We start from the raw sequence: 72,089 nt of genomic DNA, 5'->3' as shown, positions 1-72,089 counted from the left end.
TCTGATCACACTCATCGGTTGTAAGCAAACAACGCTGCAGTGGTGCACGAGCACTGCCTCCGCTCTCACAGCGAATCGTTTTGCTCTGCTTTGAGACATTCGCTCTCTGAACAGAAACGGTGGAAACCGCCAAAGGTGCAAACACAGTGGAACTGCAGGTCGGGATAAAAGTTTGAACCAAAAGTTTGTATTCATTTGAAAATAAATATGTTGTTTTATACTACAAGACAAAACAAAGAAATCGGTCTAAAATTTGTATATCCTACGATCACCGAGCAGTATTCAAAACAAATAAAATACACATTCAATTTCTTTTCTGCAGTTTTCCAACAGTTGCCCCATAGTGTAGCCGTCCTGGCATGCGCATGCGTATCACCGGTAGACCCGCTTGGACACCCGGCCATGCGCACCCAGGCACTTGGTACACCTGCTTAACGCGTTTGGCTACAACTTGTCGTTGCGGTTTCGCATAAACTAAAAGTTATAGAAAGATGGTTTCTTCTACAAAGTTATTTGTATTGAAGATCGCTTTTATTTGAAATGTTGTTTGCAAAAATCTGTCAATCGGTTCAAAAGTTGCAAAATTACGAGATACTCAATATTTTTGTCTACTTTTTAACCCTTTGGACAATTTTTACAAACGACATTTCAAACGAAAGAGCGCTTCAAGGCAACTCGGATTGTGTAAAAAACATCTTTCTATCGTTTTTAGTTTAAGAGAAACCGCAGCGACCAGATCAGAAAGTTTCAGTACCGTTTGTGATGGTATATGAGAATGTTTCGAGTATGTTGTGCATTTTCAAAGAAAAACAAAGGATATGGCGCTTACGGGTAAAGTTGGTGTTGCATCGAAACACTTACGATATTCACCATAAACACCAGCTCGCCAGGAGAACCATAATGTTTCCTAAACTAAATTAAGATTCACGATAATTTTCAAGAATTTGGGAGTTGAACAAAATAAATTTACGCGCCACGGGGATGATTACTGTGAAGTGCTCTATTCATAAATTCATGTTAAGCTAAATACATTCTTCGGCCTGTTTGAGACAGAAACAGCATAACCAAAAAAATCAAAATACAAAACCTATTAAACAAAATCGCATACAAAACAAAACAAAAGCAAGAATAAGAAGTTTCTATACCACCTCTGACACAAAAAATGGCCAAAACACAACCTCGAACTATCTACTGCGGGATAACTTGAAACGACGTTTGAAACAATTCGAAAAGTAACGTTAAACCGCCTACTGGGTGTGAAAATTACTTTATAAAACCGAAAATATTTGGGCATGTCTTTTCGTCTTTTATGTCAATTCATTTGCGCAGTATTAGGGCTATGGAAAATAATATGCTTTTCTTCATGAAAGCAGTGAAGAACTCTTTCTATTCCTTATGTTTTCTCCTGTGTGTTAGTTTTGCTTTGTTATTTTGTAGGCAACGTTCCTAAAAATTATTCTATTTAATCGCCGCAGTATATTACATACGTTACCGAAAAGGTTAACATGTAAACAAAATGCTATCTATTGCATTGAGTTTAGTTTTGTTTAAATTGTAACTGATAATGTACGTACGAAACACCACAAAAATTTGACATTTTAAAAATCGTTCTGTTTTATCACCGCAGCATGTTGCAAAATGCTGCAAAAAAAATATTAATATGTAAACAAAACGAGTTTGATTTCATTGTGCTTAGTTTAAGACAAAAATTGAAACCAATGATGTACCGTTCACCGATAACATTAAAATACCATGAATCTTACCAACTTTCAATCAGCTAATACGGCCTATTCATTGTTCTGCATCAAAAACATCAATGGAAAGGTTGAACGCGAAGGCTTAATCGTTCCTTTTTTTTTGAACTGGAAGGTTACTTGAACTGGCCAAATAGTTCATAAAAACGGACAAAATAAGAAGATACAGTAAAGGGGATTCCATCTCCGAATCCGAAGGTCATACCTAAAAGCACAATATATTCCAAGAATTAAGCTAAAAACAACTGATCGCGTTTTCTATGGAAGAACTGAAGCACATGTCAACAACCATATTTAACTCGGACATGGCTAAAGTTCTGACCATCTCCGGAAAGGTTGGTTAACAAACCATTAACAAAGTTTCGTTGCAGTGAAAATGTTTGCAATAAACTTTGCTGCAATCCATTAAGAAAGTAGGTCTGTTACTCTTAATGCATACATTAGTATCCCTGTATTAATCTGGGTATAGACAAATTATTGACATGAAACACAGTCAACATGTTTGCTACAAGTATGTTCAGGTATTGTTTTTACTCTCGACCACCTGCATTTTTCATACGGTATTGGTTAAAATCGATCATATTCACACCAATAGCTCTGCATCATCGACAATAGTGAGACAGTTTTCGACTCCACTTGCCCTCATGTAACCTCACACCTGATCTTGCGATTTTTACAAATGCCTTTTCAAACGAAACATCTCTTCAAGACAAGCTACTTCGTGCAAGTAACGTATTTCTCTAACTTTTAGTTTATGAGAACCCGGAACTAAACGATGTAGCTAACACCCCAGAAAACAGACGCGTGTGCAATAGTATTTCTGAATGCTATGCAACATACCAGGAGTGTGCCGTTCTTCAAGTACGTTACGAGTGAAGCTCGGAAATGATGCAAAACCCTTCCAGATCATTGATTGACATTGATCACCACCAACCAGCGAATCAGCGTATTTCACATATCCAAAAACTTTCGCAAAGTAAAATTAGCTTTCGAAATGATTTATTATTTTGGGGGATCAAGATGATGGAATATAACGTAACTCTGCTATTCAAAATAGTTACAGATTTGGTAACTAATAATGGGTGCTGTGCGTTCTTGGACAATTCATAGTAAAAAGCATAAGCAGCAATGGATAGCTTGGTTACAACCATAGACAGTGCTGTGAAAACGTCAGGTGTAACAGAAGTCGACGCAAAAACTATTACACAAAATAGCTTAATAGTTCATTTCTTTGTGCTGGAAGGTTGCTGGAACCTGGCAAAATAATTGAGAATATTTAAGAAATGGTATTGTTTTGGAGGTCGACATAAAATCACCGAAACAGCTCATAGCTTTGGTGTTCTGATACTCTTATATACTCACGAAAAATCCAGTAAAGGCGATTATCCTGCATGCTGTAATATTACTCTGAAGGACAATCAACCCTTTTTTTCTGTCAATCACTTATATACAATCTTTGAAGGCGCAATATATTCCGATAATTTTGACGCCGGAAAAAAATGGAACAGCGGTTGATTGTGTGTGGTCAAAAAATGAACTTAAAACATCAATGATTTCATTGGATATGGCTAACATGATCAAACAAAAACATTGAATAACAAAAACACCTGGGCAGCACCAAGGACATTCATTCAAGTTCAGATTTTGAAGACGAACCCTCAACGAACGGAACAAAATTTAGAATGTTTGCTTAGATCATCCTCCACGGCGTGTTTATTAGTCGATTTCTATGAACGGAAACATAGTTAATACATTGGTCAACTAAAGTAAAAGATCAGTCATACACAATATTGAATTAAAGTAATAGAAGACAAACACTGAAGCATGTGAATGAAACAGGAAATTTTAACTTTTAAAGTACAGTTTTTCGTAATAACGTAATCGAACAGTAGTATTCGAAGTCAACTATCGAATGACTAAAGTCTTGGACCTTCAACAATGACTTCGGTTGAAAAATAGTCCATTTAGTTAGCAGGATAACTTTGGTCTGTTGAACCAAAAGTTGTCTAGAAGCCTCTCGGCGACATTCGCTTTCCCCCTTCAGATGATCGTCGCGTGCCACAACGTCCGTAAAAAGAGATTATTGTCCTTCCGAAACCCTCCCATCCTAGCCCTACCTTATTGGTGCACATGCGGGATGAGGACAAAGGGTCAAAGAGGTCGCCTTGGAGAACAATCTCATAAAAAATAGTCCATTTAGTGGTCCGTCCCCTTAAAAAAGATGAGCATGAAATAAAGTAAAGATGAGATTTACAAGATTTGTCCAGAATTTTAGGACTATCCAACAACTGTATTTTCTATACAGTATTGGTTAATGTCGAGCATTTTCACGTTAGAGGCTGTGTATGGTCAACAGTTTAACCATGCACATATCAAAACAACGATCGGTTGGTTCGAAACTACCGAGAAAGGGTTAACGACATTTAAACTATTTAAACTAATATCCGTCAATTGTAAAACAGATTTTTGACTATATGTACATGAACCCATGTAACCTGGCTGTTTGAAGTAAGCAAATCCTGACCAAACCGCATGACTTATTTAACAAACAATTATAATAATGCCAAGAAGCCACACTGGCACAAAAACGTATGGTCTGAAAACATAGCACAAAAAATACTCTTGGAAGTTGCAGGAAATTCAGAATTCACGTACAACCGGTAGGTTCTACCGGGCCTTAGCTAGTCTATATCTATAAAATTCTTGTGTCACGGTGTTAGTGTTCAAACTCCTCCTAAACGACTGAACCATTTAAACTCAAACTTTGCACACACGTTCCTTAGGTATGAGAATAGGTTTTTAACTATGTCTCATATCTGTAAATTTTATACTTTTTTAATTAATTACAATTTTCTATCGTCATACATTGGTTTGTTTGTTTTGTTTACATTCAGCAATGACACATAAAGTGAACTACAACAAGTATAAACGGACACAGCAACATGCCTTTTGACATACTGTGGTGGTGAGTTTAATACAAAAGTGGTGAATTTAATTCAAACAAGTCGTATGTTAACGAACGCATTATCATGGCAGTATCAACGGGACAAAGTGGTATCTTTTTTTGGATGCCCCAGTCCGAACTGGCAAAACATTTCTCATATCGCTCTTGCTTTCCAAAATACGAGCAAACAATGACATTGCAATACCAGTTGCTTCATCTGGAATTGTAGCTGGAAATGGAGGTAGAACGACGCATTCATCATTTAGGCTACTTCGAAACATCAATAGGAACACTGCTGCGAGAGAGCACAACATGCGATCTCTCAATGTCACACAGGGCCCGGCAAACAAAGAAAGAGTACTATCGTAGGCGAAGAGTACGTTGCGGTACGCTGAAACGTGGGGAAGCGCGGTGAGATGAGCAAAAGTTTGCCTACACGAGAGAGAATCGAAAGATGAGTTGAATTGTGAAGGAGAAATACAGATGAACAGCGTACTTTTGGCCGATCGGCGCGAGTAAAAAACTGCCAAAGCAGGCTTTGCAGCGCAGTCTAATTTTCTAACTTGTCCAGTCTGTGAACTTACAGTTCGGTCGCGCGTTTTGAACAGTTAAAATTGTGATTTTGTGTAGTGTTTTCAGAAAAACGGACATATGGCCATCCCCAGGTTGGCTTACGAAGGCCCAGGACGTTGGATTCAAGAACCGTCCGCTAGTAAATCCTCGCGAGAGTGGTAGATGAAAAATTAGACGTGTTGGTGTCTTACCCCAGAGTGCTAGCAACAACACGGTTATATTTGTCTTTCCCAATATGTTTTTCCTATCCGATGTAATAAACGGATAAGATTTCAAAGCAAAACAACGAAAGAAACCAGCGCGTAAAGCGGCGAACCGGGAGAGCTGCTGAAGGAGACCAGCACGCTATCTGTCATAATCACAGTCATAATCTGGGAGCGAAAAATGCGGGTATTGCTAGCACACTCTTTCATTACTGATCTTCTATCGTTTATCTCTGTCCGATTCATATTTTGCGACAACCAGGAAGGTGAATACATTAACACTTTTTAAAAAAAGATCGATATGAGTCGAAGTTTAATCCTTTTTAAACCTTTGAAAAATAATTTCATTTTTTTAAATTCACAAATAACGCCACAAATTGATCTTGAATATGTGGATTTTAATATTTCCCATAGGTAGTTTCCGTCCCGCGCTTTGTTCCGTTATTCCGTACGCGAGCGTTTCGAAGCGTTATGCGCGATGCGTTACTTTGGGAATTGGCGTTATTTTTCATCTTTATGGAGATTTATTATTTTTTCAATTTATGGAGTCAATTGTAATGGAAAAAATATGATTTTGTTTTTGAAATGTTGCTCAAAATACTAACTTTCTAGCACACCCTTTTTTCTAGATTTACATTTAAGATTTTGAATGAATAAAAGCTGATAAAAACGCATCGGGTATCATAAAAAAATCGGGTCATAAAAACGGGCGGTCTGTGGGTTCGGTCTCGTGGATGGTGCGGGGTGGCTGGAGATCGCATGTGTGGTGCTATTTGTAACCCTTTTGCGCGTATTTGTAATCCTTTTGCCCCAGGATGTCACGGATGGGGGTCGCTGGGGGCCTCCCCAATACCTGGAGCTCGGCCAATAGTTCGGGACGTGAGGCGTCGAAATCCACGCATGACCAGAGAATGTGGTCAATGTCGTGGAATCCCTCGCCGCAGCCGCATGCTTTGGAGCCAACCAAACCTACACGTTGCAGGTGTGCATTCATCGCAAAATGGTTTGACATAAGTCTAGACATCATGCGGATGAACGCACGACCCACTCCGAATCCCTTGAACCAGGGGCGCAAAGTTACCTGGGGTGTGATCGAATGCAGAAACCTCCCGAGCTCATCGTCATCCCACATCCTCTGCCACCTAGATAAGCAGAGGTGTTGTGGCATGGAGAGGAACTCGTGAGGCGGAATCGGCCTCTCAAAGAAGCTGCCCTCGTGGGCTCCGCGTTTGGCTAGAATGTCGGCCATTTCGTTGCCCACAATACCGCAATGCGCTGGAACCCATATTAGCGATATCCTGAACGCTTTATCAAACATTGAGCACAAGACGTCGTGTATTTTATGAATAATGGTGATCTTTGCTCTTAAGAGACTTGGCTGAGCTTAGCGCTTCCACAGCACTTAGACTGTCTGTGAAAATGTGAAAAGTGTCAGGTGGTCTCGCGCTGATGATCATCAGTGCATGAAAGATGGCTACCAGTTCTGCAATGTAGACGGAGCATGGCTGGCGCAGTTTATGGAAGATCTCGGAGGTGTGGTTAAACACTCCGAAACCCGTACCTTCGTGCGAGGAGGAGCCGTCTGTGTAAAACGTGCTGGCCGTCGGGAGGTGGCCAAACTTCTTCACAAAAATGCTGGGAATAGACATCCTGCCTTTGGGAATCTGGGATTTCCTTGGTTTCCTCCTTGAATGAGGTGTCTATAGTAATCAGAGAATTGTAAGATTCTGGGAGAGCAGCACGATATGCAACAGGGGGAGAGCTAGGGTAGACCTGAAGTGATAGGAAATCATGAAAAGTTTTCATGGTTTTGCATTTTGGGCCCATCTCTAGTAGCTACTCAAAATTCTCTATCACTAAGGGATTAGATACACTGACTTGGATAAGAAGGCGAAGCGAAAGCTGGGTGAAACGAAGAATCAGCGGCATCACTCCGGACATCACTTCCAGCACATAGTGTGCGTTGATTTCATGCTTCCTAGAGCAATACGCAAACAACGGTACTGGATACCCTCGAGCTTGATCAAGTGCGTCTTGGCCGCCCAGTGGAAGCAGATGCAACCATATTCCAAGACGGACAGCACCGTGCTCTGGTATAGCCTCAGGAGATCGGAGGGGTGGGCTCCCCACCAAAATACCGAGACTGCCCTCAAGAAGTTGATCCTCTTACTACATTTCTGTAGTAAGTCATTGACATGTGTCCTCCACACATTTTTCGAATCGAACCATACGCCTAGGTATCTAAAGGTTCTGGCAATTGTGATTTTTGTGCCATAGAGAAAGACATCAAAGACCGGGTTAACCATGTTTTTCTGTCTGTTGCTCTCCGTGTTATATGAGAATGAGAACACCAGCATTTCCGTTTTTTGAGGCGAAAATTCGATACCTAGGCCGTCCGCCCACGTGGTTAGATTATCCAGTGTGGATTGCAAGGGGATTTGTAAACCGGTGATGGTCTTGCTGGAGACTGAGACCACCCCGTCGTCTGCCAGTAGCCTAAGTGTGCAGTTTGGCGCTATACATGAGTCAATATCCCGCACGTAGAAATTGTATAATAGGGGGCTCAAGCAGGATCCTTGCGGAAGGCCCCGGAAGCTGAGCCGTCTAACCTTTGTTTGGTTGTGCTCGAAATTCATTGCCTTGGTCGAAAGGAGGTTATATACCATGTTATTGAGTCGCGGGCTAAGCCCCGCCGACTGCAGTTTTTGGCATAGAATATCGACACATACTGAGTCGAAGGCCCCCTTTATATCTAAGAATACCGAGGCCATCATCTCTTTGCGAGAGTGGGCCATCTCTATTTCGGTTACCAATAGCGCGAGGCAGTCGTTTGTCCCTTTACCCTTGCGAAAACCAAACTGGGTATTGGAGAGAAGGTTGCTTGATTCGAGCCACCTCTCTAGTTGAAAAAGGATCAACTTCTCGAAGAGCTTCCGTAAGCATGAAATCATAGCGATAGGTCTGTAGGATTCATGTCTTGATGGCGGTTTACCAGGATTCAATTTGGCGATGACTCTCATCTCTCTCCAATCCTCCGGCACGGTGTTGAGCTCCAACATTCTGTTGAAGAGCATCAAAACACGCTTCCGTCCCATTCAGCCGTTTTCGAGATGTTAAAATCGAAAACTGCGTTGGGGTCAAAATGACCCCAATTTTGATTCTAGTGTTAATACACCACCATCAAAAATGAACTTCTAAATCGCTATCGACTGGTCCTCTATAGTTGTCAGCCTCCGTTTTGATACCCTTTTTGAAGATAGGAGTCATGAACGAAGATTTCCACGCAGTCGGAAATACATGCAACTGGAGTGACAGCTGGAATAGGCTCAACAGAGGTCCAGCAAGTACGTTGGAACATTTCTTAATGACTATGGAAGGGATACCGTCCGATCCTGGTATGAATGACCTCTTGATACCTGCGATGGCCGCTATAATTGACTCTGTCGTTAGATTTATGTCATTTATATGAAAGCTCGTAACGTCATTTTGTACATACGCGGGGGGACCCAAAAGAAACGGGAATTTGGCTATAACTTTTTTATTTATTAACTTTTTTACACCAAATTTTTATCACCTTCATAGTAATATCCCTCAACTGTAATGCACTTGTCTAATTGCTTCTTCCATTGTTCGAAACAGTTAAAAAATTCACTTTCTGTGATAGTCTTCATGCTTTCCAGCGATTTTCGTTTCACCTCTTCTACGCTCTCAAATCGTTTTCCTTTCATGTCCTTTTTAAGTTTTGGGAACAAAAAAAAGTCACAGGAGGCAAGGTCCGGTGAATAGGGAGGATGAACAATTGATGCCATGCTGTTACTTGCCAAGAACTGCTTCACGGACAGCGATGTGTGGGCAGGTGCGTTGTCGTGATGGAAGAACCAGTCACCTGTGCGCCTAAGATCCGGTTTTTTCTTTTGGATATTTTCCCTCAACCTCCCCAAAACCTCTAAGTAGAAGTGTTGGTTGACCGTTTGGCCTGGAGGAACAAATTATGCATGCACAACACCTCTGCAATCGAAGAAACACCAACATTGTCTTGATGTTCGACTTCACTTGGCGCGCTTTTTAAAAATAAAAAATAAAAAAAGTTGGACTGAAACAATTTTAGAAGCCGAACGGGTGCACTCTAAGCGACGATATTTTGCATACTGATTGAGGAAAGGTGACACTTCAAAAAAATATATATATATATTGAACCCGACCCCCTACTCCGCGTCCTCTCCCTACGGCCGAATTCCCGTTACTTTTGGGTCCCCCTCGTATATCAGCGAATTATGGAACGACTGCTCCGAAACTGGGTCTGCCCTAAATTTGCTCATAAACTTATCCCTAAACAGCTCACTTATATTATGGTTACCCTCTGCAGTCTTTCCATTGAATGTCATCGAATTCTGAATGGACCGGGAGCAACGTTTTGTGTTCACGTAATTCCATACCTTTTTTGGCTGACGCAGGGATCGTAACTGTATATTGCTAATATAACAATGATATCGCACAGAATTGAACCTTCTATAGTCCGGTTTTGCCCCATTGTACCGTACTTTATCCGTGTCTATATTCGTTCTACGGTATTTCCGCAATAAGTTGTCTTTCGTTTTGCGGAGTTGTTGAATAACAATTGATCATTAGATTGATCATCAGGTGTGGGCTCGGCTGGTAGCTTTAAATATAAAACTAAGCTCGGATGGTAGGCATCTTCATCAAGCAGCCAGTCGGTAGCGCGATCAATAATAACCGCATTATAAAGAACTAGTGAGTCAGTTGCGAATATCAGGTTCAATACTGTGCCTGCCAATACTGAACGGTATTATTAAGTTGAGAGAGTCCAGCAAAGTATAATTCGTCTAGTAGCATGGTTGTAGTCGTTGTAATGCGGGAGCGTGCTTGGTCGATAGTTAGTATTCCGTGTTCATCGTATTCCCAATACAACGAAGATTGCTTGAAATCCCCTAGCAGCAGGATGGTCTCTTTTTCGTATTTTTCTGTGATTAAGCGTAGTGAGGAACAAAAGGCTTCGATAACGATTGGGTTTTTTGCTTTGGGGTTTTTTTTGCTTTGGGGTTTTTTTTGGGGTTTGCTCTGATCTGGCGGTAGGTAGAATACTCCAAAGACAGTAACGTTCCGCACATGCACCCAGAGAATCTCAATCGTCGGAGTATTAGTATCGCATATGTGTGAAGTAAACTTTGGTAATGGATCACAAAACCTACGTTTAAATTTTGAAAGATAGTTGTATAAAAAGCACCGAGAAGTTACCATAGCCGTAAATACCAAGTTGTGGCTTCTTTATACAGGCTTTGCCAGCCAACTTTGCCACGAAAGCGGGTGATTTTGCCTCTAACGCAAAATATTTTTACTTATTTTGAAATAGCTCATCAACTGTTGTCTCTAAAGCAACTGGTATTGAAATAGCTCATTGACAGTTGCCTCTGACGCATCTCATTTTGTCTCTAACTCATCCGACTATGTCTCTAACGGGTCTGGGTTGCCTCAAGCCGAAACATAAGGAAAAACTAAAGTAATTGTGGTTTTGATACATTGTAAGACTCCAAGAACCATAAACATTATTATTTTGGTATACTTTAAAGTTGGGGATGCCCATGGCGCAGCGGTAGCGCGAGGAAACACCACACCACAGGTGTGGGATCGAATCTCGAGTCTAGCACCCTCCGGTATTACGAACGGCTGACCACCGATCTATAATATACCGTCTTTCGGTCACACAAACTCTCTTCGGAGAGAGGCCTTGCCCCACTAGGGGATGTCGTGCCACATAAAAAAAAAAAAAAATACTTTCAAGCTATTCTTATGTATTTTTGAACAATTTTGCGTTTAATTTGTATACGTCCCTGCAAACGTATGTCAACTAAGAAGCCTGCATTATGGTGTTCAACTCGGCGGCAACTCGCTGAAATCGTTTATCTACAAATTGTTGTCCAATCGAACGCACAGCTTCAGATTCACGCCTCATTTTGTTTGATTGAGTCGGCAAAAGTTTTACACTTAACAAAACTGTACTTCAGTGTAAGATGCTGTGTCCAAAAAATAAGCTGCAGTGTTTTTTTTTTTAACGGTGGTTTTATTGTTCAGTCTCTACCTCGTCCCCCTCAAAATAATCCCCCTCCGAGCCAATGCACTTCCTCCACCGCTTCTCCCACTCCTCGAAACAGGTTTTAAAGGTCGAGGCAGGGATGGCTCTCAGCTCCGCCCTCGCTGCGGCATCTATGGCTTCGATGGTCTCGAACCTGTGTCCCCGAAGCGGCCGTTTCAATTTGTTAAACAACCAGAAGCCTGCCGGTGCCAAATCTGGTGAATACGGCGGTTGCGCATGCGTGCTGGTTTTCGCTAAAAAATTACACACAATGATGGCCGTATGGGAGGGTGCGTTGTCGTGGTGCAAGAACCAACGGTTGTCCGGCGTCACAAATCCGGCCGCTTTTGCCGGATGGTGTTCAGAAGCCGCCGCATAACACTCAGCTATTAATCTTTGTTAGCTGTTTGCCCCTTTTGCAAACATTCATGGTGCACCATCCCCTGGCAGTCAAAGAACACCGTTAACATCACTTTGATCTTCGAGCGGCTCTGGCGCGACGGCTTGGGCCTCGGCTCGTTCGGGGCACGGTACTCGCTGGACTGGTCGGTGGTCTCGGGGTCGTATGCGTCTCATCGCCAGTGATTATATTGCAGAGCTTTCCCGCGTAGTCCTCAATCATCGTCTGGCACGTCTCCTGCCGATTCCGCTTCTCACAAGTTGGGCGATTTGGGTACCAAGCGGGACTTCACCCGCTTCAGCCCCAAAACGTCGCGCAGGATGGTGTTGACCGGGCCTTTCGAAATCGAAAGACTTTCTCGTATTGTAGTCCTTTCGAAGGTGCTCCGTATGACAATGTTCGTTGTTCGTCACTATTATACCTCCCGTATCAGTGGTGGTTACCCGGGCTTTGCAACTGATAATTAAAATTCAGATCCAATCCAGAGAGAGACCAATTGATAATTCAAATTTAGAAAGTTTTCTGAAGTGCGGCTATAGAACATTGTTTGTTGCAAATTGTCAATTTTATCCGCCAGTTTACAAGTTACATCATAAACTTGTCGCAGTGTATTTCGATTTTCTGTTATTGTTATAGTAGAGCAGGCCGTATTGTACAATACTGTACAGTGCCTGGATCGTTTCGCAGAGTGAATCGTGGTGTGGAATTTACCCTCCCGTGCATCGCGTTTGGCTAGTAGGCCTTTGTGTTACCTTGAATCCGAACTGGAGCAGGGATCCGAACAAGAAGCATTCTGATTCTGAAATTCGTTGACAAAATATGAACATTTGATGACATTTAAATTCTAATTAATATCATTAGTCATATGCGAACGTAAGTTAAGTAATTCAGAGTGTTCCAATTAGAACAGCATTGGAAGTGGTACCATTGAAGGGGATGGTGGGTATATGTTTGCAATTGTTACAATTTCATTAACAACATGATTTTCGATGTTATTATACACCTTTTACTATCGTTTAGCGCGATGGCCAATGCTTTTAGTGACACCGTCCTAAATATTAATCCGATCGCAGGTGCTATTACACCTTTTACCTACCACTGTTTAGCGCGATGGCCAAGGCCTGTAGTGACACCGTTCCAAAACATTAATACGATCGCCGGAGCTATTAAGACAACGCGAGCGCCGTTTAGCAACGCCATCCAAAGCATTAAGAAGATGACAGACCGTTCTAAGATAATGGGAGCGCCCTTTGCGCGTTGACCGCACCTATTAGACCGTTCGCCGCACCTTTTAGCGGCAGTCATTTTTCCGAGCCTTTTGTGAGCGCCTTTTGTTCAAAGAGTCGATTGTAGAGGTGAATGCTTCTTTTCGTGGTTTGAATTTTCCGTTACGTATCAATATTTTCGAAATTTTTTTATTTTGGCTGGAAAGTTCTTTAAAATGTCTCGAGAAATTCTTTCTGAAAATTGTAAACGAAAATATTAATTTCCATAAAGAGCTTTAATATTTATTTTCATAAAGGTCGCCTTTTCAAAACATTCTTATTTACATTTGTACATTGTGTTTGGTGCATAATTGCTTCCTTTCTGAGGCATTTTGTGATATATAACCACATATTGCACATATAGCCTGCACAATCAGATGGAGTAATTAACGAAGCTGCTCCTGCGATGGCGTTCATCAGCTCCGCTTCGTTCTGTGGATTGGACCGTCGAGTAATTAAAGTAGGTAAAAGGTGTATTGGAAGTATGTGAGTATCGCTTGGGCAAGACCGTCGCTCTTTGTGCTAAAGGCGTAATATATATCTACTGCATAGCCGGTTGTACGGACTGCATGGGAATCCAATTGTGCTAACATTCCCGATCTTTCTTCAGACATCGTAGGTTCAATTCGGCGGACTTTACGTCTTGCTTATGAAGTTGAACATTTAAATATTGTATTCAACTAGCCAGTTTTCTTATTTTATTGGCCTTTATTTCCCACAACTAACTATTGTTCGTCCGGCTGGTGCGTTCCCTCGCTGTCTCCTAGCCCCCTTACCTTTGGCTGTGCGCGAAATGCGTACCGTACTCATTACTGCTGCTACCGTTTCCAACACCACGACCTCCATTCATAACACCCCGTCCGTAGTTGCTCTCCGCAACCGGACGATGCTAGTGGTGGGAGAGCTTTTGATGGTTGTGCTGTTCCGTTATTTTGTCAGCAAATTATTGACACTCCCCTCCGTGCGTTGCCTCCAACGTACTCTCCTCTCGTTCGATCTGTATTTTGGCGAATTTGACCGCCGGCCGCTCTAGTCTCGTTCCCTTCGCCGTCAGCACACGCTTCTAACTACACCGTTTCGTGAGATCTTTATCTTCTCTACAATTCCGCGTGGCCAGCAGTTTCACGGAAGGCTCTCGTCCACGATGAGAACGGCGTCGCCCACCTTATTGGGCTCGACTGGCTCGAACCACTTTGTTTTTCGCTTAAGCGTCGGTAGGTAGCTCTTCACCCATCGTTTCCACAGGACATCCGCATAGATCTGTGCAGCCTTCCAATTGGTTTTTAGTGCTATTGGTGAGTCATCCAGCGGAAGAAGGGGCTTTCCCCCGGTTGATGAACCCAGGAGGAAGTGGTTTGATGTGAGTGGCGCCTCTACCTGACGATCAATGCGTACATGGGTGAGGGGGCGGGCATTGATTATTCCATCTGCTTCGACCAGCATTCCCTTAAGTATCGGGTCGGTTGGTAGATGATGAAAAGGCATGCCCTCTAGTATTTTCTTCGCCGTTTGTATCATCCTCTCCCAGGCCCCACCGAAGTGAGGTGCCGACGGCGGATTAAACGACCATTTCATGTTGGGGATATCGAGTTCCTCCATCATCCTCTCCTTATCAACTCTCTTCATAGCCTCGATTAGCTCCCTATTTGCTCCCACGAAGTTAGTACCCTGATCAATAAATTTATCATCGGACGAACTTTCATTGGACTCTTCAAAACAAAGATCTCTGTAAAAATCTCTGTACATTGTGCAAACGCCAATGCCCCACTTCTGTTCCGAAGGTTTAGTTCAGAGATCTTGAACACTTTTGGTTTTCTCAAATAAAACGGTCACAATAATACGTTTCTGACGGCAAATGTACGCTCTGAAAAGAACTATGTTACGAAGCAATACTGTTCGTCACAATTAATAATAAAAATCGAATTAGACTGGCGGTTAACGAATATGATTGGGCTAGATATAAACAAAACACAAGTGACATGCAGAACGTGAGCGTGAGCGAGGCAGGAAATCAGAGTGAAAATGCATTGCTCAACGATGGGTATCCACGACGCGGGGGCAGGCAACGGTGGGCGTGCAAACGAAAGATATTCTCTAGAGAAACAACTTTGTCGAAGTAAACATCTTTGTAAAACAAGAACATAATGAAAGAACACCACGATGTAGCTAAACGATATAAACAGAGGGCTTATCGCTGAGCGAGTGCGATTGAGTTTGTATGCATCGCTTTAGCCGACTGAACATAGCGTTTTTAAAAATCTGCGTCAAAACTGCGTTTTTAAAAATAGCACCACGTAAAACAAAACTCAGCATGAACGGGTAGTAGGGTAGCAACAGACGAGAATAAAACTTTGTAAATAAAGATAAATAAATGCACATCTTCCTCAGATCTCCCTTCCAAAAGCAACGACCGCCAAAACACCGAACTACCAGCCGTTCTGCTCGAGGAGGAAGTGCGGTGGCCACCACCGCCACAATTTCGGCCAATCAGAACCAGTTAATGCCATGACCGAAGTTTTATAATGAGAACTAGGATTTTTAGGCCAGGTACCTGGCCCGTCAGCAGTCCCTGGCATTGTAGCTTCCATGCCGTCCCTGTTACAGTTTCTAGGTCTTTCCGCAGAAGGTATATTGTGTTGACAATTACCGAGCGGTAAGTGGGTTCAAATACAAATACGAATTGCGGGATAAAAAATTACGAAATAATCTGACTCTCTCTCTGTTCGACCAGTGCCTGATCTTCACGCGCAAGATGTCTCCCTTTAATTGAAGCCCCCATCGATATGTATGCGAAAGCACTGTTATATCGCAAAATGTAACCAAAAAACCAAACGCGTCTATCGAACAGCTCGGTTAGTAGGAGGTTTTTCGAAGACAGGGGCTTGAACCGAATTACAGCATATTGTACCAGTTTCTGTGCCACACAGCACATGCAAAATCTGCGCAAATGTGTTTTCGGTCGTCGAGTGACAAATAGGTTTGCAAAAATTTGCGCAACTGGTATTGATTCCAAGCCGATGGAAAATAGTTGTTTGTGATGATGTTTAATGTTTGTTCAAAAGATTACGGTGAACATATTCCTCCTCTCTGTAATTTTTTACAGTTGAACATTCAAATCAACACTGAATGCGCTTTCATTTGGATCGGCTCACGAATAGTAGCATCGATACGAAACGAAAAAAAAGTGACAGCAAAACTGACATTCGTGCGTGTTTTTTTAAATCTGTTACGTCTCGTGTAAATTAAGCATGAAACTCCTGCTACGCATGATAATCCACATTATGGAAATTTAAATTGGGCATTGTTTCGGCCAATAGCACAAATCAACTCAAACAGGAACAAAACAATTCAAAGAAGTCAAAAGCACTTACTCGCAGCCTGAGCTTACCGAACAGTCAATGTTGCCGGTGCACATCCTTCTCTCTCTAGACCATACGTGCTGGAGCTATTCCCCTCGTTTCCGGTTTCTTCTTTCATTCGTTCGTACTGTAGAACCCTTCCATGTGTGTGATGATTCGCGAAAAGCGCAGTATCGACTCGACGGCCAGCACACTCTTCCACTTGCTATCCCTCACCTTCTGTGTATCGCGGAAGCAACTATCCCCCATCTCTTGCGTAGTTCGTTTCGCGGAAGGTAAAGCTACCTGCTCGCACAGCTCGGACATACCGTCCTATGCCGCTCGCATTCTCGCTCTTTCTTCCTCTCTCCTCTCACTCTCTCTTTCTTTCTTTCTCGTTTTCTCCCCATCCCTCTCATTCTCACCCAATCCCTCTCTTTCTTTGTTCACCTCTCTATGTCCATTATTTACCCAACTCTCACCTCTCACCTTCCACCACCCATTTCCAGCCACCCACCACCCCACCCCACCAACTTCCTCCCACCACCCATCTACCACCACTGATGACCATTCACCCACCTCCAACCGCCCACCAACCACCACCAACCACCCACCAACCACCACGAACAGCCCACCAACCACCACGAACCGCCCATCTCCCATCTCCCATCTACTCTTTCTCACTCTTACACACACTTCTTTCTCTCACTCTTACACACACTAAGAACACAAAATTCCAACAATTACGCACAGAAGGGTCGGTTTTGTTAAGCAAGCCCAGTTTTCTGATTTTGAATTAGTAGCGACATCGAATCAGACTTCGATCGAATAAGGGTTACTTTTCGCGCGCGTGTTTGTTGGGCCATGGTCGACCCTCGGAAGGAAAATTATTATATAGGATTCAGACCTCTTTAGCTTTGACATGTCCCAAGTAACTTTCTGTGACTCTTTGCGTGCGCGTTTTGCCTAGTTGCGTTGAATAGTTCATAAGTGTTCATGTAGACTTATAATGTCCGATGGACCCAATAAATAACAAATAATAATAATAATAACCGCCTCGCCATCCATCCCGCTCTTCAGGGATAGCGAACCGCCGACCGCTTCCCTTCTAACTCCTGCAGGAGAGAGTCGCCTGATGATCTTATGCGCATGTAGAGATCCAGGTAGGACGTGCCTCCCGCAGTCGCTACCTTAATCATTGCCGGCCGCAGATTTCTTTGCTGCGATTTGTCGCTACCGTACTGCGGCCTCGAATCGGTCTTGGTTTTTGCCTTGGCGGCTGCAGTTTTTCGACTCTCGACCAGCTAACTTATAGTCCTCGTAGCCGAGTATGGGCGTCGGCTACTGCGGCTTCTGCTGCTGCTGTTGCTCCCCTGGCTGCTGCTACTGCTTACCCTCCCTGAGCAGCGCTTGCCGAGTTTCACGCTCCCAGTCCAGTTTGATGGCCAGGAGTTCAATCTTCTCGTAGAGCTCGTCGATTCTCTTGGGGAGAGACGAGATTGTATCGGGTGTGGAAGATATAGCAGCTTGCTCAGGTCTCTTGTTCGCCGACGGCACAACTGCCGGTATGGTCGAGTGACCTGCCGATTTATTGAACGGCACCGCAGTGTGAATCCGGCATGCTCGTCGATTTGAGTTGCCGTAGGTAGGAGGAAGGGGAAGGTGTCACACATTCACTTTTCGCAATCATTCCCTCTTCAAGCACTCTTTAATAAATCGTTCGCACCTGGCCGTCCATCCGCACACACACGCCCGCGGGCTTTGTGCAGCTGGTGCGACGTTCAATCTACAAAAATTCATCTTGTATGGCGTAAAGTAGGATGTGTGCGTTCGTTACGTCTCTTTGTTCTTCTCCTTCGGTATTGACTCCGCTCAATAAGTTAGGCGCATCGATGTGGTTACTGATTAATCCTGCTATGAAGAGACATTGAGCTGACTTACGGCGTGAACACTTATTTTAAAAAGCTTAGGATTTCGTTGATCAGTACGCAAAGTTTGCTTGCTGTGAGTGCATCCGCTCGCCTTTGAGTGAAACGATTTTTTTTTTGTCGGCGATTTTGTGAGATGGCCAAGTGGAACTGAGGCCAACGTCGTTTTGGCCCCCCAAATTCAAAAACGGACGAAAATGTTCAAACAATCAACAATCGTATTCAGAATTCCGCCTACCCTCCCTACTAAAAAATTCCCGTTTCTTTTGGGTCCCCCCTCGTACAAAGCCATAATGGTAAGTGGGTCGCGAAATTCCTTGGTCAGACGAAAAATTAAACCTAACAGCTTACTTAAAACATTTTCCATATGCGGCCTAAAACTGAGACGCTTGTCAAGTAACACGCCAAGATCACAGATTGTTTCCGCGCGCTCCAAAATTTGTCGCAATTGTCCACATGGTAGTCACACGAGACTTGGACCCCAGATCTTGCTAACGACGGAACACGACACTTATCGATAGACGGGGATAACGCATTACAATTACCCCAGGCACTGAATCGTCAAGATCCTTAACTGAACCATACAGCCGACCGTGCAAGGTGAGTTCTTGTCGTCATGGTTCCCGCATGTCCAGTATGCGACGTCCAAAGCACTGCGCGTGGCTGTTGCATGCCTGATGCGCAACCACAGTGGTCCAAAGAGCACGAAACGACAGAAGGGGACCTGATGCCTATGATAGGTTTCCTCTTCATAAAAAAAAGCTTACACTTACTTCTACTTCAGCATTTTCATCCACCAAATGCGCCATCTGTTCAACCGTTTGTTAGTATTTTGGTCCTCCGTCTTTTTCGATAGTCGATCCTGTTCTAACTTTTTCTTCTTCACAGGTTGCTTTGTTCTTGCAACCTCACAAGATTGTACTCCAATTCTATGGTCATGTCTCTCGACTCGCGCGGTTCAAGATCTCTTCGGGTCGGCTTTCTAGAGGGGTGATCAAAGCTTCGTACGATTTATGGAGGTTGGACAAAATAACGGCTATCAGCCAATATTCTTTTAGTGCATCTCCCAATGTAGCAAATGCAACCTGCTTCTTTCCTGTGAGCGGCCTTAGTGGCACGTTTTAAAATCTTCACTATATTTATTCCCTCTGCAGGTCTTAAGCCTAACATGCCGTCTTAAGCTTAACGTGCGGACTTAAGCTTAACGTGCGTTCGTTTTTATATTGGGCGAACGCACTTTGGACCCCACCCCCGGCTTAACCCGGAGTTGACCGCAGGCCCGAGGATTCCGTGAAATATTTCGATTCTCGTGGGACGGAGCGTTACGAGCGTTAAGCGACGGCTAGACACAGCGGGAATCGCACGAATATTCGGCAGTGGCGGGTCAGCACTGCAACCACCGTTTGAGGTTTAGCCGAATATTCTTGCCAGCCAGCGGGAATCGCGCTGGACGACGGGAAACTCCATATGAAAAAACCCGATTTCGTTCCCGCTGTGTTTAGAAAATGCAAAACTACGACCTGGCGGGAACGGATGCAGTTGCTTAATTGAAACGTTTCATGAAAAGTTTCATTCGCTTGCTACAACAATGTCGGTATAGGCAACGTATATGGATGCGGCCGATGTTGTTGGAGAGAAATCAAAATGCAAGTAGTCTTTTACGCAAAATTTTGGAGGAGGAACCCAACAACACCATTCATAAACTTTATATTTGATAATGATTCACAATTCCACTTTTACCTGCCGCCAACTTAACACTTTGTTGACGGGCGTTTTTTCCCCAAAACTAGCTGCTGTCACCGGGGCCAGCCGCTCCGGTAACGAACGACCGATCGAAACGGATACGACGAAACGAACCAAAAACCCGAATGCTCGACTATGCAATGGTATGCGTGCAACGTACATGTCCGTCTTTCCGTCCTCAACGTTGAGTCAAAAACAGACGAAGATTTTCGTCTCCCGTCAACAAGGTGTTAACTCACGTAAACAAACTAAAACGTAAACAAAGCTTCAATTTGAAAGATCGGACGAATAAGCTCGTTCTCGCTGGATATTTTGTCGAAACCGGGCTACTTTTTCCAGTTCCCGCCACCGGGAATTCCAGCCGTGTTTAAACAGCGGTTTATGCGTTCGAAACACCCATACTTGAGAGTTGGTTGGACAACTGTACGTGAATTTTGAAGGATAGCGTGGCTCGTACATGGTGTTTCCGCAGAGCTTCCCACATTTCTCTCGCTCTTGCGGAACGGATGACGTGACATGCTTGGTTGTCATCGATGGACAAACCAATGAGAGCTCTAGCCTTACCATCTTTAATGATCCATAACGATGGATTAGCATCAGGCGTATCAGGCTTCTCATGTTTCACAACGTCGATCAATCCTTCCTTGGTCAGCAACAACTCCAGTCGAAATCGCCAGATTTCATAATTGAAATCATCCATCTTTTGAATCGAGATATTCGTGTCCACCATTATTCCACCACTATTTTATTTTCACAGATAGTCTAAGCGCCATCGAAGCACTTAAGTCCGTGAAAGCCCTAAAGAGCCACGACTACTTTGTGAAGAAAATTATTGAGACCCTAGTCTCCATATTTGACAAGGCCTTTCGCATATCACTTATTTGGATACCCTCTCACTGTGGAATCCCCGGCAATGAGAAGGCGGATACGTTGGCCAAAAAAGGAGTCCGGCAGGGTGCACTCTATGACCGTCCAATCTCATCCCATGAGTACCTGCGCTCCCCACAGCAACTCTGCCTAGCCCGCTGGCAGAGCATGTAGGATGCGGACGAGCTGGGGCGCTTCCTGTACTCGATCTCCCCAAAGGTCTCTTTGCGGTCCTGGTTTGGTGGGCTCCCTGTGGATAGGGTATTCATCCGTATGATGTCTCGGCTTATGTCGAATCATTTTGCGTTGGGTGCTCATCTACAGCGTATAAATCTGGCGACGACAAAAGTCTGCGGCTGTGGTTTCGGATTCCATGATGTGGACCACCTTCTTTGGTCCTGCGTGGAGCTCGAGACCGCACGACCAGCTCTGTGGGGTGAGACCGAGAGGATCGGCCGACGGCCGGGTACTCCAATACGCGACATATTGGCGAGCAGGGACATCGCGTTCATGAGGATAATATACCGCTATGCAAGAGACACCGGCTTGGTCCTATGATTCCCATCCCTTATTCCTCCCAAACCCTATCCCTTCCCCAGCCCAAGTTGTGTAATTTCGTACAGCCTTACATGTCCTGTGTCTAATTAGATCTGTCCCACGGAGACCAGACCGGTTTGTGGAGTCACATAGAGCAGGGAGTATCGCCGTACCATAGGGAGGCAGACTTGTGCGTTGTTGTCTGGGTTTTTATCTGTTTTTTTTCTGGTTCTTTTTCCTTTGGTTTTATCCGTAGGATATTCGTAATTCGGCTGACCTGAAATAGGCGAGGGCAGAAGGAGCGCTGCCAGTGACAAAAGGCGCAAATCAGCCGCCAAGAAGCTCCGTACCCGGTTCATACATACCCACCCCCGGATTCCCACACACCATCCCAGCAATAGAAAAACCGACGCACCTCATCACACCACATACTGCAATAGTAAATCAACACACACCAACCCCGCACATGAGTTATAACAACCGAGAAAGCCCGGGATAAGGCCTAACCGTAGGGAGGAAATGCCCTAACCAGAGCATGTTGGCTCTAACAATACGGCAGCGTTTGTCATACCCCAATAAATAAATAAAAATAATAAAGTTTCATTTCACATTGGTGCTAACAGATTTCGTTTTTCACTATAAATTTGTCCGGCTTTCGACAATATCCGCTCGCACGGATCAGATGACGCTTGAATACAAAAAAAATGTTTCACTGTTTTAAATAGTTCTGGAAAATTGAACGCTTCTCGTTTCCACAATTATTATTATTATTATTATTATTTTATTTTCAAATTGTTTGCCATGTACGCTATACAAAGTCCGAGATGCTTAGAAATTAAACGGATGGACAAACATGGGCGAAGGGAGTAAAAAGGGACAGGGGCCGAAGAAAGGGAATTAGGAGACAATCCAAGAAGGTCTTCCTCAAATTGCAACCGCGGCGCTAGCAAAAATAGCTAGCTCTGCCACCGCTACACTCCCTCTATCGGTTGTTTCTACATTTTTGTTGATATTACTGAGAAAAAAATGAATCTGTGCCAACTTGACTTCTAATTACAGGTTGTTCCGTGGTGGTTACTGTATAAAAAAATGTTCGGAATTAAAATCCATGAATTTTTAACTCAACACAACAAATGGTTAATTTGAGGTTTTTGCTTTGAACACAAATATATTTCATGATAATTTAGTTTACTAGTTTAGTCCAGCTTCGCCATATCTATTTCGATTGGGCGCATCTCTCTTGCTTTTGCTCGACTGATCGGCTGTCGTAGCCCTTGGAGGTTCAATCGCCGTTTGGCAAATCGAAGTTTTCTCATGAAAAACTGCTCCATTAAACGGTCGGTTAAAAAGCAGCTGTTATCAGAGCCCAACTCACGGAACAGGTTTCATTGAGGCTTTGCTTCAATGGTTTGTTTGAAAACCTACACCCGTTCAACTACATTCTGCAAACAAATGCTTCGAAAATACTATGTCGATTCCGTAATGCATTAGCATGTTTCCATGCACTGCACCGGAACAAACACGCCGGAACTGCTCGTCGCTACCTAGGCGAAGATCAAACGCATCGAGTTCAGCCTGGTTTTGAAGAGGGCTAAATTTGAAAGGCACTTTCACACCTCTTGAGGGCCCAACACCAAGTACTTCAAGAGCGAACTCAAAAGATGTACGCATGCGATTTTGTTCCGCGAGAACACCGTCAAGCTTCTTTTCAAGCGCTTGCGTGTTACACGATGTCGAATGCAATCTTGGTGGAGATGCCTCGCGATCTGTAGTTCCTACAGATGCTGAATCGGGTTGTATAGGAGAGGATAGCTGGTGTACTGGATGTGTGTGAGGATAGTGTCGTGATCTCTGCGAAACATTTCTATAATTTTATCTTTTTCTCGCTTCTTTTCTTTTTTAAATCTCAACCGCTCAAGTTAATTTCTATCACAAGACTGCTCTTAGTTTGTTCTCGTTACAGTATATATGCTTTTTCTTCCTTTGTTCCAAACGCAGATCCATCTCCTTTCTAGTAGGTTAAATTTTCCGTTCATCCAAATTTTCCACTCATCCATCCGTCCGTTTCGTGCAATTATTTCATTTCTATCTGATCTTAGCTCAATCCCTACAGATAACTGGTGTACTTTCTTCTTCTGTGGGAAGTTCAAGGTGTTTATCTATTTGTGTGAGGTGGAAGATGTGTGTGCCACTAAAGCTGGTGTACTATTATCGGCAGAGGCAAGCTCGTAGTGTATATCGGTATCGGTAGTATATGCTGAAGGTGGTATGCTATTGGTATTGACCAGGCGTAGTGTTGTGCTCACTGCGTTAAATTTTGAATTTTTATATAGATCAAGCACGATTGGAGCTGGTTGTTCTCAATGCCTTGATTCATCATTTGTTCTTGAAGAGACTGAAATTTAAAAAAGTAGTATGTTATAAATATGTGTCAAGTAGCTCTTTGCATTGAGCAGAGCAGAGCGAGCCACCTAGCTCAGCCACTCAGTTTGCTACTGAGCTGAGCTGTTGCTGCTGAGCTTGCTCACCTACTGAGCTTGCCCAACTAACAATTGACAAGCATCTTTAGAACATTCTGTCAGATCTTTAGAATGTTTTTCCACCTTCCAATAAACCACTACATTAGGAACTGTAACCCAGCCGTCCAACCTATTAGAAGAAGAAGTATTGTTGTTCTACTTACGTGTGTGTTGCTGATTGCTGCTTCTGAGGTTCGAACTGCACGGTACAAGAAGAGGTATGTTGTTGTCGGTTCATCAAACCACATGAGCCACGCTCCGCTTCGACGACTGGTAGTTTAAATGCTCAATATATGCTTGGTCTAACCATTACCTGTTTTGTAATTGTATTATAATATATTCAATCCATTCAATAGGGATACCAAGAAACAACCAGAAGCACCCGTTGACTGGAAAAGTAGCCATTCCAACCAAATACAAAATCAAAATAATGTTACACCAAGCACCGACGTGCATCCTCATCAAATACCCAAATTTCAGTACAGCAGACGCCCGTAGGAAACCTAGACCCAAATGATAAAAAAAATAATTTGTTGGCTGCTCATAACGAATTGGAACGGAAAGTAAAGGATTTAGATGCGAAACAAGCTGTTTTGAAATCTACTGTGCATCAGCAGGGTAGGACAATAGCCCTCCAACGAACGATGCACGAACTGGCCCTCCCACAGGGAAATTTGGGGGGTGCTAGTACCGTTCGTAGCACTTTTGAGTACAAACCTATGGAGTCTCCAGAACAACTCCAAGCCCTCGAAAGCAAACTGATAGCAGATGTTTAGAAGCGACATGACGAATTGGCTTTGTTCGACGATTAGGGCAAACGATCGGGAGTTATTTACAACATGTAGTTGGACAAAACTGGCCTAAAATTTCAATATCTATATTTCAAGTGAAGCGAGTTATGCAGAGGAAGCTAAAAAATGCTAAAACGCGTTTAGAACTAAAGGGCACCAGAAAAACCTGCTGCAGGATCATTAGGTTTAAGCCATAGTTTATTATTAGTAGTTTTGATAGTTTTTTTGATCTGCATTTTGTTTTGAGAATTTCCTGTGAATTAATGTGAACTTTTTGTGATTTTTTTGCTTGTGTACTCTACTTTTTTATGTATATAAATAATTCATGTTCCTTTTAAAATAAAAACAATTCTAGTGGCAAATTCGAATTGAAACCAAATTTCCATGAAGAAAGCGAAAAACAGTATTTTGTTTTTCTTATGTATGTCGGAATACCTTACATGTATCACATTTATACGAGGGTTGCCTTTTAAATTTCGGGATTTGGAAAAACTGGTGATGCAATCTGTTAATAAACAATTTTATCGTAAAGTTTGACGTTTTTGAGGTTATCCGTACTCAAAACGTTTTGACATACGAGCGCTATTTGTGTTGTTAAAAAAATGTTTAAAGTTTCAATCGACACGAGTCTTTTTTGAGAGATCTTCGCTTCTTCTGGTGTTGAAAAACGTTGAATTTTCAGTTTATTTTTTACGTACGGGAATTAAAAGAAGTCATTTGGTGCTAGATCCAGGACTATATGGCGGATGACTCATCAAATCGATGTTTTGAGTACTCAAAAATGCAGTTGTTTGAGCCGATGTGTGAGAGCTCGCATTGTCGTGGTGATGGGTGATCCGTCGACAACGGTTGAATTTCCTGATTTCTTGGAAGACAACTGGCAAACAAATTGTTGTGTACCACTCAGAATAGACTGTTGTGCGTTGTTCTAGAGGTTTGGTTGCGATATATCCAGTTTTTCCGAAAAAACATGCGACCATTTGCTTGGAAGTGCTTCGTGCGTGAACAACTTTGGTTGGATTCGACTCATCTTGAAACTCCCATACAGCCGGTTGCAGTTTAGTTTCTGGCTCATTCACGTAAATCCACGACTCCTCACCTGTCACGATATTAAAGACGAGTTTTGAAGCACCACAATCGTATTTTTCGAGCATTTCTTCCGATCAATCGACACGAGTCTTTTTTTGAGAGATTGACAAATTGTGTGGAATCCAACACGAACAAATTTTTTTGACAGTTAAATGTTCATGATATATTAAGTATATGCTGGTCCCAGTAATACCTAAGGTTGTCTCTATCTCACAAAAAGTCACATGACGATCTTGCAATATCCGTTCAAGCACAGCATCAATGTTTTTCAGAACAACAACTGATTTTGGACGACCTTCACGAAATTCATCTTGGAGTGAACTCCGATCACGATTTAATTCTCCAAACCATCAATAAATACTGATCATTGATGGAGCTTCATCGTCAAAAGTTGAATTAAGTTCATTCATGCACAACTGCTGTGTCAATTCACGTCGAAAGTTGCAAAAAATAATCGCACGAAAATGTCCACGACCCAATTCCACAATTTGGTGGACATTGACACTTTTAAAATTTTTTTAACAACACAAATAGCGCTCGTATTTCAACACGTTCTGAGTATGTATAACCTCAAAAACGTCAAACTTTACGATAAAATTGTTAGTTGGTAGATTGCATCACCAGTTTTTCCAAATCCCGAAACTTAAAAGGCAACCTACGTATTATTCTTTCGGTAGTTTGATGTTTTCCTGAACTTTGTGCTTGAACTTGAAACTTATTCCACGAACGTATGAGGTAAAGGAACAAATAGATGTTGACCCTCTTCATCTACTTGGTGGCCGCAAGCTTGCATTTAATGTCTCTGGCATCTACTTTTATATTGGTTCCCCGCAGTGAGGTCACCAATCCGAGACAAATATTTAAGCCAGTACCCAGCGGGCATTGTTGAGCATCATTTGCCTTGCAACGCTACACATTTTTGCTAATCTTTTGCTAATCGGTGATAAAAGATAAGCAAAAGATTAGCAAAATATGAGTGCCCGAATCGTGACGTCACCAAGCCGGTTCAGCATTGTGACGTCACTACAGCGGGTGTTCATTCGCCCCTCTCCCCTTCCTCCTTTCTTTCATTCCCCACATCCGTTACGTCAATTCTTTCGATAATAATTTAACGAACGTGAACATTTAAATTCAACGTTATTTTCGTTGAATAAATATTTATTTACATAACAAAGCCATTTGTGTACGCTGCAAAGAAACAAATTTGAAGATAAGAATTGATATTAAATTATGAAAACAAATTGTAACAACAATAACATAAATAACAGAAAAAACATAAATTTGACCAAGTGTTGAAAACATCTCCCTTTACGTCGGTTATTGAACCAATTAATATGCGTAAAGGGAGATGTTTTCAACACTTGGTCTATGGTGTTCACTGGATGTTTTCAGAGCGGTTTGAGGAAAAGTGGGGTAAGCAGCTGAATAAATAACGAAATAATACAAATATTAAGCTAAATAAGTTTTTAAAATATGTAAAGCAATGTCATTTGCAAAACAATGACATTAAAACACAATTTGAGCAGCTTATCCCTTTTATCAGTCAAACATACTTACTTACTGATATTTTCACTGCACTGTTTATGATTAATACTTACTTATTGACATGTTCACTGCAATTTCGATGATTCATACTTACTTGTTATTATTTTCACTGTAATTTTGATGATCCGGCCAGGCTGTTACGGGTTAGGAGAATCGTAGAGCACGGATTGTTGCTTACGTTTACCACCTTATTTTGTGCACGGATCCCATGTAGTCCAAGTACCTATCGAACATACTTACCTTATTTACCCACTTAGAACGTTATAAACACTATAATTACTTAACTTTCTTCACTTTTCACTTCAATCTATCCAGATCGATTGTCTTCGATCGATTGTAAAATATAAACAACGTGGAGCTGTCAATTAAGTCGAGCGTTCTATAACAGTGTTTACATTGATGAAATGAGGTTGTGCAACATCAAGTTGTTTTTAAATAGTTTTACTGGTAAAATGAAAGAATCTTGAAATTAAAACATGAAATTGAGTTGGTTACATATAAATTGACAAACATTTTTTATCTATGAAGCGACAATCGATTGAAAATAAGCTTTTATAGCTAGAACATAGAATTTCTTTCAATATAGTCTACGTTGGCAAGCGGGAAAATGCTTAAGAAATTCTAAGTATTGTCCAGTCCGTTTGGTTTGCTAGTTTCAGTGCGTGTATTCTGTCCGTGATAGAAATTGTATGTTTGTTTGGTGTTTGTCATCTGTTTTATAAATCTGGCAAGGTAAGTTAAATATTCATGAATATTGCGTATAGTATACTTAATTTTAGAATTACAGCAGAACATGGAGACACCCAATGTTACGGCAAATAATCAATTGCTAGAAATGCAATCCATTTCCGAGCGTGTGGATATGAACCTGCGGCATACATTTATTTTGACGAAAGTTGTCCGAGGGATGAAAGATGTGCTGGACCAAAGGCCCCCACAGGTGGTAGCATCTCAGCAACCCCCAATAACTTTGGAGGCAGTGCAAAGCAAAGAAGAGCTGGATGAATTAGAGTTCAATCTTGGCAATGTTGAACGATTTCAAGAGGTTCTGCAAAGAATGCAGACTCTTATAGTTAAAACGGAGCCAAAGCAAAGGATGCATGAGGCAGTGCAGCTTCTTTTCAATAAGCAATTTCTAGCCGGATGTAGCTGGTGTGGCGGCGGCCGGCCTGTAAAAATAATTTGATTTAATATTTATTTTAACATACTAAGTCTATGCATGCAGAAGATTGAGAAGCCCAAACAGACGCTTAAGGATCCTCAAACTTTTGCATACACTTCACGTTTTATTTATGAATGGAAAAATCCTTTTTAAATTGTCATCACCAGCCTCATAGTCATTTCAGTAACACCTAAACATAGTAAAGTTTAGGGCCTTTGAAACAAAGTTAAAAATGTATGTTAAATATATGAATACACGAAGGAACCTGAAACATTTCGTTATGTAGACCATGAGAACACAGACTCCCTAGAAAAGAGGCTTGAGTAGGGCGCAGGCGATCTATCCGTTTCAGCATGGAGCCCCGCGAGGCAGCATAGTGCTAAAGGAATCAAAATATCAACTTCAGCAATGCTCTATCAGTAGCCATAAATACGGTTAAAAAGGTCATTCCACGAACATTATCGAGCACGATGATCTCTTGTTGACGTGGAAGCAACCATGCAATCCATAAAACGATCTTCTCAACGGAGTGTATGAAGCAACGGGAAAAGGGCTATGGTATCAAGAGCAATAGTAACAGGAGGATCTATTGGTGGTCTTGAAAGAGATCGTTTCGGTAAATATATCGCTGATAGTTTACATTTTATGGATTCGCACGGTACTTCCAATCTTCTTGACGGACCATTTTCTTTTATTTTATAGATAAACAAATCGGCAGATGACAGTTCTATTTGCGAATTGCCGTCTGCCCACTTTCCTTCGAAAAGCTCCGTCTTATGGTCAATCTGGTTCCCAATCAAGATGAACGAAAACAAAGAACTTTTCTTTGCCTCAAAAAATTTGATGACCTTGCCCTGGTGGGTGAAAAACCATTGATCTCTAAATTCGGGCAGCAAGGTAAAATCGGCTGTTACGTATAATCCAACCCGATTTACCATCAACATTGGATAATTTGGAGTACTATAACTGGCAGCCGTCTGGATAGAATCTCTGGCTTGCACCCTGGCTGCCACTTGCTCCACACACTTCGTACCCGATTTAATACAGCGTTTGATAAACTGCAAGTGGTTTTCAAAACAATAAGCTGAAAAAAATTCAAGTTGTCCGAAACTTCTCCGTACACGTGCCGGAGATTATGGACATTACTTGTCAAGTGGTAAAGACCGTATATCGTGCCGAACTCCTTTACATACTTTTCTAGGAGATTTTTCGCAAGCGGCCAATGTCGCTGATGTGCCGTGGATGCAAAACAGGTCACACCGCAGAAGTAGAGCAAGAAATGATTGTAAGCCTGTTCGTTCATGCAATCTTCCAAGCCCACAACGCTAATGTAATGCAGAAAGGACCGATATTCGGTACCCTTCCAATTGCGGACTTCATTGAGGTGCCTCATGGGGCGATGCACCTCAGAAGGAAGCCGTGTATTTTCCATAAACTTAGACACAGCTTCCTTCTGGGGGTCTGCACGTTGACTAGTCCTATCCATAGTAACTTAGGTGTTAAATTGCCGAATGTTCTTTAAACACTCGTTTGTAACCGGTATTTATTTGTATTTTTACTTTTTTATTAAACCTTTTTCATCCATTCCAATGTTAAGAATGTATATTGTTGTGCCTAGTTCCACAAAAATATCGACTTCCTTATTGATATTTTACAATAAAATATCTTGCGCGGAAGATTTTTTTATTAAACAACTACCCTAGACACATCATATAATAAACCATCGTCAACGCTGAAGTCAGAGCGTATGCGATGCCAGAAACCATGGTTTATTATACTGCTCGAAACTTTTACCCGCAGAACCCTAGGGTACGTGACAATCGTTTGTTTAGTTTTAAACCATGGTTTAATTTGACACAAATGAATGACAAATTAACGCGGTTCATCCAAAATGAACGCTAGACGGCAGATTAAACCATGGTTAAATAAACAAATCCGTATGCGATTCCACCTAATGTTTTGGACGGTGTCACTACAGGCCTTGGTCATCGCGCTAAACAGTGGTAAAAGGTGTATCTGTTCAGCCATACCAACTATCTGGGGCCGTTGGGGCTTCGTTTCTTGTTTAATGCCCATGATCTGCGCTTTCGGTCTTTGTTTCGATTACCCTCATTTCACTATCCTGTTGGAATTCCGGGGCTAAACCCCCCCGGATGTTTTCCATTCTGTTGTTAGCTGACGGGAACGTCAGCTTGACCTTTTGTTTGGGTTTTTGTATCGGTGTTTTTGTTGTTTGATCTGCTAAAGTCTTGGTGCACACGACTGTCCGATGTGCACCTTTCTTCCGCAGTACCTACACTCCGGCTCCTGTCCGAGGTACTTAATTTTTATTTTGCTGTCTTTGTTTATGATTAGCGTTTGTGGGATTTATTTTTTTACAATCATCTGCACTGCATATTCCCCCGTCTTTGTAGGGAATAGGCATTGTTTGCCCCACATTAGAGCCTCCATCTCTTTAATCTCACCGTACGCACCCAGGACTTTATTCAGCTCTTCCTCGGTAACCTCGTCCGGGGCGTCACTGATGTTTACTTCTACTGCCCCATCAGCCAAGGATAACGGAATTACGTAGGTCTCTCATGTGATCGTCATGGTTGTACCCTGGCCCCCTTAGACCGCCCTGTTCGCGATGTCCAGGTTGGTAACCTTGACATATGATACCGGGTCGAGTTTGCAGCATTGTAACATGACTACTTCGCCCTGCCCTAGTCCTAGCTGGGTTGCCACCATCCCTTGAATCATCTGGAAGGGTGGTTTCGGGACGTTGGCCAGGTTAATTTTTATGGTGTTGACGCGGATGCTCATTTTCGTTTCGGCGGTGTTTTGTGAGATGGAAGGTAGTGGATTTGTGACATAGAATGTAGTGGGTTTGTGTTAATGTGTGTGGGTTTACCCCTCTCCCATTTTGTCGTGCCTCCATTTTTCGTTTAAACTCTTCTATAATACTCTCTGCACACCCTACGCTTATAATCTGTAGCATTTGGTAAGTTATTTTGTCCACTCCTGTCCACTTTTGTCCATTTCTATTTTTTGAAATTATGGTGCTACATTTCTCCCAGTCCAGAATTTTATCATCATGGTTCAGGAGCGGCGCTTGGACCGTCCTAGCTTTTTTCTCTGGAAAGTGTTGCTGCTTCTACTTCTTCGCCATCTCCATGCTGCTATGCACTACATTTTCACTGTTGCTCCTATTTTTTCCGGTGTATTTGGCTACAGGCTGCCACAGCTCCCTGCACGAGGTCTGTCCATCCTTATCCAGCCATTTTTCAAAAAAATTGAGATACCTAAAACGTGTCACTCGTTTTTTTAGTTTTATATGATTATCCAGGCTCTGGTACTCATCGTAGGCCTTGTGGGCCTTTTTTTTCTCCTCCCATGCCTTCTACACTTCTTTACTTCACCATGGCTTTGGACTAAACCTAGTTTTTTTTGGCGTTGTTATTCATAATTCTAATAATATCTTTGGTAACTGAGTCTAGGGTGGGGTCCTGAGATACACTCATGCACTGCATCCGTGCGGCCATTCTTTTCGTGTTCACTATTACAGTCAGGTTGTCCTTCGATGGTTCTTTTTCCCGCGGTCTGGGCAAATAAAAGTGTCCTCCTTGTTGTGTAGCAACATGAGGTCTGTATCGTTGATTTCCTCCAGTAGTAACCTCCCCCTAGCGTCCGAGTACGTGTTGCCCCACGCCATGTGGTAGGCATTGACATTCCCCGTTAAAATTGATGTCTTGCCTTGTCTTTTCGATGCTGGCTACTATTTTGCGTATTCAATATTGCTATCTAGGTTTTTGGACTCACGTAAAGCAACAAAACCATCTTGTCTAATTCCCTTACATAAACTGTTGTTATTTGTACTTGATTGTTGGAGCTTGCTTCTCCTGGACGTCTTTCCAGTTTGTTGCATTTTTTATCGCTATGGCAGTGCCCCCATTGGGGTGAGCATGGCGCAGCGGTAGCGCGAGGAAACACCACACCACAGGTGTGGGATCGAATCTTGAGTTTGGCACCCTCCGGTATTACGAACGGCTGACCACCGATCTATAATATACCGTCTTTCGGTCACACAAACCCTCTTCGGAGAGAGGCCTTGTCCCACTAGGGGATTTCGTGCCACATAAAAAAAAAAAAAAAATTCTTCTGTGTGCGCTGTTAGGCTACATTTGGCACAGGTTCTTTCGCCTCTGCACCATTTCTTTGTGTGTCTTATTTTCATACAGTTGGTGCATCTCATGGGTCTTGGGATGTTCCACCTTGACGGGATACAGCCCAAAGTCCCCCTTTCTCGGTATACGTGCTAATTTGAATGTTAGTATGGCCGTCTTAGTGTTCACCACTTCCCCTACTCGGTTATGGAGACCATTATGGAGACCTCCGTTACATTCTGGTTTGCTAATCCCTCTACCACCTCCCTTATCGCTTAGGAAGAGAATGTAATCGCACCTGATAAGCCCTTTGACCACGTTTAGCGTAGGGTGTTCCCTTACGCTCACCGTGTTGCTTCCGTTGCCGTACGGGATCGAGCTAATCTTCATTAGTTTCAGAACCTGCCTTTTTTCACTCTAACCAACATTTTGCCATTTCTCAGCCGTCTTGCTTCTACAGGCTTGTCCTCCAGAACATTATCGTATTTTTTTTGCCAAGATAACAGGGTTTGCGTTTGATAGGTCCTTGCCGGGTGTCGTCAACTCCATTAGTATGAACTGCTCATTCTCGTATATTGTGTCCTCATCGCTGAAATTCATCGTCTGTTTCCTTTTTTTTTTACTTTTGTTGGCTCTACTAGTAAGGTAAAACCATTTTTTTTAGGGTTTCCCCTTCGGGATCTTCCACCCCCATCTCCCTCACCAGTCACCCACTACTATCGGTTTTTCTACCACTTGTTCCTCGCTATTCTCTTATCATACTCGCGTCCACATGTCCTTTTTTCTCTTTTACACGACCAGAAACCTTTGTTCACTATCCGATCTCTCTCATTACTCGTACCGGACATCTACTCGACTCGCTCAGCCTCGCTGGATTGCAACAGATCAATAGTAACCACAACACACATGGCTCCATCCTTGATTTGGTTCTGGAGGACTCTCCTATCATAGCGAATGGCTTTGATATCACTGCTTCTATTGACTGTTAAGTCGAACAAGATTATTATTATGATTATTTTATTACACATTGTTTGCCGCAAGGACTTTACAATAGTTTGATTACACGAAAAATATAGTTTTTTTTTATAGAGAGGAAACCTATCACAGGCATCAGGTCCCCTTCTGTCATGGGTCCCTGATAGTTCCGGATTCTTACCGACTAAAACCTCGCCCTACTCAAAAGACTCCTGGATCCCCCTCCGCAGTCTTGGTGTGAACCATTGCCTACGGACAGGGCACGTACACCAGGGTCCGTTAATTTGCAATAATGCACTTCTGGTAGACTGAAGGCTCTGCCCTGCATGTTCAACGACAGAATATTAGGTACAAGGTGTTATGCCAAGCCCTGTTACGTACGCTCTTTGTGACTTTGATGCAGGATACTCCGGGGGTGGCAGCTACCGCTCACTGCATGCGCCTACTTGTAGCACCACGCAACCCGCTCGGTGGAGGTAATAGTCGTTCCTGGTGCAAGCCCGTTCTTAGTTGCTGTTATGTTAACGTCTCAATTAGTGGTTCTAAGACCATCTCCCTGGTGTTGCAGCGCGACGAGTTAGCGCCCAGACGTGATCGCCATGGAGATCGCCTCCAGCTCGACGTCTGGTGTTGCCGCGAGCAGCATGCGCACGCCGGGTTGGGACAGCCGCTGTTGTCCTAGCAGTCACGTCTGGCGTAGATGACGTAACGGACGCCCGATTGGCCCGTTCCTCGTTCCAATCCCGCTGTAGCAGCCTTGTCACCCTCATGGTGGCCTCGACTATCCTGCTCCACTCCTCCTGGCCGCTTAGAGGATGCGACATGAGGTTGTCCGGAGCTACCGCGTTACTCTCGCCTTCCCCAAGCAGCCTACGAAGGATTTCCGAAAACCTGGGGCACCTGAATATAGCATGCTCCACCGTTTCCGGAACTTCGGGGCACCGCGAGCAGTGCGGGGACGACGTGAACCCCTTGCGACACAGGTAGTCTCTGAAGAAGCCGTGACCGGATAGTATCTGCGCCAGATGGAAGTTCACGTTCCATGTTTACGCGACTGCCATGCCGCAATGTCCGCAAAATCGTTATACTAATGAGCAAAGCATTCAAACAAATTTAGTCAAACGTGCTTACTCTTCAAAGTCTAATTAGCTGTGCCTGCAAACTATTCCTGCTTCATATAATAATTGATATTAATCGATTAACATTCGCAGAACGATATTACACCCGTTTCCACTTAAGGTGGAAGCGCGCCCGACTTCTGTGCAATAGCGAGCTACAACGGTGGAAACGCGAGTATCAACGGTGGTACGGCGCGCATGATGACTGAATCTCGTTTGACTACTGTTGAAATGCGGACACGGACTGTTGGAGGGACTCAAATTTTCGCTAGCTTTATTAAGAGCAATTCCTGACGCAGTATTCAAAACATCCGCTACCTCTCACTTTTACAGATCTTATGCAGAAATATACCGGCCGTCAGAATTGTACATCTTGCTCATCGGTCCGGTAGTACAGGAAGTTCTGCTTTCGATTGACGGGGAGAAAATATATCGTCAATTCTTTCATCACGCCAAAGACAAGAATTTTACGGCACGGAATCGGCACCATTCTTAGCAACACGAACATTGAAGCAGATTGCAAACGATCATGGGGAGCCCTACCCACGTGCAGTTAGTCCTGTATTCCATGATTTCTATGTGGATGATCTACTAACCGGTGCTGAAGATCTAGCGGATACAATCGAAGTAGTGACCCACGAAACACTGCACGAAGTAAAGCAAGCCAAATCAGCAGCTCAATCGGGATCCAAATAGTCGGATCAATTTGGTTGAAAATTGCTGAAGCAAAACCGAAGCTGCCGCGGCAAAAGCAAAAAATGGAGACCCGTTTCGGGGCCCTCGCTCTTTTTCTCTTCTCTCCCTTGTACACATTCTCATGGTTCGAGCTGTTACGCGGACTTGAACCGCGTTGTTTCCCCTCCGGTCTCTACGCACCTACCGCAGGATCGGCTCTTTGTTAAGAACGGTGCGCTAAAGGCCCAATATGTATCTACTGCGTTGTCGTTTGTATGGACTGTATGGGAATGCATCGGTATACGCTCAACCCGCTCTAGCCATGTAAACCTCTCGCGGAGCGAATGCATATGGCCACCGCGTTTCGGTTTTTGCTCTTCATTTAGCGATCGCTTGCGTTGCGTACGTATGAATGAATGACCGCTCGCGCTGGGTATTCGACCGCTCGTGCTGGGTCTACGATTGCTCGCGCTGGATATTCGATCGCTCACGCTGGGTCTTCGCGCAGGGCATTTAAACTTCGTATCGTATTGCAATGCGCATGCGCACTGTGATGACTGAGATTGGAACTAACATTCCACAAATTAGTTTTGTGAGGATTGTGGAACTAACATTCCACAAATTACGTTTTCTCTAGTCAAACGGTGCTGTAAAACCGAAGGGTTTACATCGCGAGTAGAGGTTCAAAGTTACCCGGTCGTGTTGATAAGTGTTGCGTCGCGAATTCGGTGTTATTCGTACGGTGTTATAAACCCAAAGGGTCGCGAGTCGCCGGTCCAATGGAGAACACTCAAGACCCAAATAACCTTTTGCGTGCTTTAACCTCGCGATGAGTTGATATCCGTTCAAAAATCGAGGGTTCTCCGTTCAACGGATAGTTGTGACAATAGCAGCGGCATCCGTGCAATTTTTGAGAGGTGAGCGCGCGAGAGCCCCAGACCCGAGAGTTACTTCCGAGAGATTTTTTCTTTCGCTTCTACGCGCGGCTGTGACGTCACAGCCCTTGCGCGAATGAATACACTGGACGAAATTTGTTGTTGCGTTTTCACCTTTTTATTTCTCGATTCCTTGTGAATCCAATAACACCGAAAACTAAGTTAACGTCGATAATCCATCAAGAACAGCATACACACTATACAATAAACTATTTCGTATGAAATATACACACTTCACTGCAGAGCTTACGACGACGAGCGACGGATGCACGCAGCGACGGATGCACGCAGTGACTGAGACACACGCACAACGCGATGTGCCGCAATGGAAAAATGTTGAGCTCGGTGCGCTCCTCGTGTACGGGAGCGAGTGCAATGCAGGGTGCGCGCGTTCGATCACCCAAATAAGATCTCTCCATCGAAAAATCCGAGAGTGGGATCGAAAAATTTGACTAAGTTCGCGAGCAACGGGTCTTCGCCTCTATCGCGGCATCTGCGCACGGCAATCATCGAAGGTGGCATCGCAAAAATCGGCTAAGTCCGAGAGAGCTGGTTTTTTTGTATGGAGTTTTCTCTGGCATGCTCAATTTTCAAAAAGAACCCATCCCAGGCTGGTTGGGGATACACATAGTGACGCGGGTTCAGATGGAAGCGCGAGCGCAGCGTCGCCATCGCGCGCAAAACCTTCGATCGTTGATCGCGAATTGGAGCTGGCGCGGAAACGCTTCGCGCTGGAGAGACGGGCGTTCGAGATCGATATCTCGAAACGGGAGCTGGAGCTGGAGGAGCTCGCCATCGCGATCGAACGAGGTTTGGTCCAAGGCGTGCCGGCCAAATTTACTGCTCTGAGTGATCAGCAGCCCGAATACGCGATTGCGCCAGGCCACTCGTCGAGCCTGTACACTGCTCCGAGTGCGCGACCAGCCGAAGCCGCGATGGCGCCGAGCCGCCCGTCGAACATTCACCCCGCTCCGGGTGAACGACCTACCGTAGGTCATGGTACTGCGGGTGTCATGGCCGCGAGCACAAGTTGGCGTCACTCGGTGGCACCAGTACCAAATCAGCTGGATTACCAGGAACGTCAGTTCCAAGAATATGCGCGATGGCGGCAATACTTGGATGACTTCCACCATTCCCGTGCCGGTCGAAGCCATCCTGCCACCAGCGAGCGGCACGACGCGATGGCGGCTCCGGCTGCGGGAAATGGTGGGCCGTCGAGCACCGTGAGAGAACCGTCACACTGCACACGTGAGCTGAACGTGACACAGAAGGCGGCCAGGCAGATCACGGATGATCTCCCAACGTCTTCGGGGGACATCACGCAATGGCCGATGTTTATTTCGAACTTCGAAACATCCACCGAAGTTTGTGGATTTTCGGACGTCGAAAATATTTTCCGGCTTCAAAAGGCCCTCAAAGGACCGGCTTACGAGGCGGTGGGGAAGCTTCTTTTCTACCCGGAAGGCCTGCACGAGGCGATGAGCGTGTTGCGCGAGGAGTTCGGTCGGACGGACCTTATAATTAAGGCGCTGATCGACAAGGTGCGAAGGATGCCTGGGCCAAGGGTGGAGCGTTTGGAGACTGTCGCAACGTACGGAAAAGCAGTGCGAAACATGTGCGCAACCATTCGTATCTCTGGGCTAAAGGATTACGAATGTAATATCGCACTGCTGAAGGAGCTGACGGAGAAGCTTCCCCCTACGTTACGGCTTCAATGGGCGCAAACGAAGGAGTTCCTACCGGAAGTGTCGCTGACGGAATTCGGTAAGTGGATTGCGGGAGTGGCCAAGGCTGTGAGCGGCGAAATCTCCACTATTCCCAGCAGCAGGATGCCGGACCGCCCGAGGACGGAAGCAGCTCCTCCGCGCAACAACGTGAACCGCGGGCAACAACCGGCGCAGCGACAACCATGGATCAACTACCACACCGCGGAAACCCGGAAGGATGGCCCCTGCGTAGTGTGCAGTGGAGAGTGCCAGTCGTTGCCCAACCAGCCTGGGATGGGTTCTTTTTGAAAATTGAGCATGCCAGAGAAAACTCCATACAAAAAAATCAGCTCTCTCGGACTTAGCCGATTTTTGCGATGCCACCTTCGATGATTGCCGTGCGCAGATGCCGCGATAGAGGCGAAGACCCGTCGCTCGCGAACTTAGTCAAATTTTTCGATCCCACTCTCGGATTTTTCGATGGAGAGATCTTATTTGGGTGATCGAACGCGCGCACCCTGCATTGCACTCGCTCCCGTACACGAGGAGCGCACCGAGCTCAACATTTTTCCATTGCGGCACATCGCGTTGTGCGTGTGTCTCAGTCACTGCGTGCATCCGTCGCTGCGTGCATCCGTCGCTCGTCGTCGTAAGCTCTGCAGTGAAGTGTGTATATTTCATACGAAATAGTTTATTGTATAGTGTGTATGCTGTTCTTGATGGATTATCGACGTTAACTTAGTTTTCGGTGTTATTGGATTCACAAGGAATCGAGAAATAAAAAGGTGAAAACGCAACAACAAATTTCGTCCAGTGTATTCATTCGCGCAAGGGCTGTGACGTCACAGCCGCGCGTAGAAGCGAAAGAAAAAATCTCTCGGAAGTAACTCTCGGGTCTGGGGCTCTCGCGCGCTCACCTCTCAAAAATTGCACGGATGCCGCTGCTATTGTCACAACTATCCGTTGAACGGAGAACCCTCGATTTTTGAACGGATATCAACTCATCGCGAGGTTAAAGCACGCAAAAGGTTATTTGGGTGGTGCTTTGTAGCGGTTTTCTTCTTTTTTCTGGTGAAGGAAAGAGCACTGTGCCAAAGGTGCTTACGCAGGCACAAGAAAACATGCCGCGTGCGGGACACTTGTGGCGAGAACGGGTGTCGCGGAATACATCACCGGCTGCTGCATTACGGCGGCAGCGGCAGCAACACGCACACGCGGGACAAACACTACCGGATTCGCGCACACCACTACCATAATAAACGAGCCGGGACGCGCACATTAACGGCACTAACACCTTGTTTCGGTATGTACCCGTTGTAGTATATGGTACTGGTGGAAAGAAGGTAAACACGTTCGCCTTCTTCGATGATGGAGCATCATCGACATTTGCCGATCGTTCGTTGATCGATGAGTTGGGGTTGGTTGGGGTGCCGCATCCGTTATATTTGAAGATGACAGGAGACAGTGTGAGGCAGGAGGATGAATCATTGGAGGTAAAGATGATCATTTCGGGAGTCCATCCCCGGCTACACAAAGTTTGTATTTGTATTTGTATTTCAATATATCGGCCTCGCAGGGCTACATATAGAACTTACGACTAGAACCTAACATAACGACATAACATTAATAAAAAGCATCTAACCTAACATAGACGCCTATAGCATAGAACACCGATCTCAAGGCTTAAGGAACAGAAAGAGGAAGGGATTGGAAAAACTAAATGACTGAGTGTTTGAAGTGGACAGAGGAACGATTGAAGTCAAACAAGTGAGAAAAGCGGTTAAAGGCTGCCAAACTTTTTTGATAACGGATCAGTCGCACCGTAGTTCGTTAGACGCTGTGGCACCGACAGCATTTCCCGCGGCCAAATAACACGCTCGGGAGCACACGCATACTCAAGGATCGATCTCACTAGGCTATTATACAGGGCTGTCAAGCACAGAGGATCGCGAATTCCACGGCCAAAATTACATATCATCCCTAACAGCCTACTAGCTGTGGAAATCAGGTCAGATATGTGCGCTCTGAAAATCAACTTGTCATCCAGGATGACCCCAAGGTCATGAATTTCCATGACACGCTTCAACACAACAGAGTTTAACATGTAGGAAAAAAATGGGGGTTGAGGGAACAGGAAAATGAAATGGTGGAACACTTATCAACACACAGGACCAGGAAGTTATCCGAACACCACTGTGCGAAGTGATCGAGAGCATGTTGCAGGTGTACAGCGGAATTAGTATCTTTCGTTTCATGGAAAATTTTAATATCATCAGCAAAAAGCAAATGATAGCAGGAGGAGAGGGAAGAACAAACATCATTGATGAACAATATAAATAGGAGAGGACCGAGCACACTACCTTGGGGAACATCCGACGAGCACAAAAACTCATAGGAGAATTCCCCAAACACAGTAACACGGCAGCTTCGGTTCGAAAGATAGGAGTCAAACCAGGCCGTGATGGCCGGTGAGAAACCCAACTTCAAAAACATAGCCAGCATTAAGGCATGGGGCAACTTGTCGAAAGTTGCCTTGAAGTCCGTCTAGACGGCATCTACTTGCAGGCCCGAATCAAGGCGACTAAGTGTATAGGAAACGAACTCAGTGAGATTGGCATAAAACCATGTTGTTCGGGGCTGATCCAAGCACTGACATCATACAACAAGGACGGGCGAATCACCGATTCAAAGACCTTACTGCATGGGGATAGCATCGAGATCCCAAGGTCCCACCTTTTTTGAAAACAGGTCTCAACCACGACCGCTTCCATCCTGCTGGAAAAATACCAGTAGCAAGAGACAGTTGAAAGAGGTGTGTAAGAGGTCTCACGAGGGCATCCCTGCACCTAACAAACATAGCAGCGGGAATTCCATCCGGACCCGGTGCAAATGACTGTTTCAGGTTCGCTAACACAAGACCAACCTGGTCCAGGTCAATCGGGAAACCATCCACTGAAATCACATTACTGGGCGTATATGTTAAACCTGGCTCCAAACTACCTGGATCCAGGATTGCTGGCTCAAATACGCTCGAGATGTGATCAGCAAACAGAGAGCAGATTCTACCAGGGCTATTAGCGACCACGTCACCCAACGACATGCTACTTGGGAAACCACTATTAATCCTCAAAGATTTGATGTGTTTCCAAAATGACCGTGGGTGCAGGCGAAATTGCGATTGTAATCTGTTAACATGCTGGTCGTATCGCAGTCTGTTGTAAGCTCTAAAGGCAGCAGCAGATACTTTAAAAATCAGACGAGAGTGATCAGTACTATTGGCACGAAGTATTCTGACTGCGCGGTTTCGATCTCGCTTCAATAAGTGCCACGTTCTGTCCGACCACGGAGGACGGCGGGGAGGACAAAAAGGAGGGGAACAGGAATTCAGGGAGGACACTAAGAGATCGCTGAACATGGAAACCGCTTTATCGATGGCCGTACAATTGAACAAAAAGGACCAATCCGCGGAAGCTAAAATTTCACCTAGCCTAATGTAGTCCGTTTTATCGCCATGGAGCATCGCCAGCAGTGAAGTTAGTTTTTAACAACCTTAGGGACAGATTAAGTGGAGGGTGATGAGCATCGATTTTGATTAAAGGTTGAATCACTGGCCTAACCTCACAGAAGGAATCGGACTCGCGGTCCGTTAGAACTAGATCTAGTAAACGACCATTAACGTTAGATACAAAATTAATCTGGGACAAACGTAACATGTCAAACATACTGAGAAACGGCGCATAGCAAGACAGATAAGATGAAGGCTCGAGAAACATTGACGATAAATTAGAGACTGGTGACTAGCAACTTATCATTCAAACGCATACGTAACTTAATAACACTAATACGGTCAAGCAACGCTTCAAACGTTGGAGCATCTGACGCTAGGTACGGTGGGATATATACAACACCAATGAATATATTAAACACAGAGGTGCGAATCACCACCCATACGCACTCCAAGGATTTGCAATCCACGCTAACCAATGAGGAAGACAGAGACGTAGAACACGCAATTAGTACACCACCACCTCTGCGCCGCGTACTATTGAATGAATTCCTTCGTCTGTCAGATACCATCGCTAAGACCTGGCAATCCTTCACCGATGGCGCGAAACGGGACATGAAGATCCAAGTCAGCGATCTATCACGGGGCGCCAATAATAACGGGTCCCCAGCCAGCCAAATGAATGGAAAAATTCATGATTTACCCTTAAATTCATCAAAATCGCTCGATCTTTGGATGTATTGGGTATCTGTACACGGGCTCACACCGGTGAATTCGTTGCGGTGAACATTTTCTGGCAGACGCGGGAGCGCACAACCCGCACACACCTTTAAACAGAATAAGGCTGGTGTCATTGCTTTACCGCACGATGTTTTGTTGCACGAACGATGAGAAGTGGTGTCATTGCTCGTCCGATTCGCGTCCGATGTTTTTGACAGTTCAAGGTAAACAAACAACTAAAAAAATCCGGTGTAAAATAAATAATAACAATAATAAACAAATTTTGCTGGTAAATTAGTTTGGAGTAGAAAGGTCACAGATTACGGTCTAGCCCATTTATTTTAATTAAATTTCTGCGTTCAATTTTTTTCAATTCTTTCTGCGTTATTTCCTTTTTATTCATCTTAAGTAAAAATCAGGTAAGTTTATAGTTGAGTATATACTAAAATTCAAAAGAGCTACTTAAATCTAGGTTGGATTTCAATTTGTTCATTATACACATTTGTTCACATACATTCCTTTAATTCCTTAATAAGTATTAACTTCTACCGGTTAAAATATCATAGTAAATTGTAAAACCATCTTTGCAACACCTTTTGTTCCAGTTTTCTGGCTATTCACATTTGTCGAAATTGGTTTTCTGCTCTTCTGACAGCTTTTCAATCTGGCCTGTTTCCTCTGCTGCTTCGGAAGAGAAATAATTTAAATAAATTTAAAATATTTGTAGCATGGATTCGGATTCTGAGACAGAGCTTCTCCTTGGAACAAGCTTCTCTTTGCGCTATACGTTGCTAAAGAAACAGCGCAAAGACACTAACGAGATATGGAAACATCGAGAGCAAAACGGAGAATACTTCACTCTTTTTCCGAAGCTGTTGGAGCAAGAAGGCAAATTTTTTGAATATATGAGGATGTCCAAGGAAACATTCTTCTTCATATTGAAAAAGATAGAGCACCTCATCTTTAAGTTACCAACACACACACCAGCCATTTTTCCAGAAGAACGACTGATGGTAACTCTCAGGTAATCAAGACCACTTCACTAAATTGATTTATTTGTACATACTTCCATGCTTTACTTTAAACTACTATGCTAATGCTAATAACTACACTAAACTACGATTTATTAACCGCCACCCGTTAAACCATAGTTACCTACGAGAACGTTCAACCGTCCTACCCGTAATTTCTACATCTACATTCTACCCGACATCTACATGAAAACATATTTGGTGTGAAGTACAGAAAAACGAAATATCCCATACAAAATGTATGTACTACCCAGGTAGGCCTGTTGAACGATTATGGAGTAACAACCGAAAAATGCGAATATTTAAATTCCTTTGAAAACTAAAAGTTTCATGCCGATACGACAATCCATTAAAAAGTTATTTGAAAACAAAACTCCAAATCTACCCGGGTAGCCGGCTGAACGGGTGCACCCGTTAATAAGTTCATTTTATTTCATTTAACCATTCCAAAATATTGAATTTTTCTTAAATACTACTATATTTACACTACTATGTTTATTACTACGAATATACTACTATACTACTAACTTACTATATTTACAACTATGAAACTATATTAGTTCGTTTTGCTTTTTTTCTCTTACAATTCTATTAGTAAATGATAAAATTTCCTCCCGTGCATCCATCTGATCTTCTTCACTTAAGCTATCCAGAAGAGGAACTAAACTTAACATGAAATAATAGTTAGCGCTCTTTTCTTGCTTATCCTATATAATAATTTTCCTTCCGAGGGTCGACCATGGCCCAACAAACACGCGCGCGAAAAGTAACCCTTATTCGATCGAAGTCTGATTCGATGTCGCTACTAATTCAAAATCAGAAAACTGGGCTTGCTTAACAAAACCGACCCTTCTGTGCGTAATTGTTGGAATTTTGTGTTCTTAGTGTGTGTAAGAGTGAGAGAAAGAAGTGTGTGTAAGAGTGAGAAAGAGTAGATGGGAGATGGGAGATGGGCGGTTCGTGGTGGTTGGTGGGCTGTTCGTGGTGGTTGGTGGGTGGTTGGTGGTGGTTGGTGGGCGGTTGGAGGTGGGTGAATGGTCATCAGTGGTGGTAGATGGGTGGTGGGAGGAAGTTGGTGGGGTGGGGTGGTGGGTGGCTGGAAATGGGTGGTGGAAGGTGAGAGGTGAGAGTTGGGTAAATAATGGACATAGAGAGGTGAACAAAGAAAGAGAGGGATTGGGTGAGAATGAGAGGGATGGGGAGAAAACGAGAAAGAAAGAAAGAGAGAGTGAGAGGAGAGAGGAAGAAAGAGCGAGAATGCGAGCGGCATAGGACGGTATGTCCGAGCTGTGCGAGCAGGTAGCTTTACCTTCCGCGAAACGAACTACGCAAGAGATGGGGGATAGTTGCTTCCGCGATACACAGAAGGTGAGGGATAGCAAGTGGAAGAGTGTGCTGGCCGTCGAGTCGATACTGCGCTTTTCGCGAATCATCACACACATGGAAGGGTTCTACAGTACGAACGAATGAAAGAAGAAACCGGAAACGAGGGGAATAGCTCCAGCACGTATGGTCTAGAGAGAGAAGGATGTGCACCGGCAACATTGACTGTTCGGTAAGCTCAGGCTGCGAGTAAGTGCTTTTGACTTCTTTGAATTGTTTTGTTCCTGTTTGAGTTGATTTGTGCTATTGGCCGAAACAATGCCCAATTTAAATTTCCATAATGTGGATTATCATGCGTAGCAGGAGTTTCATGCTTAATTTACACGAGACGTAACAGATTTAAAAAAACACGCACGAATGTCAGTTTTGCTGTCACTTTTTTTTCGTTTCGTATCGATGCTACTATTCGTGAGCCGATCCAAATGAAAGCGCATTCAGTGTTGATTTGAATGTTCAACTGTAAAAAATTACAGAGAGGAGGAATATGTTCACCGTAATCTTTTGAACAAACATTAAACATCATCACAAACAACTATTTTCCATCGGCTTGGAATCAATACCAGTTGCGCAAATTTTTGCAAACCTATTTGTCACTCGACGACCGAAAACACATTTGCGCAGATTTTGCATGTGCTGTGTGGCACAGAAACTGGTACAATATGCTGTAATTCGGTTCAAGCCCCTGTCTTCGAAAAACCTCCTACTAACCGAGCTGTTCGATAGACGCGTTTGGTTTTTTGGTTACATTTTGCGATATAACAGTGCTTTCGCATACATATCGATGGGGGCTTCAATTAAAGGGAGACATCTTGCGCGTGAAGATCAGGCACTGGTCGAACAGAGAGAGAGTCAGATTATTTCGTAATTTTTTATCCCGCAATTCGTATTTGTATTTGAACCCACTTACCGCTCGGTAATTGTCAACACAATATACCTTCTGCGGAAAGACCTAGAAACTGTAACAGGGACGGCATGGAAGCTACAATGCCAGGGACTGCTGACGGGCCAGGTACCTGGCCTAAAAATCCTAGTTTTTTATAATTTCGTGACGCTCTTTTTCAAGCGCCACAAGTTCTTCCAAAATTACAGCGTCACTCCTTTTTTTTTGTGTGGGGATGGTTTTATGCGGGGTTTTAATGGGTTGCGGCGCTTCCTCTTCAACTATTTCTTCAAGACTCTCGTCTAAGTACTCTATTGGATACTCTGTAGAAAAAACATAAGAAATATTTTAATTCTGAAAATACCAAAATCAAAGTATCTTGTATTAATACCTTCCACTACTTCTAAGTTTCCCGTTCTGGGCCGAGAAACGAGGTTGTCAGCTAAAAACCTCATTTGATCCTTATATTTATATCGGATCGATTTTGATCCCGACCCAGATGGTTGATTTTCTTTCTCAAGATTACGTTTATATGCGTCTCGCATGTTGCGCCATTTATTCCGTGCGACGATCCCTGAAACATAATAATTTTCTTTAAAATCACGTAATATTTTCGACTTAAATATTAAAAAGGTTTTAAATTAAATACTTAGGCTAACCTATTATGTTATTTGTTTCTATATCTTTATTTTTAGGTTCTTATCAACTGGAATAACTTTTAAGTCACTATCGTTCTCATTTTGTATGGCCCATAACACAATAAGCGCCATTGTTTATGAAACTTGCGAAGCCATTTGGAACGTTTTAAACGAGGAATTTATGCCTTTTCCTACAATTTCCGCATTCAAAAAAATCGAAAAGGAATTCTTTGAGAAATGGAATTTCCCAAATTGCATTGGAGCCATTGACGGGAAACATGTTAGAATGAAAGCACCGGCAAGCTCCGGTAGTCAATATTTTAATTACAAAAAATTTCATTCTTTGCATCTGCAAGCTGTAGCAGATGCAAAATGCAAATTCATTACGATTGATGTTGGCGAGTATGGAAGCCGTAGCGATAGTGGTGTTTTCAATTCATCAACATTGCTAAACCTGATTAGTTCAAACCACCTGAACATCCCGGACCCAAAACCTCTTCCAGGTTTTTCACAAAACATGCCCCACGTGTTTCTGGGGGACCAGGGATACCCATTGAAAACATTTCTTCTTCGGCCCTATCCAGAGAGTGAAGATGCATCTAAAATACTGTTCAACAGTTCTTTGAGTAGGGCAAGAAGGTGCGTAGAATGCGCATTCGGTTTGCTTGTGGCCAAATGGCGATGCCTGAAAACCGAGCTTCAAGTAACTCCGGAGCATGTGTCTTTAATAGTGAAGTCAGTTTGCTTATTACACAATATTTGTATTGATTTGAAAGATACAATCCCAAATCCGGAAATAGTAATAGCAAACTGCAACGCAAACTCTAATAGGGCAAACCATTCCTCGCGTCAGGCCGTAGAAATTAGGGATTTTTTTAAAAACTATTTTTCTGGTTAGATAATACAATGGTTAGGTAATGTAATGAATTCAAGATTTGATAAATGAATTATGTATAGTTTATAATTTGTAGATATAGCAGTAGAGTATTTCATTGTGTAGTTGTAATTTTTGTAAATATATTACCGTAGGTTTAGAATGAATTTATTTATACAAGTAGTCTTTACATACCTGACAGATCCCATCTTCCATATTTTGCCATTGATGTTTTTCTATCAGTTTCTTAAATTTTAATATTTTCTTTCAAATGCATCAAATTATTCATCAACCATTTATACCCTTTTTTACATATGTTATATTTTCACTTTCTGCATTCATATGAACTATGTATATACAACAAAGTTATTGTTTGGAAACCCTCTCCAAAACTAACCATCATCCCAACACCGGCCACCTTTATCTGCCACCGCACCATGTGAAATGCTTTCTTGAACGCTTTTAACATAGTTAACCAATATGAAACAACTAATGCCTTAATAAAAAATGAACCTGAATCGTCCTGGTTTAATATATCAAAAACTGTGTCCAGCTGCAGCCCCATCATCCCTACACCGACCTCCTTTATCTGCCACCAAGCGACCTGAAATACTGCATCTGCAACTGAAATGCTTTCTTAAACGCATTGAACATAATAACTTATAACAATATGAAATAACTAATGCTTCAATACAAAAAATAAACTGAATCGTCCTGGTTTAACATATAAAACAACTGTGTCCGGCTAGATCGACGGTACGGAGTAGCCTCGTTGTTGGGATCACGGTATCAGTGATGATCGAATAATACATACCATGCACTTTCAGCTCAGCTCCAATTGCGTTCCATGCTTTAGATGTCACGTATTTATTCTTATAATTAGAATCTTTGTTATCCCACAGATGCCGGCGCTCTTGCACCAATAAAATTAATTTTTCCTCATCAATGCGGACGTCCACCATGGTTGCTGCTTATTCGTTGTATACAAACAACTATTTTCTGTTGTGTGGTCGAGAAAAAAGCCGCAAATTCAAGTTTATACAACCAAGTTCAGTTTGACAGATAAAATCGCACGACAAAATCAAATGATTTTGATTTTATCGTACGATTAAATCGTGCGAAGCCTGCAGCTGTCAAATCCCATACATTTTCGTCCGACAAAACATCGTGCGGTAAAGCAATGACACCAGCCTAATCGATAAGTTCACTGCAGTGAACCACGCACATACCCATAAAAAGAAGTATCTGTAAGATACGTTCACTGCGTAAATCCAATCGTTCATGCGCCGACCGACGTTCATGAACCCGCGCCGTCCCACGCATGCGCCGACCCGCACTTTGGGCACCATGACGGACAGAATGCAATGTGCCGCGAATAACAATTGATATAAAATGTTCCGCATTTGAATCAAAGTTAAACATTTTGTAGTGACACATTTGTGCCCAACTAAAAAGGCATATTTGTATGTGTCTTTCTGCATAAAAAGCTAACATTTTTTGTCAAACGCGAATAAGAAATTGAGTTTTATAATTTTGTCCAGACAAGTGTTCATGGTGTGGAGTGGCTAATTCGGCGCATGCGCCGACCGACGTTCATGAACCCACGCCGTCCCACGCATGCGCCGAACCGCACTTTGGGCACCATGATGGACAGAATGCAATATGCCGCGAATAACAATTGATATAAAATATTCCACATTTGAATCAAAGTTGAACATTTTGTAGTGACACATTTATGCCCAACTAAAAAGGCATATTTGTATATTTCTTTCTGTATAACAAGCAAACATTTTTTGTCAAAAGCGAATAAGAAATTGAGTTTTATAATTTTGTCCAGACAAGTGTTCATGGTGCGGAGTGGCTAAATCCGGTTCATGCTTTGCAAGAGTCCCCGCTGTAGCTGGCTGGCATTTGTTGCACTGAAATTCGATATTTGATAATTGCTAGCATATTTGTTATAACTCGCTGTATGTTTTTAACGACATCAAGTAGAAATGTTAGGCAATGCGTTATGAACAAAATTAAGTTGATTGACATGGCGAACATGTTTGTTTTGCCGTTATAACGTTAAGTCAAGCTGGCCCTAGTATACTCGGGCCCCGTCAAAAATATGTTACAATAAATTAAGAATTTCAAAACCGACCATAATTTTTTTAACCATTTAAATCTGATGGGGCACTAGCGCATCCATCACGCACCAACTCTTGTCCAACAACGCCGGTGATAGTAAAGACTTTTAAACGTTTTGGGCGTGGGCACTCGTGTAGATAAAAAGTCGATTACAATCCATGCAATCCAGGCGCGGGCTTTGGCCACGCGTGTATTGTGTATTATACTTTCAGTATTCACCGATGGCCGCCGGTTAGTGTTCGACTCCAGCTAGGAACATCTGATGACCCAAACGAAAAGGAACTACCAGGAGCGCAGACACAGCGAGGAGCATGCAGATAGCTAGCACGAAGACCATGCGGCGGCGTTAGTGCGAGGGAAGAGTTAGGGCCACCAAGGGGGAAGCGAGGATCATGTTTTGCTGGAATGAATTCCCGATGAATTTTCATGAACACCGGATGTGTATAGCAACCCTACCAACATTTCGCTATGGAAAATGACCGCTGCTTTTCTGTGAAGTGTTCGGCTACTTTTCCTATTAAAGCAGCTCCGTTCATTTCTGATGCAGCACCGGAGTTCATGAAATAATTAAAGTGTCTCGACTGTAGAAAGCCGCTGTAAGCTATGCCACGAGATGTCGCTGTAAGCTTTGTTTTGAAACTTAGCAAAAAAAGCCTTTTCCACAACTCTTGTTCCGTTTGTTCCTTTTTCTTCTGTTCTGTTCTGCCTTTCTCGTTCTGCTGCCTCGCTTCCCTCTGCGGTCCCTCTTGTAACCTCCTGTAACCTGATGTGTTATGCTCGCCTGCTAGCAGGTGTTCCGCCGTTCCTTCGGCTTTGGGAGTTGATATGTTGCCTGAGGGTGAAAGATGTATATATTTGTCTTTGTTATTAAAGTTTTTACTTACCATTTGATTCTGCCAGTCCGAAGCGTGTGGGGTGTTAATCTCGAATTGTTCCAGTAGTCCACCGAGAATCTTGTACACCCTCGGGTTTAACTAGGGTTTTCTTTGACCGCTTTGGTGTTTGCGTGACAGTACACGGACGCGTCGCTTGATACACACATGTGTATAACGCACGCGCGTTGACCTTGTAAATAGAACCACTAACAAGAACCAGCTGATTCTTGTTTTGCCACACTGGTGTGGCGACAACCGATCGCACCGTATGATTATTTTTGTTATATTTTCGCGCAGCATTAAATATACATATGCGCATGGAATTTCTTTGTGTTATCATTACAGTTGTTCGTCACATTTTTAACATGTAATAAAAGGTACTAAAATATGACCGAAAATGTTTGATTTAAATTTCAATACAAACTGGCGCTAGGCCCAGTGTACTGCCGGCGTCATTAACAGTGACCAAGCGCTTAAGTTGCATGTTTTTTATGTAACATGTGCTTTATACGTTAAGAACATGCAAACCAAAAGTGGATGCGGAGCAAGAACAGTACGAATGATGAAAGATGTACTTTTTCCTCTACGAGGAACTTTGCTTCATGCTTGATCGCAAAATACGAGGAACTTTTTCCTCTACGAGGAACTTTGGTTTATACCTAGCTTGCAATATGTTACAGATAAGAAATTACTTTTACAAAGATAGGCCATGCCAAAATCTGGTTAAAAACTAACTGCACAGCACTAACACTAACACTAACACTACATCCAACTGCAAGTTGTAATGATTTTTTTTTTCAGATTTCGATGTCGCCTCGCATTTTTCATTGCTTAGCATTTGATTGTTTCATGAGATTACGTCTTTTGGAAACTAGTAAAGATCTACACATAAATCTATAAACCAATTGGAGACAGCATTCGGAAGTAATGGATAAAAATCTAGCTCTTATCAAAAGCTACTTTTGTGTGCAAAATGCGCTCCAACATCTTCTTCTGCCGGAGACATAATCGTTTCCCAGCATAAGGTGAAATCATGTATTGACAGTTTAAAAGAGAGCAGGTTGATGGCACTCCTTAGTCAAAATGCATTAGTTTTTTAAAAGTTCGTAACCCTAATATAAATACATAAACTCGTGTAGCAACTGCTCAGGTGGATAGAAAATTAACCACTGCCGGACAAAGATTACCGTTACTTTGTAATTAACCTTTGATCTGAGAAACACGGCCTTAACGTTTGCATTAAAAAATAGACAAATTTTCGTCGACGATCAGAAAAAAATCAAACACGTGTATTGAATAAAGTAAATTTTATTGTAAGATTAAGATTTAATACTTTCAAAATAACTTCCGTCGGCCAGTTGGCCTTGGCCGAAACTTTGGCATAGCCAACCAAACCAACCATGTAGGAATGTTTTCAGTTGCTGTAAATGTTTTTTTTTTCGATTGGTTGTAGTTGATAGGCTTGAGGAAGGTTAGCAGTGTGTGATATTTCAATTATATTTAACCCGTTCAACTCCTCCGATCCTCTTTACATATGATTTACTGTGGCTAGGTATGTCCAAACCACTGAATCGTGCTCTTTATCGTGTTTTCTGATAAAGTTGATTTATTCCGGAAGACACTGCACACTATACTCTTCTCCATACGCCGGAAGTCTAAACAGGAAGAACAGCGACTTTGGGCAAATCCTACTCGCTGATTTTCATCCACGATATGCCGTTCTATGGGAGTTTAGGGACCACAAAACACTTTAAAAATACTGTAACAAGCTTCAAAAGTAATATAAAGTACTAGGCTTTTTTACCACTTGTCTTCTTCTGGTTTTAAATAATCGTTGGTCACGAGGTCCGCTATTAAGCTGGATGTTAAACACAAAATCAAACGTAGATGGTTGATGTCAAACTTGTTCTAAATTTAAACGAAAAGCTACTCTTTAATTTGCTTTTAACAGAAAGTTGCTAGACGCCCGAAGATAAAACTCGAAAAAGAATTCTATATTTCAAATATCAAATGGCGAACATGAATCCATAGCGTCGAACACCTCGCAATAATTGGCGTTCGAGATCATTGATTCAAATGATCAATGTATCGCTGGGATATATTTTTTATGTTTTGAATATAATGGACACACTTTGTGAATAGCCGAACATTTGTTAGTTTGATATGCATTCGTTCATTCACAGGTGTAAAACGTACAGCGGTAGCAATGGTAGCAACTGCGGGAGAAGAGTAAAAATTGAATGCGGGAGGAAAACAATCTCATCCGCCCTTCTTAGAACACAGCTTGAACCGGCAACTAGAAAACTTGTGATTTGTTTTTCTAGCGCTGGAATTGCTGATATGCATGTGCATGTGCATGCGCTAACAGATCGTTCGAATTGAATAATATTTGTCTATTTTCTCGTTGTCATTATAAGTATGTAACACACACACACGATTTTGTAATAACGTAAATGACAACATTCCCACATATAGAAATTCTGTCGAAGGATTCTTTATTCTATCGAGTGTTGCTTTGAAGAGACCGCACGAGAATGCTTCGAATGCTTTTGAAATCATACATCTTTGATCATCTAAAACACAATCATTTCCGAGGCGATTGAGAAGATATAAATATTACTGCATAGGTATTTAGTGAGACTATCTTTTGTCTGCATGATGCACTTGGCTAGGAATAAACATTAAGGAGCTATTTTTGTTTTATTTCTTATCTTGTGTGGGCATCGACAACAAATTTGAAAGCGTAAATGTTGTTTACGGTTAGAATGTTCTACCGTTGGTGGCAGCGCCGCTGCCATCCAAAGTTCAAAAATACGCTTTCCGTTCAAACTGTAACGGTTTATGCTTTCCATCCGTCGCTTTATTTCATTTTTCATGCAAAGTTTCACTCAAGAGCGGGATGAAAAATTTCGGCGCTGCAGCGCGAATGCGACGGAGCATAAGTCAGTCGCTGCGTCTCGCTCCGATCCACGGGGATAGGCCTGAGTTCATTCAAAATTGGTAGTAGGGAAAGGCTAGTGCAACTGCTATAGCAATTCTTATAGATACTTCGTTTTATGGGTGTATGCGGGTGAATTGCGTTCATTTTGGCTAGCTGGGTCGGTCGGACGCAGTGCGCCAGTTCCATGGTGGAAGGTCAGCTGGGGAGCCGCTGTAGCTGGTGGGCGAGGAGCGCTAGTACTATCGGAGTGCTGCGCTTTACCGCTCTCCAAGTAGGACGATGAGGAGAGAGTTGTACGGTGGGAAGGATCGCGAGCCGGTGAGAAATCATCATATCTGCTCTCCTTGGTTGACGTTGCGAGGGACCAACATTACCAACTTGCGAGAGAGAGAGACTCTCTCTCGGAGCCGCATCATTAATCTGAGCTCGTAACTCATCTCTCACCGTAATGATGGCGTTGCTAAGCGACGCCAGGACGCCATCAATCAACCGAAACACCAAGGCACTATGGGGAACTTGTATGGAACAAGCGGACATTACTATATTTAACGAGAGTCCATGGATATTTCGCAGTGTTTTGTTATTGTAGGCACGTGTCTTACTCAAAGCCATCATTGTAACCATTCTACAAGCTTTTAGCTTGTGTAAATAATTAATTATTCGATTTTTATCATATTTGAGCGCCCGAAGGTATGCAATGTACAGTACACGTAGTTTTGTAACAAAGAAATCTGTGATTTTTGAAATGTATAACCACCTGCAATTTTCAAAACTCTTTATAAAAACAAATTACAAATGTGTATTACAAAACATAAAAATCACATTTATTAAATGAGTTCAATTTCCTTCGTCATTTAAGCTTATTTTAATATGATCTGCTTGATTTACTACATGGTCAATTAACATATCTTCATTTTCTTTGTCCATTATGGTAAAAAAGTCTGTGACGATGGCTGGAAAGCAAAGCTTTTTCGTATTATGTATGTGTATAGCCCGCATAAACGTGTTTTCTAAATATTTCTCCCTAGACGATTTTCTTGCATGCGCTGCCCTATCTTACCTGAAACATTTATGACGCGCTTCTAATGCTTCTTCTCCTAAACACCCAAGTGGAATAGGGGTCTGCTATATAATATCCCGGGCATGTGCCAACACTTTATATACTGTGGCCGGTATTTTAAACCAACTATATAGTGATAAACATTTACGATAAGTATCTTTGCAATACGGGTCAAATTTGTCAGTATTTATGTGAGAGTGAATAGAGACCCAGAACAACGAAACTAAGTTTGGGAATATAAGGCGGGTCTGCGGTAAACGGTCGGGCAGTCGTAATCGAACCAAGCTCAGTGACAGTCGCGCTCGGAACTAGAACAAGTGGAAATAAAGAAGAAACTACAGTAAAAACTCCCCTCTCGTTATTTCTCTCTTTACATTTGGTGTCAGAAGTGGGATTGCGCTTCAACATTGCACGCTCGAGTTTTGCGAATTGTGCTTTTTGATTTTGCGCAATGGCAAGTGTAGAAGAATTAGTGGAACAATTTACCCGTATCGGCTTGGTGAAAAGGTGTGAGACCTTGGGACTCAACACAGACGGCACGAAGGAGGAATTGGCTGGTAGAATAATGGCGCATCGGGAAGGTGGAAGTCAAGACATCACGGGGGTGGATGACTATGCGGACGCCATAGGAAGGGACAGTGTATCGTCACGAGAGAACGTGAATCACGAGGTCCAGAGTGTGTCCATTCACTTTAAGGATGTGCAAGATTATTTGCCTACGTTCTCCGGAGCCGAAGATGTGTGTGCATGGGTGGTTGAGTTCGAGACGAGTAGCCAACTTTTCAAGTGGCATGAACTCCACAAGCTCATTTACGCTAAACGTGTGCTGCAGGGCGCAGCCAAGGCTTTTGTAAAAAGCATTCCCGAAGTGTCGTCGTGGAAGGAGCTAAAGTGTGCGCTAGTGGAAGAGTTCGAGGAAAAAGTGTCGAGCGCAAGTGTCCACGAATCGTTACGACACCGGAAGAAGAAGACAGAAGAAACATTTACGGAATACATTTACGCGATGTGTGCAATTGGGAAAAAGGGACACGTGGAAGAAGAATCCCTTTGCGAGTACATAGTGAAAGGGATAGACGACGATCCCTTGAACAAAGCCTGCCTGATCGCTGCGAAAACAATTAAAGAATTGAAAGGTCAAATGAAGGGATACGAAAAATTGGTCGCCCAAATTCGCGAACAACGTCAGAAGCGACCAGTAATCACAAAGATTACGGATGGCAACAATCCCAAACAAATAACAGCGGCCAGCGTAAAATGCCGTACCTGCGGGAAAATGGGACATTTTGCCAAAGAGTGCCCTAACAAAGTAGCAGGACCGGTTTGTTTTGGCTGCGGCAGACCAGGTCACCGAGCACGCGAATGCAAAGACAGACCGAGTTTTTCCGGGAACACCAATTTAGTCAGCGGCGACAAAGGGGGAACGATCACCATGAGAATCGGAACGAAAGAGCTAAACACCCTTTTCGATACGGGCAGCCAATACAATCTTTTGTCCGAAGAAGCGCAACAGGCCATACGATTCCCAAGCGTTACTCCGACAACAATGACCCTCAACGGATTCGGCGGCACAAGAACTGCGGCGTTGGGAACAATAGTGATGACAGTGACGATCGACCAAAATGAGTACAAGGAAATACAGTTCTATGTTGTTCCTACTGGAAGCATGTGTTACGAGGCAGTCATCGGAAGAGAGGCTTTGAACGATATGGAAGCGACGGTGACGAAAGACGGCATAAAAGTGCGCCCAAGTGGTAAGAACAAGGAGGAAGAATGTGTGTTTAGCGGTGACGTGTTTATTTGCGAGCCGGACAAAATAGTAGTACCACCCAAATTCCAGGAGGCAATCGATAGTGTCGTTAGTAAATACAACGAAGCATGGTGCGAACCAAAATTGGAGGACGGTCCAGTGAAATTGAGAATAGTCCCAAACGAAAGCATTGTTCCTTTTCGACATACACCGGGGCGACTTGCGTACCCGGAAGAAAAAGCCGTTAACGAGCAGGTGGACGAATGGCTATCAAAAGGGATTGTGCAAGCTTCGACGTCTGATTTCGCCAGCCGGGTGGTCGTGGTGAAGAAGAAAGACGGCAGCAGTCGTGTATGCGTCGATTTCAGGAAACTGAACTCGATGATACTCAAAGACGGATTTCCAATTCCGCGGATCGACGAGGTGCTGGAGAAGCTTCAGAGTGCAAAGTGGTTCTCGGTGATGGATTTAGAAAATGGATTTTTCCATGTGCCGGTCGACGAGGCGAGTAAGAAATACACCGCTTTTGTGACGAAAAAGGGGTTTTACGAATTTAATAGAGCACCGTTTGGGTTGTGTAACTCTCCTGCGGTGTTCATGCGCTTCGTCTACCACGTGTTTTTGAACTTGATCAATGAAGGCGTGTTAGAAGTGTACATGGACGATTTGATCGTTTACGCAAAAACGGCGGCGGAGTGTCTGTGGAAAACGGAGCAAGTGCTCATGACGGCTGCAGAACATGGACTCGCGGTGAAATGGAAAAAATGCATGTTTATGCAGTCCTCAGTCCATTTCCTTGGCCACTATGTGGAAATTGGCATGATTTCGCCAAGCGCCGAGAAGATCAATGCTGTGACCAAGTTCAGTGTACCGAAGAATGTGAAGGCTGTGCAGGCTTTTCTTGGGCTCACCGGGTTTTTCAGAAAATTCGTGAAAAACTACGCTCATATCGCTCGCCCCCTCACCAATCTTCTGCGTAAGGATACGGAGTTCGTGGTGGGAAGTCAAGAGCTGCTAGCCTTTAACCAGTTGAAGGAGATACTTGCGAGTGAACCAGTGTTACGGTTGTACGACCGTGAAGCAGAGACAGAATTGCATACCGACGCGTCGAAGGAGGGATATGGTGCGGTGTTACTCCAACGTTTTGAAGGAAAACTGCATCCGGTAGCGTTTTGGAGTAAAAAAACGACGGCCGCAGAGGAAAGAAAACATAGCTATGTTCTAGAAGCGAAAGCTGTGTTCCTGGCAACAAAGCAGTTTAGAAGATATCTTCTGGGTGTACCTTTTAAGCTGGTGACTGATTGTAATGCGTTTAAACAGACATTGAAAAAGGCTGAGGTACCTAGCGAAGTGTTACCGTGGGTAATGTACCTGCAGGATTTTACGTTTGAAGTGGAACATCGACCGGGATCGAGGCTTCGACACGTGGATTGCCTCAGTAGATACCCATATCGTGTAATGGTAGTGACGTCAGAAGTTACGGCGCGCATCAAGAACAGTCAACAGAAAGATGAAATGGTGAAAGCAATTTGTGAGATCCTACGAAAAGAACCTTATGGAGCATACCACTTGAAAGGTGGCATACTATATTATTTGAAGGATGGACAAGATTTGATAGTGGCTCCGCGAAGTATGCAAAAGCAGCTTATTCAAGAGGTGCATAACAACGGACATTTCGGTAGTCAGAAAACAATCCATACGTTGACACAGAAGTATTGGATTCCTCAGGTTGAAATGAAAGTGAAACAAGTCATCGGAAATTGTGTGAAGTGCATATTGTACAATAAAAAATTGGGTCTGAAGGAAGGGTATCTTCATCCTATAGAGAAGGGCGACAAACCGCTGCACACGTTACACATCGACCACGTCGGCCCAATGGACGCAACGTCGAAGCAATACCGGTACATACTAACGATGGTGGACGGATTCAGCAAATTTGTCTGGCTGTACCCGACTAAAACTACGAGTGCGGAGGAGACGCTGCGGAAGATAGAAGAATGGTCGTCTGTGTTCGGGAACCCAGAACGAGTGGTGACGGATCGAGGAGCGGCATTCACGGCAAATTCATTTGCGGAGTATATGAACACCAACGGGATCGAACACGTCGTTTGCACAACAGGGGTGCCTAGGGGTAACGGACAAGCGGAGCGAGTTAATCGTACGTTGCTCAACATGTTATCCAAGTTGTCTGCCGAGAATCCCTGCAAGTGGTTTAAGGAGGTCCCAAGGGTTCAGAGGGCGATTAACGCACACGGGCATGCAACTACTGGTAAATCACCTTTTGAGTTAATGTTTGGCGTGCGAATGAAGAATCTAACTGATGATAAGCTGGGAGAAATATTGCGGCAGGAGATATATGAGGAATTTGAGCGAGATAGACAGGAAATGCGGTACAATGCAAGAAAGGCTATTGAAGAAGCGCAGCTAGCTCAAAAAAAAGAATTCGATAAAAAAAGGAAACCAGAATCGGGTTATGTGACCGGGGATTTGGTAGCTATACGAAGAACGCAGTTTGTGGCTGGTAGGAAACTGGCAAGCGAATATCTGGGGCCCTATCAAATTGTGACTGTGAATCGAAACGGTCGTTTTAAAGTTAGAAAAGCCGCTGAATGCGAAGGGCCGAATATAACAACGACTAGCATTGACAATATGAAGCTGTGGGCATATGCTGTCAATGAAGAGGAGCTAGAATCTTCAGAGGAAGAAGCATAGTGCCTAGCAAGGGTCTGCGTTAGGCGTCAGGAAAGGCCGAATGTGAGAGTGAATAGAGACCCAGAACAACGGAACTAAGTTTGGGAATATAAGGCGGGTCTGCGGTAAACGGTCGGGCAGTCGTAATCGAACCAAGCTCAGTGACAGTCGCGCTCGGAACTAGAACAAGTGGAAATAAAGAAGAAACTACAGTAAAAACTCCCCTCTCGTTATTTCTCTCTTTACATTTATAACTTTCTGGCAGCTTATGGTTATCAATATATTCCTAAACCTTCCTATCATATCTTTATGGACATTAAGAACAGTACTAGCAAATTCAGGGGCGAAAAATATTCGACGGCAAACATTCCCTGAGGTGCTTGTTCCTGAAGATCCTGCTCGAGGTTGGTCCACTCTCACACCGAATGCATCGTAGAGGTTTTGTCGAATTAATTTTGTCTGCGCTTCATATTCTGCGGTGTACTCATGAGTAACCTTCCATTTCTTAAATGTGAGTCTAAAGGAAATATTAAATAAACACTGATGAAACCGCAACCAGCAATGTAGATATGGGGATATGCCATGCAATAATGCGGAAGGTTGTGGGGTAAATCCTGTTTCAAGCACAGGGAGCTATCGGATACGTTTTGCTCTATCGATCGATATGGTATATCCACCAACAAGTGTTCATTTTCAGGATACTTGGTTCACTAAGCAATCGCGAACGTTGAAAGTTATCTATCGATATAGCAGTGGATAAAACGACTGTCAAACGCGAACAAATTTGTCGAGTAGTTGCTATATCGATAGATATTGCTATCGCGAACGCTAAAAGATGAACCCTATCGATCGATATACTATCCACTGCTAGGGACCAGTCGATAGCGAGTTAAACGTTCATTTTTGATGGTGGTACACTAAAAAATCGACACGAATCCACAATAACTAACACCAGTGAGCCACACAATTCGTTATTTCCACCAAATTCACTGTTTTTATTGATATTTCTTTTCAATTATTTTCATCTGTTTACCAAATGTATCACTTGAGCAGAAAAATAAGGATACTTGGATCCAGCTGGATGACGATTGTCGTCCAGGCGATTTTTAAATCCATAGAAAAGTAGCTAATTAGCAGCCAGAAAACTGGTTGCCTTATCGACCGATAATTTTATATCGACCGATTCAGAAAAAGCGAACGCGATGCAAAATTCGAGTAGATAACTTTATCGACCGATAAAAATGCATCGATCGATTGGTGAAACCTACTTCGTTCGCGATAGGCATCACAGTTAGATCACTCATCTGAACAGGAATTGCACCACAAATAGAACAACAGATGCCTGGTTGTTCCGTAATCACTGATAAAAAAAAAACGATTACACACAGCTTGACAGCTATGATAATCGACTGATAAGCGTGTTTACAAAGTAGAATCAAGAACTTGACTGTTTAGATCATTTTATTTTCAAATCGTTTTCAATGTTTTTTGATAGAGACCAGGAACGATTAGCAGAGTGCTTTTTTTCGAAATTACGGTTGGGGTTGATCCGGGTCCATGCCGGCGGTGAAACTTTGCTAAATACTTTAAAACTAGTTAAACTATGTTTCTAAACACTAATTAGACCAGAACACATCGAAACATTTTTTTGCTGCATTATCAAAGTTGAAAAAGCGTATTTTTTCCATAATGCCACACAGTTTTACTTGGCAAAAGTGAGTAAGACATGGTAAATGAGCATATTAAATATTTTGTTATGAAAGCTGAACATATTACCTTTCTAACGATGTATAAAACATCATGGTCATAGTTTAAATACTTGTAAAACGATTGCCATCAAGCAATCAATAAAAGTTCGCTAGCGCGGACCATTTTTTATCACTTTTTTTACTTTGACAGATTATTTCTCGAAATCTACTAGTCCTAAAGGCTAAAAATTTGGATTGGTCTTAGTTAACTGAATTTATCATACTCTCCATCGCCTAATGTCCGCCTTTTCCCCATAGTGCAAGGCGCCAAAATCACCACCAATGTCCATGCTCTTATTTGACCGGAACGCCGAGCACCGATCACACAGCCAGCCACAACCATCGGCAATCGTAAACACATTCCGCGACGAACCAGTAGCGCCAACACACTTCATGTGGAACACCCGGTCGCAAGGACCCGAGCAAACCAGCTTGTCCATCTCTACCAAGCCAAAGCACAACGCGCACGGCATCCTTTCAGGGACAGAAGTCCAAACAGTGAGAAACACAAGCAATTATTCGCCAACCGAACACAACAACAGTCGTGCCAAACAGCAGATTGCACACAACGTACAACAACAGTGATTAACGTGATCGAAAGCAAAAGACGACAAAAGACGTCCGGACTCCAAGATACCAGGCGAGCAACTGATCTGAACTGAAGTTGCATCGATTTCAGTCACGTCGCACCTCGAACTAACCCAAAGTCGCCTCGATGACAGCAAGAGTTCGAGGCGTTTTGGATGTCCGTGCGCGTGAATTTGAGTGAATTTGAGTGAATTTGAGTGACTTTGTGTGACGTCAGGGGCGTTCCCCTCCCGAATCCCCTCGCTGAATCCTCTACCCATTTACCCCATGCCCCGGGACTCCCAATGCCCGGTGCAAAAATGTCATCCCTTCAGAAAAGCAAACAACACCAGCCTTGAACTTTTAGTATATTTATTAAACACACACTTTATAAATTTCAAACTTACATTCGCTTCAAACATCTGAAAATAGAAGATTAAACGAGCTGCATTATTCTGTTGGGGTATTTTCACGTTGTTTTTTCTTACCCGAGCTACATGCTGCGGAACTGCTTGATGGTGGTTGATAACTTTCTTAGCACTTTTCATGGGACATATAGCCTATACCTACCGATTTTCTATACTTTAAGCTAGGCAATGATATGTTAAACTTCTGTTGTGCATATTGCTTTTAATTAACATTGATTTCACTTCGAAATTTATTAGAATCATTTTCGGCTGCCAACCCCGCGATACGAAGTTGCATCGCACGAAGGCTTAAGATAGGCTTAAGATTTGCTTAAAGGAAGTTAGAATCTTAAGCCTATTTTGAGTGACCGTGCGAGTGAATATGAGTTACCTTGATGAACTTCCCCATCCCCGATCTTGAAATGTAATCCATCCCTTCGGAAACGAACACAATACCGAAGTCGTAAATTCACAACAGAATTATTTATTTCTCACACCAACTTGCATTCTATAAGCTTTACAAATCTTTTCACTTTATTTATCTGATTATAGACAAATATGCGAGATTTATTATTATGTTCGACGATTTTTCACGTTCACGTACTTACCCGATGCGGTACGGCTAGAACTTGGTTGTAGGTTTTTGTAGTACTTTGCACGGCTGATATGGCCTTTACTTACCGTTTTAACATTTGTCACGCATGTTACAATCTCCTCGTATCTAGATTTTCTTCATTGAAATTGGTTTTAATTTGCATAATTTTGCAAAGGCTGCCTGAACTTCCACTTACAACGAATGAAAACAACAAACTGCAGAGCCCGCTGAGATGTCAAATTATATGGCGAGGGCTCTATGTTGTTGCACGATGAGCAAGTTTGTGGACATGCGGGGTAACATACATAGTGGAAACATGGAGAAACGGGTGGAATCTGAGTGAACTGAGTGATTTTTTTCAGCCGGGAATCCTTCAACTTGTCGAATCCTTCGAAACGAAAACAACAAACTGCCCAGCTAGCTTGGATGTCAAAATGTTGAAATGCAAAATCCGTGATTCTTTGTCATTGTACTTGGAGCGTTAAATGGAAAACGTTGGATCAGTCAAATTTTTGCTAAATTCATAACGAATGTAAGTATTACGGTTTAGTTCCTCCCAAATTTTATAGAGTGCACAATAATTGGAGTGATATGTTACATTTTTAGGATAGAAAAATGGAAAATATAATTCGAACCATGAATCAGATGAAAACTGAACTAGCTGCACATCGAGAGCAAGTAGGTGTTAATACGGTGCAGTTGTTTAAGCTGACGAAAGTAAACATTGATCTAAAAGCTCAGTTATCACAGTTGGTAGATAAGGTGAATTTGCCAGCAGAAAGATACCATCCTACAAGCAGTTCTAAACCGCAACGTCCTGATTTTCACCAGTCATTTGTGAGCTGCCTGAATGAAATGGACGAGCTGGAGGCACATCTTTTGGAGCCTGAAAAGTTCAACAAGATGGAAGAGTGGTTGGCAAGCGAAATTGAAACCAATGATAAAAGGCAGCGTATGCACGAAACGTTCTACAAATTGTTTGACAGAAGCTTCCTTCCCGGATGTAGCTGGACTGGAGCAGCTCGTAATGGAAATAAAATTCCATTTATAGTGTATCAGAACATTTTCCAACTGGTAAAAACTGTTGCGGAAAATCGTCAGTGCACACTAGCCAACGAAGAAGTAAAGAGCTTTATAAAATGTAAATTAGCGAACGCAATGCAGCACAAGCTGAAGGAGTTATAAAAAGCGTGTGTCACAAAAGAACTAAAAAACTTTGAATCTCAAGTTAGTTTAGCTAGTTCAGTTGGTTGTGGTATGTTAGATTAGTTTATTTTCTTGTAATGTACTGATCTTCGAACTATTGTGCTATGGATATACAGGGTGCCCGAGGTAAATTTGACAGTTTAGAAAGGAATTTTTGTCAAATGTATGTTAAATGTTAAAAAAAAATTTTCTTCTACAAAGTTTAGCTTACCATTTTTGCCGCATTTTTTTTTGTTTACCCCCCCCTCCGCGCCGATGGCTGCCTGCCCCCGCTTCCGGAACCCCGGGCAAGCGTGGGCAGTTCGTGCCGGCCATAGGCCAGTTCTCAAAATCTCGATTTTTCGATTGCGAGCTAGCGCTTTGTGGTCTTGGGCAATGTTGTAGATCTCGATGAGATAAGACTTTTTGGTTAAGGGACATTTTCCCCTCCGACCCCTCCTTCCTTCCGCAAATATGCATTTTCACCACTGTTCGGCCCAAGTGGCCGACGTTTGGCCTCCCAGCTCCCCTGACCTTAATCCTATGGATAATTTTGTGTGCGGCACAGTTGAGCGGGACACCAACAAGGCCTCCTGCAATACCAAAGCGGAGCTGGTGGCCAGAATGGTGGCCGTGTTTGCGGCCATCCCCAGAGACATGGTTGGCCGGGCATGCGCGCGGTTCCGGAAGCGGGGGCAGGCAGCCATCGGCGCGGAGGGGGGGTTAAACAAAAAACAATGCGGCAAAAATGGTAAGCTAAACTTTGTATAAGAAAATTTTTTTTTAATGTTTAACATAAATTTTATAAAAATTCTTTTCCTATTCCCTCAGGAACTGTCAAATTTACCTCGGGCACCCTGTATGTGTAAGTTTTGTTATGTTTGATTAGTTTAATTTTTTTCCGGTTTTTTGATCGTTGAACTATGATGTTATGTATATATGAAACTCCTAGACTTTATGAACATGAATGGTTGACTATGTATTCATGAATTAAGTTAATATAACATCTATCACACTTACAGCTATTTACACTTGTTTCTTATTGGAACGTATGTAACAATGGGAACAAAGCGAGAGAGTCGGGTGGGATAATTGGTAGTATTGAAGGTCGTGATAGAAATGGTGATGGAATGAATACTGGTACTAGCTTACATAAAATATTTGAATATGGCATTTCCACTGGTCTTGCCTGAACATTTGGCTTTGAAAATATATAATTCAGTAGATGATCATCATCATCACCGGCTAACTTCAATCTGAACAGTTCTTCACTAGCTTCGATCTGGTGTCCATATACAATATAAGAGTTTGGGGAAGTTTTCTTCGCCTTAACAAACTTTACAATTGATTTTTCTTTGGTAAGAAACCATCGGTTTTGAAAGCTTGGCCCTAAAAGAAAATCCTCCGTAACGCGAAAACTACCATTCCGTTTTAATTTTGGATACACTGGAGCTATGCGATAGGCTTTTTTTATCCGACCAAGTTCGTAAAGTCTGCCAGCCACCTGTTCCACAATTTTTGTCCGTGATCTTACACATGATTTCACAAACCTTAAATTTTTCTCTAACACATAGGCAGAAAACTCATCCAGTGTTCCAAACTTTTCCACCTCTTCAGCAACGTGTTGGAGATTATGGATGTTGCTCGTTAAATGACATTGACCATAATGTGCTCCGAAATTACGGACAAAATCATCCAACAATCTTTTTGCCAGTGGCCAATGCCGTTCATGTGCTCGTGACGAAAATATGGTCACAGCGCAAAAATAATGAAGAAAATGATTGAAGACTCAGTTGGTCATGCAGTTTTTAAAAACAACAGCACTTACATATTATAAGAATGTACGAAATTCTGTTGCCTTATATAAAGGAATCTCGTTAAGGTGCCGCATCCGGCGAGGTATATTAACGGGCAGGCGTGTCTTAACCAAGAAATTTGAAATTGATTCCTTCTTTCGTGACAAATTTTCCAAGTTGACCGGTTTGTTGGATCATAAGTTCCCCAACAACTTTTTGGTTGCCCCTTCATCGATGAGGTAAAGACGGTCACCTACAGGGACTCCATCGATCATGTTGAAATCGTTTAGATCTTCCAGAGGTGTCCGCCATTCTTCATGGTGTTCTCTATCGACACGAGATCTGAAACCAGCGTCGGTTCGGGGTGTGGCATTAGTGGAATCAAAAACTATTTTTGATCCCGGTTTAATAGTCCTGCCAACAGCTGTACATTTTAAGCAACCATGCCTCGCATTAAAATTCATCGTAGCTGGAAATATATTTCCATTTATTGTTAAAATGTTCTAAAAAATATTGTTAATGCATCCTAACATACCTTTCAATGTGGCCCGCATCGGTAAATCGGCAATAAAAGCACGAAGGCGGAAAGGAATCATCTTTTCACCGAATCTAAACTCTCTACGCTAGAGATCATTTATTTCTTACACCAATGGTCTTAGAAATTCATCCAAGTTTCCCGGTTTAGTTCGACCCCCAAAGGTTCCAACAGCCATCATTGGATGCTTACCCAATTCAACCACCCTTATCTGAATTGGCCACAGCTGTTGGAGAGAACTTTCAAACAGGGGTAGCCCGAAAATCGATACATCAACCGTAAATTGCGAAACCTCCGGAATGACGTTTCTGAAAGCAAAAACGGCAGGATATTTATTATTTGCTATATTAATAAATTTGTATATTGTTGCCAAATCAGCGAATGGTCCAATGCAGTGAGACAACTGATTAATATACGAGGAGGTTAGATGAGGCACGAGGAGTACGGTCGGGCCAACGTCCCATCATGAGAGGAAGGAGAACGAGAGCGGAGTTTATCCATTACTCATCGATCAGCTGATAGCTCTCGATCGAAGCTGATAAGCTATCAAGGCACGTTGACCCACCAGAATCCAAGTAAGATAAAGATAGAAGTGAGAGAAAGAGATGCTAGAAGTGAAGCCTTCCTCGGTGGTGTGCGGAGAAAGGCTTTCTTTTGAACTGTGCCACCGCCGAGGAAGGACTACATAAATTTTAATACTGGTGTAAAAGTATTTAAGGTTTAAGTCCTAAAAAAAAAGTTAAAGGTTACTAAGCGGTTTAGTAAGACTTAGTTTTTTAACATATATACTCACTCGAAATAGTTTAGGATGACTTTTTTTATTCCATAATACCATAATCGACCATTTGCGATCTGTTTGATCTGACTACCAACCTTATAGGGTGTTTTCATTAGCGTTCGAGAAGTCTTCGGAACTTTACCGTTGGTATTTTTTCTAATTATCCCCAAGGTGGCTCCCACAGCAAAACTAGACAGCCGATACGTTACGGCTACATGTCTCAGTGCATCAAATAACGATAAATAGTTTACAAAACTATAGCGACCATCCTCTTCATCTTGGTCTTAGTCCTCAGCCGTTATATTTTCCTCGTCTACATCCTCCCACTCATCTTCACTGTTATTAGGGTTAGGATCATTAGAAGCACTCGATAAAAATTAATCCGGAGTTACATCTACAATAAAATTAATAATCTATATATAAACATTCTTCCGTGGAAACTAACGCGTAACGCTAAGGTCGGAACGACTGCAGTAAGAATGAGGCAGCATGCGCAGGAGAACATGTGCCGGTGAGAAAGAGCGCGGTAGTGTAGACCAGAGATACGGATTCTGCACTCGCTGTATTCCCAGCGTGCAAAATCGTCATGCTATCTCGTTTTGTTGTTAACAATTGTCAATTAGACAGAACGAGAAAGCACGATGATTTTGCGCACTGGGTTGTATCACTGTGCTCTCTCGGTGCCATGCCGCTCACGATATGAAAGAGCGAGCGGGTGCAGCCCAGAGGTGTGCAACTTGCGCTTCGAACTAATCGGTAGTTAAGTAGAAGGCTATGCTCTTGGATAATGGTTTGCAAGCACTGCTTGATGCTTTCTCGATGTACCGTAGCGTAAAGTTCTATCGAGAGTGAATGAGCTTGCGGTATGAAAGAGCACGTACTACTGTGTCCAAAAAGTAACCCAAGGGGATTTTTGAAATATTTCCGGCCCCTGGTCCGACCCGTTTTCGCGTCGAAAACGGGTCGGTCCAGGGCACGATGCGCAGTAAATTTCGACCCGATTTGACAGCGATGTTGACGGACTGTCAGTTTCAAATTTGATGGTGGGTTCAAATTCAAAATGGTGGGTTCGAAAAAAATTATCCATCTAGGTTCAAAAATAATATCCTCTCTAGGTCTGTTTTCCCTCCTCATTCCGTTATCTTTCCTCTTCCCTCTCCTAGCCACTACCTGTAATGCACACTTGATTCGATATTCTTTCTTTTTTTTTTACTGTCGCGGTCGTGGTTAACAGTGGTCGTGATTACATTGGTGGTAGCTGTTGAAGAGAAATTTTTATTGTTTGGTTAGTGAGGATTGAACACTTATCGTTATACATACCATACGATGCGCAGACCGGTTGATCTATCGGCGATGTTGGAAAGTGTCTTGTTGATTGTCTGTTTTATTTTACGTAACGATGGATACATTTTCTCAAAATTGCACTCGCTCGAAATAAGGTGGGTAGTATAAAATTATGAAACTAGAGGTTGGAGTTGAAAAATTCGACGAAGTTTGAGCAATTTAATAATGTGTTTGATTTTTCCATTGTGCTGTTTTTTTAGATTTTAGCACTTAATTGACGGTGACTGCAGCATGTTTTGGTCAGAAAACACCCGCCAATAAAGTGTTTAGTGTGGAAGTATTCATGCTACGACATCCACCGGGACAATCAATGAGAAACCCACCGAAACAACTGAAAACCGGCTCTGGACATTCCATCGTCACTGTGTACCTTTTCAAATTCCACCAGCATCGACAAATCACGGTAATTATTGAAATCACGTTACAAAGATATGACTTTTTATTTTTGCAATTTATAAGACAACTACTGTGTATCATTTATTTTTATCAGGAGCTTTCAAACGCAACCTTCACAACCATTACATATCATACCAGCATCTCAGCCATCGATTTCTGGCAAGTGAATCAGAGAACAACTCTTCTTTCATTAGTTGCATGAGTTTTGTCGTCTGCAAGGCTTGCTTTACATTGAGTTTGAGTCCCATTTTATCTTTCCCATTGTTTCGTTTCGCCAGCCAGCAGTCGCTTCATGATGCTAAGATCGATAAGATGCAAACGATCCGCTACCACGACATCCTGGAGTATGTAAAAAAATTTAAATCTTAAAGAGGTGTCATCGTTCTTTGGTGTTCTGGACAGGCACCTTGCCTGAATCCTCCATCAGTTCATTGTGTTGCTTGTGTCCCAGAAAATACAATGGTGCGAGCAACGCTGCCTTATTGACCTACGACGGTACATTTCTGGCAACTGTTACAACGAGCATGTCCTACTACACCTGTGAAAATTAAATGAAAGAAAAATTAAATACATGTGAAATTGTCTGCCGATAAGTTTTGTAGTCAACCTGTTATGAATGCTCTTGCTGAAGTGTCTGCAATAATGGCCCTTAGATGTATCGACACATGTTTCCAGTTGATGTTTACTCCATATTCCACGAGGTTGTTCATCTCCGTGACCATGAGACGTAAAGATTCCTCAACGTTCGTCGGCTTCCTCCTACAATAGAAAATAGTTCTCGTCATCACTGGTACTTTCGGCATCTCACGGATATTACATAATATTGGGCAAAACTCCATGATGCCAATTTTATGCAATGGTAATCCATCCATTGATATATGTTGCCATGAATAAGTGTAGCATTACTAAAAAACAAAAAAAAAATTAGTTATTTACACCCACAATTATAATGCTTCAAAAATGCATCCGATATGGTACCAATACTGGCCGCCACTTATTTCCAATATCTCGATCGATGGCTTACGGTTGGTTCCCAATAATGTTCTTGCACTTTTAGGTAAGCTTACTGCCTTAGCTTTTTCATAAGGTCCAAGGTCATATCCACGCTCCAGAGCGTTTCGTTGTTATCGATATTCGATTCGCCATACTTTCGCAAACATTTTAATTCGGGTTTCCGCCACATTTTCAAGAGATTTCTTGTACAAAATAGACACCAAGCTTTTACAACACACTGCACGACCGTTTGTTTCAAAATGTAAACAATTCTTCAACGGGCTGTTGCTCACACACACAAGTCTATGCTGTTGGCAACATAACGCGAGAGAAAAGGACGGAACGACAGAGCAGACAGCATTTGGATTGTCATTAGGAAGTGAGGGGTATGTCAAACGGTGGCGGAGTGGTTGCGGGGTAGCTCTCCCGTCGTGGAGGGGTTTTTTTGTATGGAACTTTCATGGGTTCGGGTCGAAACGTCAATTTGGCGCTCCTTGGGAAGGTGACTTTGGTGCTCAAACTGGGTGCGTCAAAGGTATTGGTGGATTGTTATTTTTTTATTGTTGCTATATGTGTTTTTGATTTTTACAACAAGTTTCATGTGAAAATATTCATCCGGAGAGGAGATACGATTTATTTTGTGCGCTACTACACGCATGGCCCTCGTTTGGCTAGTTTTTTGGTTCTGGCTTATTCCTGGCACGGTATTTATTCGATTGATTGATTGTTTTACAGTCTGAAGCATAGTTACAAGTCTCATCTACTGGAATAATGCACTTCGTCTTGTCAATTTAGCCGGATAGCGCTGTTTCACCCTCTTCAACGCAACGCCTTTTTTCCAAAAAATTCATTGATTTTGGTACCAGTCGAGTTCCAGACCCAAAACCTCCTCTAAAATGATATTTACTGATACTTTCGATTATTTAATATTATCGGTGAAGTCTCTAATCATCAATCGACGATTATTTAACATTGATTCTCTATTATTTTGAACGTGAGCTTCGTCAAATGAGGAATCGTTGAGGATAATGTGTCCCATGACGCCCTTTTGGCCATTGTAGCCCTGGCGGCCATTTTGGAATTCACTAAAACCCTCGCAAACATTTTTTTTTCGACATTACTGCATCGCCAATAGCTATTTCAACGAATCCGCAGCTAAAAATTAGTTACGCATACAAAATTTTAAGCAAACTCTTTGCTCCTCAAATGTGGCCAGGGACGAAAAACGAGGGTCATACGTGTAGTAGGCCACAAAAAAAATCATATCTCCTATACTGATCAATATTTTTACATGAAATTTGCTGAAGAAGTCAAAAACACATATTTCAACAATAAAAAAATAACAATCCGCCAATACCTTGGACGCGCACAGTTTGCGTACCAAAGTCACCTTACTTTTTGGACACAGTAGTATATGTAAATCATTAGTGCGGGCCTGAGCTACACATTGACCGGTACAGCAATTGATAGAACTCTACTTTCTAAACTCAAACAAATGGACGTAGGAATTCCTTTCAAAAGGATGCTCGAATGGCTTTTATCCATCGAAAGATACGCTAATAAAAATAATAGGAAATTCAATGCTCACGGATGAAGCTTCTACTTAAAAAGGGACACATGCAAAACCTATTAGTTTAAAGAAAACATGCTAAACGCTACTCCGATATTTTTATTTTACTATTATTATCAATACACCTTAATGAAATTAATTTTTGGAAGCGAAGATTTTATGAGTTAAAGAAGCAGCATTAACACGACGCCAGCCACGGTTATTAAAACCTGCATTCAACTGCCCAGATCTAAAACCATATTGAAATCATATCTTTCAAAATGCAGGCTGATCAATTGAGTATGGAATACACATGTAACATAAGCAAAAAATCTACATTCAACATTCTTACTGCAGGTCAGTTTAAAGTGGATAAGTTAAAGCGTCAAAACACAATCCCCAACATGATACCTCCAACTTCCATGGGTAATAGACATAGATATTTATACACACGTCAATATGTTTATAAATGGTTCAAACTTAACATTTTGTTACCAACTGGATCTACAAAATCATAAAAAAATAGCATATGTTACTATCTATTCAACCATACTTTGAAAACCTAAGAACCGTAGGTCTTTTCATCTTCACAGACTAATCTCTGAATGAATGGACCGTTCGGAGAAACACTTTTATCCTACGCGAATACATTTAGGCAGTATTTCAAACTTGGACAATGTAATGACGAGCACTTTCTATCTGCTTTGTACAGTGTTAATAACAGCCTTTTGGGAAGGTTCCAATGAAACTTACTTCTATATTCAACATCCTCGAACAATGTATGCATTGCAACACTGGACTGATTACAATGATTTTTAATAAAACTTCAAGAAGGCTATCAACTTTCTTTTGATAAGTTCATCAGGCATTGAAACTGTGTTGGCCAAAACAATAAAGCAGTGGTCGGCATACATCTCCTAAAGAGGGACAGATGATTACATCAAAAGATATCGAATTCGTGGACCAGATACCTTAAATGATGATTTAATATTTTCAAACTAAACTCTTTTGAATAGAGTATCTTTCTAAATAGTAAAGCTACTTTAAAAACTGGTGTTAAATAAAATAATTTTTAGCACCAACATTTCTTAAACTTTTTCATACTTCAAGGGCGATACAGCTCCTAGAGCGCGAAACACGTCTGCTGGATGGCCGATACGAGACTGGTCTGTTGTGGAAGTTCGACGACGTTAGACTTCCACCCAGCAAAGAAATGGCCTTGAGACGCCACAAGTGCCTCGTCAGGAAGCTAAAAAAAGCAAAATTTTAGCTGAACCCATGAAGTCAAAGATGAAAGAGTACGAAGAGAAAGGTTATATAAGGCGTATACAACCTAGTGATCTGCTTAAGAGGCGACCAAAGGATTGTTTCCTGCCCATCTTTCCCGTCAGCAACTTAAATAAGCCCGGAAAGATTAG

General features: G+C 42.7%; 1 protein-coding gene and 2 pseudogenes across 1 annotated transcript; all 3 read right to left on the bottom strand.

Annotated features, from left to right (window-relative positions):
• Window positions 1–17,951: 17,951 nt before the first annotated feature.
• Window positions 17,952–30,181, bottom strand: LOC131264558 (uncharacterized; annotated as a pseudogene).
• A 13,929-nt stretch (window positions 30,182–44,110) lies between these two features.
• LOC131264557 (uncharacterized) lies at window positions 44,111–48,296 on the bottom strand. Its single transcript, XM_058266840.1, has 3 exons — window positions 48,149–48,296; window positions 45,983–46,145; window positions 44,111–44,267 (listed from the first exon to the last, which is right to left on the bottom strand). The coding sequence occupies exons 1-3, from the start codon at window positions 48,294–48,296 to the stop codon at window positions 44,111–44,113; spliced, it is 468 nt and encodes a 155-aa protein (XP_058122823.1).
• Window positions 48,297–64,319: 16,023 nt separating this feature from the next.
• Window positions 64,320–69,312, bottom strand: LOC131264556 (uncharacterized; annotated as a pseudogene).
• Window positions 69,313–72,089: the final 2,777 nt, after the last annotated feature.

This window comes from Anopheles coustani, chromosome 2 (genome assembly GCF_943734705.1).
Source record: "Anopheles coustani chromosome 2, idAnoCousDA_361_x.2, whole genome shotgun sequence".
Classification (NCBI taxonomy): Eukaryota; Metazoa; Arthropoda; class Insecta; order Diptera; family Culicidae; genus Anopheles; species Anopheles coustani.
This window is presented reverse-complemented; position numbering and strand designations above follow the sequence as displayed.

Coding starts and splice junctions, on each gene's coding strand:
- LOC131264557 (XM_058266840.1), bottom strand. CDS start 48,296: ATGGTGGACGTCCGCATTGATGAGGAAAAATTAATTTTATTGGTGCAA. Junction 46,146..48,148: donor AGCTGAGCTGAAAGTGCATG/GTATGTATTATT, acceptor TTTTTTCTACAG/AGTATCCAATAGAGTACTTA. Junction 44,268..45,982: donor GAAAAAGAGCGTCACGAAAT/TATAAAAAACTA, acceptor AATTATTATATA/GGATAAGCAAGAAAAGAGCG.